At 43.4% G+C, this 71820-nt stretch overlaps 3 protein-coding genes across 3 annotated transcripts; 2 read left to right on the forward strand and 1 right to left on the reverse strand.

The window, feature by feature from the left end:
* The first annotated feature begins 25044 nt into the window (after positions 1-25044).
* Positions 25045-31699, forward strand: LOC100381766 (vacuolar proton ATPase a3). The gene is made up of 18 exons (NM_001329487.1): positions 25045-25341; positions 25827-25871; positions 26170-26292; positions 26371-26478; positions 26669-26776; positions 26878-27051; positions 27803-27940; positions 28304-28411; positions 28545-28652; positions 28748-28896; positions 29258-29411; positions 29615-29775; positions 29867-30073; positions 30220-30403; positions 30485-30568; positions 30661-30863; positions 31034-31093; positions 31167-31699. The coding sequence occupies exons 1-18, from the start codon at positions 25192-25194 to the stop codon at positions 31369-31371; spliced, it is 2469 nt and encodes an 822-aa protein (NP_001316416.1). The 5' UTR covers positions 25045-25191; the 3' UTR covers positions 31372-31699.
* Positions 31700-31754: 55 nt separating this feature from the next.
* On the reverse strand, positions 31755-35484 carry LOC103633613 (synaptotagmin-5). The gene is made up of 11 exons (XM_008655335.4): positions 35086-35484; positions 34779-34880; positions 34416-34466; positions 34149-34269; positions 33953-34071; positions 33435-33533; positions 33153-33233; positions 32967-33052; positions 32629-32854; positions 32364-32531; positions 31755-32284 (listed from the first exon to the last, which is right to left on the reverse strand). The coding sequence occupies exons 1-11, from the start codon at positions 35188-35190 to the stop codon at positions 31901-31903; spliced, it is 1542 nt and encodes a 513-aa protein (XP_008653557.1). The 5' UTR covers positions 35191-35484; the 3' UTR covers positions 31755-31900.
* Positions 35485-35956: 472 nt separating this feature from the next.
* LOC100857099 (guanine-nucleotide-exchange protein) lies at positions 35957-44437 on the forward strand. Its single transcript, NM_001254773.1, has 11 exons — positions 35957-37224; positions 38441-38758; positions 38854-39199; positions 39346-39768; positions 39842-40128; positions 40314-40587; positions 41138-41616; positions 41727-42048; positions 42149-42521; positions 42636-43321; positions 43826-44437. The coding sequence occupies exons 1-11, from the start codon at positions 35957-35959 to the stop codon at positions 44435-44437; spliced, it is 5388 nt and encodes a 1795-aa protein (NP_001241702.1).
* The last annotated feature ends 27383 nt before the right edge of the window (positions 44438-71820 follow it).

A 71820-nucleotide genomic window follows, 5' to 3' on the forward strand; every position in this document is an offset into this window, starting at 1 on the left:
CAATGGCCTGCGGCAATATACTTGGCTTCGGCGGTAGAAAGAGCTACAGAATTTTGCTTCTTTGAAGTCCAAGACACCAGAGACCTTCCCAAGAACTGGCAAGTCCCCGATGTGTTCTTTCTATTAATTTTACACCCTGCCCAATCGGCATCCGAATAACCAATTAAATCAAATGTGGATCCCCGAGGGTACCAAAGCCCAAACTTAGGAGTATAAACTAAATATCTCAAGATTCGTTTTACGGCCGTAAGGTGAGCTTCCTTAGGGTTGGCTTGGAATCTTGCACACATGCATACGAAAAGCATTATGTCCAGTCGAGATGCACATAAATAGATTAAAGAGCCTATCATCGACCGATATACCTTTTGATCGACGAATTTACCTCCCGTGTCGAGGTCGAGATGCCCATTGGTTCCCATGGGTGTCTTGATGGGTTTGGCATCCTTCATTCCAAACTTGATAAGAATATCTTGAATGTACTTCGTTTGGCTAATGAAGGTGCCCTCTTGGAGTTGCTTCACTTGAAATCCTAAGAAGTACTTCAACTCCCCCATCATAGACATCTCGAATTTATGTGTCATGATCCTACTAAATTCCTCACATGTAGATTCATTAGTAGACCCAAATATAATATCATCAACATAAATTTGGCATACAAACAAATCATTTTCAAGAGTTTTAGTAAATAAAGTAGGATCCGCCTTTCCGACTTTGAAGCCATTAGTGATAAGGAAGTCTCTTAGGCATTCATACCATGCTCTTGGAGCTTGCTTGAGCCCATAAAGCGCCTTAGAGAATTTATACACATGATTAGGGTACTCGCTATCTTCAAAGCCGGGAGGTTGCTCAACATAGACCTCTTCCTTGATTGGTCCATTGAGGAAGGCACTTTTCACGTCCATTTGATAAAGCTTGAAGCCATGGTAAGTAGCATAGGCAAGTAAAATGCGAATTGATTCTAGCCTAGCTACGGGTGCATAGGTTTCACCGAAATCCAAACCTTCGAATTGTGAATACCCATTGGCCACAAGTCGGGCTTTGTTCCTTGTCACCACACCATGCTCGTCTTGCTTGTTGCGGAAGACCCACTTGGTTCCTACAACATTTTGATTAGGACGTGGAACTAAATGTCATACCTCATTCCTAGTGAAGTTGTTGAGCTCCTCTTGCATTGCCACCACCCAATCCGAATCTTGAAGTGCTTACTCTATCCTGTGTGGCTCAATAGAGGAAACAAAAGAGTAATGTTCACAAAAATGAGCAACCCGAGATCGAGTAGTTACCCCCTTTTGAATATCGCCGAGGATGGAGTTCACGGGGTGATCTCGTTGGATTGCTTGGTGGACTCTTGGGTGTGGCGGTCTTGGAACTTGTTTATCTTCCTCATCTTGATCATGGGCATCTCCCCCTTGATCATTGCTCTCCTCTTGAGGTGGCTCAACTTCTTGATCTTCTCCTTCATCATTTTGAGCCTTATCCTCATCTTGAGTTGGTGGAGATGCTTGTGTGGAGGAAGATGGTTGATCTTGTGCATGTGGTGGCTCTTCGGATTCCTTAGGACACACATCCCCAATGGACATGTTCCTTAGTGCGACGCACGGAGCCTCTTCATCACCTATCTCATCAAGATCAACTTGCTCTACTTGAGAGCCGTTAGTCTCATCAAACACAATGTCACAAGAAACTTCAACTTGTCCAGAGGACTTGTTAAAGATTCTATATGCCCTTGTGTTTGAATCATATCCTAGTAAAAAGCCTTCTACAGCCTTAAGAGCAAATTTAGATTTTCTACCTCTTTTAACAAGAATAAAGCATTTGCTACCAAAGACTCTAAAATATGAAACATTGGGCTTTTAATCGGTTAGGAGTTCGTACGATGTCTTCTTGAGGATTCAGTGTAGATACAACCGGTTGATGGCGTAGCAGGCGGTGTTGACCGCCTCCGCCCAAAACCGATCTGAAGTTTTGTACTCATCAAGCATGGTCCTTGCTATGTCCAAAAGAGTTTTATTCTTCCTCTCCACTACACCATTTTGTTGTGGGGTGTAGAGAGAAGAGAACTAATGCTTGATGCCCTCCTCCTCAAGGAAGCCTTCAATTTGAGAGTTCTTGAACTCTGTCCCGTTGTCGCTTCTAATCTTTTTGATCCTTAAGCCGAACTCATTTTGAACCCGTCTCAAGAATCCCTTTAAGGTCTCTTGGGTATGTGATTTTTCCTGCAAAAATAATACCCAAGTGAAGCGAGAATAGTCATCCACAATAACTAGACAGTACTTACTCCCGCCGATGCTTATGTAAGCAATCGGGCCGAATAGATCCATGCGTAGGAGCTCGAGTGGCCTGTCAGTCGTCATGGTGTTCTTGTGTGGATGATGAACACCAACTTGCTTTCCTGCCTGACATGCGCTACAAATCCTGTCTTTCTCAAAATGAACATTTGTTAGTCCCAAAATGTGTTCTCCCTTTAGAAGCTTGTGAAGATTCTTCATTCCAACATGTGCTAGTCGACGATGCCAGAGCCAGCCCATGTTAGTCTTAGCAATTAAGCAAGTGTCGAGTTCAGCTCTATCAAAATCTACTAAGTACAACTGACCCTCTAACACTCCCTTAAATGCTATCGAATCACCACTTCTTCTAAAGACAGTAACACCTATATCTGTAAAAAGACAGTTGTAACCCATTTTACATAATTGCGAAACTGAAAGCAAGTTGTAATCTAAAGAATCTACAAGAAAAACATTTGAAATGGAATGGTCAAGTGATATAGCAATTTTACCCAATCCTTTGACCAAACCTTGATTACCATCCCCGAATGTGATAGCTCGTTGGGGATCTTGGTTTTTCTCATAGGAGGAGAACATCTTCTTCTCCCCTGTCATGTGGTTTATGCACCCGCTGTCGATGATCCAACTTGAGCCCCCGGATGCATAAACCTACAAAACAAATTTAGTTCTTGTTTTTAGGTACCCAAACGGTTTTGGGTCCTTTGACATTAGATACAAGAACTTTGGGTACCCAAACACAAGTCTTTGATCCCTTGTGTTTGTCCCCAACATACTTGGCAATTACTTTGTCGGATTTGTTAGTTAAAACATAAGATGCATCAAAAGTTTTAAATGAAATGTTAGAATCATTTGATGCACTAAGAGTTTTCTTCTTAGGCAATTTAGCACGGGTTGATTGCCTAGAACTAGATGTCTCACCCTTATACATAAAAGCATGATTAGGGCCAGAGTGAGACTTCCTAGAGTGAATTCTCCTAATTTTGCTCTCGGGATAACCGGCAGGGTACAAAATGTAACCCTCGTTATCCTGAGGCATGGGAGCCTTGCCCTTTACAAAGTTAGACAATCTTTTAGGAGGGGCATTAAGTTTGACATTGTCTCCCTTTTGGAAGCCAATGCCATCCTTGATGTCAGGGTGTCTCCAACTTTAGAGCATGCTTCTAACAAATTTAAAATTTTCATTTTCTAAGTCATGCTCATTAATTTTGGCATTAAGTTGAGCTATGTGATCATTTTGTTTCTTAATCAAAGCTAGGTGATCATGAATAGCATCAACATTAATGTCTCTACATCTAGTGCAAATGGAAACATGCTCAATGGTAGATGTAGAGGGTTTGCAAGAATTTAATTCAAAAATCTTAGCATGTAATATGTCATTTTTACTTTTAAGATCCGAAATGGTAACATTGCAAACATCTAAGTCTTTAGCCTTAGCAATCAAATTTTCATTTTCATTTCTAAGGCTAGCAAGAGAATCATTTAATTTTTCAATCCTAGTAAGCAAATTAGCATTATCATCTCTAAGATTGGAAATTGAATCATTACATACATTTGAATCAACCTTAGCAATTAAACTAGCATTCTCATTTCTAAGGTTGGTAATAACATCATGGTAAGTGCTTAGCTCACTAGATAGTTTTTCACATTTTTCTACTTCTAGAGCATAAGCATTTTTAATCTTAACATGCTTCTTATTTTCCTTAATTAGAAAGTCCTCTTGAGAGTCCAAGATTTCATCCTTCTCATGAATAGCACTAATTAATTCATTTAATTTTTCCTTTTGTTGCATGTTTAGGTTGGCAAAAAGGGTGCGCAAATTATCCTCCTCATCACAAGAGTTATCCTCATCACTAGAGGTTTCATATTTAGTGGAGGATTTTGATTTTACCTTCTTCCTTTTGCCGTCCTTTGCCATGAGGCACTTGTGGCCGACGTTTGGGAAGAGGAGTATTTGGTGACGGCGATGTTGGCGGCGTCCTCGTCGGAGGAGGAGTCGGAGGAGCTCTCGTCGGAGTCCCACTCGCGACACACATGGGCATCGCCGCCCTTCTTCTTGTAGTATCTCTTCTTTTCTCTCCTCTTTCCCTTCTTGTCGTCTCCCCTGTCACTATCACTAGATAATGGACATTTAGCAATGAAATGGCCGGGCTTACCACACTTGTAGCATACTTTCTTGCAGCGGGAATTGTAGTCCTTCCCCCTCCTTTGTTTGAGGATTTAGCGGAAGCTTTTGATGATGAGCGCCATCTCCTCATTGTCGAGCTTAGAGGCGTCGATGGGTTGTCTACTTGATGTAGACTCCTCCTTTTTCTCCTTCGTTGCCTTGAACGTGACCGGTTGTGCTTCGGACATGGAGGGGCCATCTAGCTCGATGATTTTCTTTGAGCCTTTGATCATCAACTCAAAGCTCACAAAGTTTCCTATTACTTCCTCGGGAGACATTAGTGTATATCTAGGATTACCACGAATTAATTGAACTTGCGTAGGATTAAGAAAAACGAGGGATCTTAGAATAACCTTGACCATCTCATGGTCATCCCATTTGGTGCTCCCGAGGTTGCACACTTGGTTTACCAAGGTCTTCAAGCGGTTGTACATGTCTTGTGGCTCCTCCCCTTGGCGAAGCCGGAAGCGACCGAGCTCCCCCTCGATCGTCTCCCGCTTGGTGATTTTGGTCACCTCATCTCCTTCGTGCGCGGTCTTGAGCACGTCCCAAATCTCCTTGGCGCTTTTTAACCCTTGCACCTTGTTATACTCCTCTCGACTTAGAGAGGCGAGGAGTATAGTGGTGGCTTGGGAGTTGAAGTGCCGGATTTGGGCGACCTCGTCCGAATCATAGTCTTCATCCCCCGGTGATGGTACCTGTACTCCAATCTCAACAACATCCCAAATGCTAGTGTGGAGTGAGGTTAGATGATGCCTCATTTTATCACTCCACATATTATAATCTTCACCATTAAACATAGGTGGTTTGCCTAATGGGACGGAAAGTAATGGAGTACGTTTGGAAATGCGAGGGTAGCGTAGGGGAAGCTTACTAAACTTCTTGCGCTCATGACACTTAGAAGTTACGGACGACGTGTCGGAGCCGGAGGTGGATGGCGATGAAGAGTCGGTCTCGTAGTAGACCACCTTCCTCATCTTCTTCTTCTTGTCACCGCTCCGACGCGACTTGTTGTGTGAAGGGGATCCGTTCACCTTGTTGGCGGACTCCCCGGATGGAGCTTTCCCATGGCTTGTGGCGGACTTCTCGCCGGTCCCGATCTCCCTCTTGGCGGATGCTCCCGACATCACTTCGAGCGGTTAGGCTCTAATGAAGCACCGAGCTCTGATACCAATTGAAAGTCGCCTAGAGGGGGGTGAATAGGGCGAATCTGAAATTTATAATCTTAAGCACAACTACAAGCCGGGTTAGCGTTAGAAATAAGAACGAGTCCAAGAGAGACAGTGAAAACAAATCGTGAGCAATAAGGAGTGAGACACAAGGATTTGTTTTACCGAGGTTCGATTCTTGCAAACCTACTCCCCGTTGAGGTGGTCACAAAGACTGGGTCTCTTTCAACCCTTTCCCTCTCTCAAACGGTCACCTAGACCGAGTGAGCTTCTCTTCTCAATCAAACGGAACACAAAGTTCCCGCAAGGACCACCACACAATTGGTGTCTCTTACCTTGGTTACAATTGAGTTTAATCATAAGAAGAATGAGAAAGAAAAGAAGCAATCCAAGCGCAAGAGCTCAAATGAACACAAATGTCGCTCTCTCTAGTCACTATTTGATTTGGAGTGATTTTGGACTTGGAAGAGGATTTGATCTCTTTGGTTGTGTCTAGAATTGAATGCTATAGCTCTTGTAATGTGTTGAAGGTGGAAAACTTGGATACCATTGAATGTGGGGTGGTTGGGGTATTTATAGCCCCAACCACCAAAATGTGGCTGTTGGAAGGCTGCTGTCGCATGGTGCACCGGACAGTCCGGTGCGCCACCGGACACTGTCCGGTGCGCCAGCCACGTCAGCCGGCCGTTGGGTTCTGACCGTTGGAGCTCTGACAGGTGGGGCCTCTGGGCTGTCCGGTGGTGCACCGGACAGGTCCTGTAGACTGTCCGGTGCACCGTCTGGCGCTGCTCTGTCCTCTGCGCGCGCAGGCGCGCATTAAATGCGTTGTAGTCGACCGTTGCACGCGAAGTAGTTGTTGCTCCGCTGGCACACCGGACAGTCCGGTGTGACACCGGACACTGTCCGGTGCTTCACCGGACAGTCCGGTGAATTATAGCGGAGCGGCCTCCCATTTTCTCGAAGGTGGCAAGTTCAGCTTCGAGTTCCCTGGTGCACCGGACACTGTCCGGTGGCACACCGGACAGTCCGGTGCGCCAGACCAGGGTGCCTTTGGGTTGTCTTTTGCTCTCTTTGTTTGAACCCCTTCTTGGTCTTTTTATTGGTTTATTATGAACCTTTGGCACCTGTAAAACTTATAGACTAGAGCAAACTAGTTAGTCCAATTATTTGTGTTGGGCAATTCAACCACCAAAATCAATTAGGAAAAAGGTGTACGCCTAATTCCCTTTCAGCGAGCGGTGTGGCCGGCCATTGTGCCCCACAAGTCGGTGCCGCAGTGTAGAGCTGCGTTGGAAAGGGTTTTGGGCCGATTGAGGTGAAATGGACCCAAGTCCAGGTTTTCTTTTTTTTCTGTTTTCTATTTTTTGTTTTAAATATTCAAATTCAAATCAATTTTCATTTTCTATTTAAATTCCTATTTTGTTTTCAAATTTCAGTTTTAAATTTCCACATCCAAATTTAAATCAAACTTTAATGCATAATCAAAACTCCAACAAGATGCATATTTCATATTTATATAGTTTTACTAATTATTTAACCCATTTATATATTTTAGAAGAAAATAACTTCAAAAGTGAGAAAATTCTTATTAAAAGATATTTTAGTTCAAATCTTTTGGAGAAACCTTTATAAATCCTAAAATAGGATTTTAGGTGTTACACATCCGCTTCTCTCTCGTCATGTGGTTTGTGCATCCGATTCCGCTATCAATAATCCAGCTTGAGCCCCCTTATGCATAAACCTACAAAATAAGGTTTAGGCTTGGGGTTTAGGTACCCAAATAGAGTTGGGTCCTATTAGGTTATTCACATAAACTTTTGGTACCAAACACAAGTCTTATCGTTCTTGCGTTTAGATCCCACATTAGAAGCAACTACTTTGCCAGATTTACAATAAAGCACATAGAAAGCATCAATTATACGATAAGAAATAGAAGGACCATGAGATGCATTCCTAGTCTTAGGCATATTAATAGGTCTAGAATTATGAACGTGGCACCTACCTCTACCATGAGCAATAGATGGCATGTGAAGCATAAACAACATCATGGCACATAGAATAAACACCATGATCAACATAAGCATTATAATGCACATTTCTAACATTCTTAACATTAGCATAAATATAATCATGGTTCTTGCTAATATGAGAAGAATGAGCACTACTAGCCATATGTGCTTTCCCCTTTTTCCTTAATGAATTTGGGGGCCTCATGGCTCTTTTTGTCTTTGGCTCCCTTTTGAAAGTTAGTGCAATACTAAACCAAGTTTGAGTCGAGAAGAAGAGAGAAAGTTATCTTCACTTGATTTCTCTTTCAAGATGTAAATTAGACCTAGAGCAATATCACAAGTGAATATAGAGAACCTCGGAAAAAAGAAAATCGCAAGAAAGTAAATGAACAAGAGACATAAGTGATTTTATCGCGTGGTTCGTCCAAGCCTGAAATGCTTGCCTACATCCGCGTTGTGTCCCAACAGACAAGGGTTGTACTCAACCCCTCTCAAGTGATCCAAAGATCAAACTTGATTGCCACAATCTTCTTTATATCAAAATGGTTCCATCTCACAAGGAATCTCCACAATTTGGAGTCTCTTGTAGTTGTGCACAAATTGGAGTTACAACTTAAGCACAAAAGAGGGAGAGAGTACACACATAAGAGCAAATCGTAGCAACACAACACAAGAGAGAAGATCACAACACAAGAGCGCAATTACACAAAGTCACAAGAACAACTTAGCACGACGCTCGAATCTCGCTACAATATCTAGAAGGCATTGTGGGAGAGTGTCGAAGTGTTGAGATGCTCTTAGAGTGCTTGGGTGTGATGGAGGTCGCCATGGGGTGCTTATAGCCTCTAAAGGCCCCATAGTCATTGTTACTTCCTTGCAAAAAAGATGCCAAGAATCAGCTTCCTGAGGGGGCACCGGACCGGTCTGGTGCGCCACCGAACCAGGTCCATGTGCCTCGAGTCTGGGATCCTGATTGGTACTTTCCTTCGCTGATGGGCAGCGGACTGGTCCAGTGCACCTCCGGACCAGATGCCACATCAGCTAGTCGTTGGCTCGCCCTCACGCACGAAAGACTAGCCGTTGGAGGTGGTCCGGTGCGCCACTGGACCATGAACCATGATGGTTCGGTGAATTTTATAATAAAATTCATGAGACCACTGAGTTTAGCCGTACAGGCGGTCTGGTGCACATGGACGTGGTCCGATGCGCCAGACTGCCACCCGGCTAAGTGTAGGGCCATTGTGGACCCGGTCTGGTGCACCACTGGACCGGCCCGGTGAGGCCCAGAACAACCCAAATTTGGTTATCCTTGGGAGCTTCCCTATGACTTAGTGTAGGATCTAGGACACCGGCTAGAGGGGGGGTGAATAGACGGTTTTGACTAAAAACAACAATACTAAGTAAATTTAATCAATACAACAAGAGGAATAAATTTACTAGTGTCAATAAGTAAACAATGTATGAAAGACAACTACGGAGATTGAATACTTGAAGAACAATAAGCAAAACACTAATCAATTGCAAGGCAATAAGTAATGCTAGAAGGAATAGACACCGAAATTTATCCCGTGGTATCGGTGATTTGCCGATCACCCCTAATCCACGTTGAGGTGGACTTCAAGCTCTCACTTGCTCCTCTATCAAGACACGACTTGATCTTTGAGCCAAGTGGACAAGAAATCACTCAATACCTCGATTCCACTAATGTCACCTTTGCCGCTCCGGCGAGGTAGGCGCGAACCCCTCACAATCAACACCGCGGCTTCTCCACAATCTTCTTGGAGAGCTCGACGGAGACAATCACCCGAGCCGTCTAGGAGGCGGCAACCTCCAAGAGTAACAAGCCAACGACGCTTGCTCGGTGTACCACCTAGTGCCTCAAGAATCACCAAATGATGCAAATGCACTAGGAACCCTCAATCTCTCACTAGAATGCAATCTCAAGCAAAGAGTGTGAGAGAGTGAGTTGGAGGATCACAAGTGAGCTCAATGTATGCAAGGAATGGCCAAGAGAGCTCTCTCACACGAGCTACCCTTCTATTTATAGCCCCCCATCTAAAACCAACCGTTATGTGCAAAAGGGGGCAATTCTGCGCACACGCGGACCGTCCGCGCCCTAGGGCCGGACGGTCCGCCGTACATCATAACGACTATAATGACCGTTGAAACATGTCAGAGCTGACTCAAAAGGTGGGTCCGGACAGTCCGCCCTTCAAGGCCGGACCGTCCGCGACCTGGCAAATTCAAACACCCGAGCCTCGGATCAAACGGAGTTAACACACGCGGACCGTCCGGCTATAAATCCCGGACGGTCCGTGACCTGAGACTGTACTGTCCGGACTGGTCCCCCGGACAGTCCGTAGTACAAATCTATAAAAACACACAGTCCCTGTCCAAAAACGATTTTGACACTTGCGGACCGTCCGCCCCTCACAGGCGGACCGTCCGCCTATAATTCAGGGACTGGCCCGAAGCCACCCTTCTCTGGTCATGACTGCGGACGGTCCGGCCCTAAGGCCCGGACGGTCCGCAGTGCAATAGAACACAATGTCAATACAAATGGTCAGACTTCGGACCCCTCTGGTGGATCGCGGACGGTCCGCCCCCAAGGGCCGGACAGTCCGCGCGACCAAGACTTCGCAATTCTCAAACATGCTTTTGAATGAACTTTTGACTCGCGAAGTGAAGCGCTGTTAGTCCTCATGCAAATGCAACTACTTGATGCTCTATGAGGCACTAAGTTTTACACAGATCTGAGTCATTGACCCCTCTTAATAGTATGGCTATCTAGCCTACTAATCCGGTCAGGTATCTTCTCTAAACTCCTCAAGACCGGTAAAAGTAAAACCTATATTATACCTTTTCCTTCATCTGATCCACAACCAATGCGTATGACTCTTCAACATTTCCTGTTCTATGTGGTCCAACCCTGCATTCTTATTTCTCCAAGAATTGTTAGTCCACAAGTAGTTGTCATTAATTACCAAAACATTACCAAAGGGGCCTAGATGATTCACAATCTCCCCCTTTTTGGTAATTGATGACAACACCACATAGTATATTAAAGAGAAGTTTAGTTTCTCCAAATCTCTCTCTCATACCTAAGGTATAAGATAGATCTTGGAGATGAGTTTCATAGGACTTATCTTGATTTGAAGTTCTGTCCGAGAGATAGATAAATCCCAATAAAAACTCAGTATGCAAGAAAGGCTCCCCCTAAGTGTGTGCAGGATTATTTGAAGTTGAAGATATAACACACATAATATATTGGAGCTTGATGGAGACTTTCCTACAATCATGGTTATCGAGGCATACAAGAGATGATCCGTAGAGTGAGCGCAGCAATTATAATCACATCTCGATTAACCACACACAGAGTAATTTGAACTAAAACATAGTTCACCCCACAGAATATTACAGATAATGGTCCACAGACATACGACATAGAGTTAATAGATCAAACCAAGTTCCAAATGCATAAGACATAAACTAGGCATGAAAAGGTAAAATGCATATGCATGGTCTTAATGTCCACATAGAACCACCAACTCCCCCTGAAGGACCTGAAGGAGACGCCAGAAAACTTCTCATCACTTCTCTCCCCCTTTGGCATCAATTGCCACAAAGGAGAGGCCTCACTGATCACTCGGCGGAGGATGCATGTTGTAGTAATGAGTGCTGAAGGTGTCAAACAGGGAGGAGAACTGGCCAAAATCCTGCTGGAGCTGCTGCTGCCTCTGACTTATATCATGCATGTTGTCATTTGTAGAAAGATTATCAAACTGACTGGAGAGAGCACCCATGTTATCTTGAAAACTCTGTTGCATATTATTCAGCCTGGACATGATGGGATCAGTGACATTAGTGTGAATTTGATCACGAAACTCAGAAAATTCAGAGTTGAGTGCATCCCAGTTACTGTCAAAGCGAGACTGCATGTCATCGAGGCGGTGATCCACATGTGACATCAGGCCATCAAAGCGAGTATCAATATGAGTCTCCAGCTCTTGCTGCATATTGTGAAAATAAGGATCAAAGTATCCTGGAGCAGGCTCCCAATAGTGCTGAGGCTGAGGAGGAGGTGGAGGAGGAGGCATCTGCTGTCCCTCAACATTAGGAGCTGCTCCACCCTCATAGCCAGGGTCTTCCTCATCATCTGGGAAGGGAGTGAGTGGCCTGGTGAGAAACCCTATCTCATTCTTAAAAGGCCTGAATGGGGTGTGAACAATCTCGCAAGGGCCCTCAAATCTTGTCTTGGATTTGATGAGAGCCATAATGTATGGAGCATATGCCAAATTTTGATTCTTGTCCATTTTCAAATCATTAAGCTGCCTCATCATGAAAAGAACTATGTTCATGACTTCACCATTCATGATGTGCTGGATTATGTTCCAGAACTTATCTCGAATTTTACTCTTATCACCACTCTTGGGAAGAATGGTGACTCTGGCAATCTTGTTGATGACAGCAGGATGATGTCTGAGTCCTGCTGTCTCTCCAAACCTCCTGGGTATACCGAGCCTGGCTAGCTCATAAAACTGCACAAAATCCTCAAAATTATCTTCAGTATAAAGATCCATCCCAGCAGAGATGGTGCCATAGTCCAGACTGTTGGCAGCGGCAAAGTCAGCAAAAGAAGCAGAATAGCGCTTGAAGCCAGTCATCCAGGTGATAGATTCTTCTTCAATATCAATCTCAGAGGTAGCCAGGAATTGCTTAACAGCCATTTCATTGAAATCTGTGCGTTGTCCCATAAACTGATATAGTCCACATGTTTCAAACTTGGGGATCAGACCCTCCATGACAGATTGACTTAGCAAGAAGGACCAATCAATCACCTGATGCTTATGAAAATTGGTATCCACCAGGGTGCCCCAAAAGACATCAAACTGCAGCTGAGTGTGGAAAAACTGAATATTTGTATCAGATGGCAGAGTGTACTGGTTCACAGTCCGTCTAGAGCAATACTCAGCCATAGAAAATCTCCGCTTTGGATAAGTCCATCCTTGGATATCAATGGGATAATCGGGATGAACATGAGGAAAATCTTCAGCATCCATGGATTCAGTGCCCCCAGCTGAGGATTGGGCCTCTGAATCAGTGGTTGGGGTATAGTCATCATCATTGCCACGAGGGCGCTTGGATTTAAAGCGACCTGCAAGTTTCTTGCGGAGACCACCAAAACCACTGCAACAAGGTAACAGACATCCATAGATAAATAATTAATACCAATCACCACTTATAAAAAGGAATGGAATGGGAATGCTCTGCCAGGGTCCGGACGGTCCGCGCTAGGGGGCCGGACTGTCCGCGTCAGAGGCCCGGACGGTCCGCGTCCACCAGGCGGACGGTCCGCGACCGACCAGGGGCGACGCCAAGAACCCTAGCCGCCACAAATGGTAAATTTGATGATTTTGCAGATAATATCCATCCAAACAAGTTCAAAATTTTGCATAGCATTCACATTGAAGAGAACTATCAATCCCACCAATCAGATTTTGAAACCCACTGCTCAATTTCAGATCAGAGAGGAAACCCAAATAATCTCAAAATTGAAGAAATTTGATGAAATCCACAAGATTTGAAGATACCGTGATGAAGACATGTTGATGGAATGTTGCCACAAGCTGTCGGACTGTCCGCACGCAACTTCACTTCACCGTCCGCGCACACTCGACACAAGAGAATATTGGGCGAGTGGAGAGCAAGTGAAAGAGCGTATGAGCACAAGAGCAAAGCTGCGGCCACTGTCCGATTTAAGTGCCCTGTCGCGGACGGTCCGCGCTAGGACGGCGGACGGTCCGCGCCCTGATGATTTCAGACTGTCCGCGAGGCTGATCGGACTGTCCAATTCCTGATGCTGCGGACGGTCCGCGGTCCATGGGCGGACGGTCCGCGGCCTGATACTCATTTTTCCAATTGCTGGCCACTTGCTGATTTTGAATTTCGAATCCGAATTGGTGCTCATATATGGACATTTTGACCAATCTAAGAGTTAGTATGCATGCATATACATATGATGTAATTGAGTAATGCAAAATTTTTGAATTAAACTATCTAGAGCAATTAGAAATGAAAAATGCACAAATAATACCAAATAAATAGCATAAAGAGCATACTTAGACCCGAGATGCAAGACGACACATGTGTGATCAACTTCAAGCCACATTTGAGATATCGATCACATTCATTTCACTTCTTAGAGAACAAAATCTTGTTTCATCCAAAGGTTTTGTAAAAATGTCTGCTAATTGATCATCGGTGCCAATGGAATAAATAGAGATATCTCCCTTGCCAACATGATCCCTTAAGAAGTGATGTCGTATATCAATATGCTTGGTTCTTGAGTGTTGGACCGGATTGGTAGCCAATTTTATTGCACTCTCATTATCACACATGAGAGGCACATTCTTGAAAATAATTCCATAGTCCAATAAGGTTTGTTTCATCCATAATAGTTGAGCACAACAATTTCTGGCCGATATATATTCCGCCTCGGCGGTAGATAGAGCAACCGAATTTTGTTTCTTAGAAGACCATGAAACAAGAGATCTACCAAGAAATTGACAACAACCGGAAGTGCTTTTTCTATCAACTTTGCACCCCGCATAGTCCGAATCCGAATATCCAATTAATTCAAATTGAGCACCTTTGGGATACCATAGACCAATATTGGGAGTATACTTCAAATATCTCAGAATTCTTTTAGCGGCCTTCAAGTGAATCTCTCTAGGAGAAGCTTGAAATCGAGCACACATGCATACACTAAACATAACATCGGGCCTAGATGCGGTAATATAAAGCAAACTACCAATTATTGAACGATAAAGTTTTTGATCAACCATAGTACCTCCTTCATCTAAGTCTAGATGACCATTTGTTGCCATTGGAGTCTTGATAGGCTTAGCATTTTCTAAACCAAACTTCTTGAGCATGTCCTTCAAATATTTTGATTGACTTATAAAAATTCCATCTTTCAATTGTTTGATTTGAAGGCCAAGAAAGAAGCTCAATTCTCCTATCATAGACATTTCAAATTCTTTTGACATTATTTTTCCGAACTCCTCACAAAATAATTCATTAGTAGATCCAAAAATAATATCATCAACGTAGATTTGACAAACAAATAAATCTTTGCCAATTCTTTTAGTGAATAGAGTAGTGTCAACCTTCCCAATTTTGAAGTCTTTGGAAAGCAAGAAATCCCTAAGCCTTTCATACCAAGCGCGTGGAGCTTGCTTAAGCCCATAGAGAGCTTTAGAAAGCTTGAACACATGGTTAGGTCTTTTGGGGTCCTCAAAACCGGGAGGTTGTTCAACATACACTAGTTCACTAATCTTACCATTTAGGAAGGCACTCTTTACATCCATTTGGTAGAGCTTGATATTGTGTGCACAAGCATAAGCAAGTAGAATCCGGATTGCTTCTAATCTTGCTACGGGAGCAAATGTCTCCCCAAAATCCAATCCTTCAATTTGAGTATATCCTTGTGCAACTAATCTTGCCTTGTTTCTTACTACCACACCATCTTCATTGTGCTTATTGCGAAACACCCATTTTGTACCAATAACATTGTGGTTCTTTGGTCTCTCAACAAGCTCCCAAACTTCATTTCGAGCGAAGTTATTTAATTCTTCATGCATTGCATTCACCCAATCAACATCAAGTAGAGCTTCATCTACACGGTTAGGTTCCATACAAGATACAAAAGAGAAATGTTCACAAAATGAAGCTATACGAGAGCGAGTTTGAACACCCTTACTAATATCACCCACAATTTGATCAACCGGGTGATCCTTCACAATGGAATGATGAATTCTTGATACCGTTTGATAATTGCTTGTTGAAGCATTAGGAGGAACCGAAGGTCTTGAAGTACCTTGATCATGAGTATCCATGGTTTCATTGAGTTGTTGGCCTTGGTGATCTTCCTCATTTATAGTTGAGGATGAAGGAATGACAACCACGCTATTTTCATCATCATCTTCCTTTGGTTTTATTTCACCAATGGCCATTGTTTTCATTGCATCTATCAATTGAGTTCCCCCAACATCATCGAGATTTTCACTCTCATCTTGAGACCCATTTGTTTCATCGAATTCAACATCATATGCTTCCTCAATAATACCATGAGTTTTGTTGAAGACTCTATAAGCCTTACTATTTGATGAATATCCAAGAAGAAAACCCTCATCACATTTCTTCTCAAATTTAGAAAGTCGGCTCCCCTTTCTCAAAATATAACATTTGCAACCGAATACCCTAAAATATGAGATATTTGGCTTTCTACCAATGAGCAATTCATATGGAGTTTTCTTCAAGAGCTTGTGACAATATAGTCTATTTGATGAATGACAAGCGGTATTTATTGCCTCGGCCCAATAAGAATCCGATATACTATATTCCGCTAACATAGACCTAGCCATGTCAATAAGAGTTCTATTCTTCCTTTCAACAATACCATTTTGTTCCGGGGTATATTTGGAAGAGAATTCATGTTTGATACCCTTGTCATCACAATATTGATCAATTCTTGCATTTTTGAATTCTGACCCATTATCACTTCTAACCTTTTTGATGTCGAAATCAAATTGATTTTGAGCCAATATAGCAAATGACTTGAATGTTTCAAACACATTGGATTTGTCTCGTAGAAAATAAACCCAAGTAAATCTTGAATAGTCATCCACAATCACAAGACAATAAGAATTACCACCAATACTTACAAAAGATGTGGGCCCAAATAAATCCATGTGAAGTAACTCCAAAGGTCGATGAGTGGACATTTGACTTTTATTTGGATGAGTATTTGCCACTTGCTTACCGGCTTGACAAGAGCTACACAATTTGTTCTTTTCAAACTTCACATCTTTTAAGCCTCGAACTAAGTCATGCTTGGTTAACCGATTGAGTTGCTTCATCCCAACATGACCAAGTCTTCTATGCCATAACCAACCTAGTGAAGCTTTTGAAAATAGGCAAGTTGTGAGCTTTGCCTCATTAGATGAGAAATCAACAAGATAAAGATTTTCATGTCTAAAACCTTTAAATTTAAGATTGCTACCATCAACACTAGAGATAATAACATCTTCAACCGTGAAATTGCAACAAAATCCTAAATCACATAATTGAGCTACGGAAAGTAAATTAAAATTCAAATACTCAACCAATAGCACATTTGATATAGAATGATCATTTGAGATAGCAATTTTACCCAAACCTTTAACCTTTCCTTTACGATTATCTCCAAATGTGATACTATCATAATTTGAGCAATCTTCCTCACTCATTTGGGTAAACATCTTCATATCCCCGGTCATGTGTTGAGTACATCCACTATCCAACACCCAATGATTCCCTCCCGCCTTGTAGTTTACCTACAAAAGGAAATCAATCTCTTTTAGGTACCCAAACTTGCTTGGGTCCTTGGATGTTAGTGACCAAGGTCTTTGGCACCCAAATAGCTTTCTTTTTGTTTCCAACAATTGAAGTACCAACAAATTTAGCATGAACACCTTTTGCATTATGAGAAAGAACATAACAATGCTCAAAACAAGTGGAGGATACATGTTTGAACTTGGGACAATTTTTCTTAACATGTCCCTTTTTGTGACACTTGTGACACACTTTGTCACATTCTTTCACAAACAATGTCTTTTGCTTTACAAAAGCATTCTTTCCTTTCTTGGGAACATATCCAAGACCTTCACGGTTAAGAGAGCATCGTTGACTTCCCAATATGAAATCCAATTTAGTCTTACCACCATATGCCTTTTCTAGGTCATGAGTTAGAGTATTTATTCTATCCACTAACACTTCATTCTCAACAATAATTTTTGATTCATCAAGAGCAATGTTATCATTGAGAGAAATTTTGCATTTATCACAAATAGAGTTAGTAGGTAGTGGTTCACTTGTAAGACTATCAAGTAAGTCACAAGTGACTCCAACATCCTTAGTGACCACCTCAACTTCATGCACAATAGATGATTTTTGAGCATCCGCAAGCTTCTCACAATTTTCTTTGAGGTCATTGTGAGAGGTCTTGAGCTCCTCAAAAGACACTTGGAGGTTTTTATACAATTCCTTCAAGGTCTTAAATTTTTCTTTTTCTTTGTGCATGTAGTCATCGGCCTCACCTAACATTCTAACAAGATCATCATATGAATAGCCATCATCATCAACATCATCGATATCATCATCATCTTTTATATCATTTAAATCGGTGATGATTTTTACCTTAGCATCTCCCTTTGCCATGAGACAATGGGGGGATGAGAAGAGTGAGTGAGCTTCCTTGATGGCAATTCCGGCATTAAGCTTGGATGAGGTGTCATCATCATCATCATCCGAGCTATCATCCGAGTCCCATTCAACTAAGTAGGCTTTGCCATCTTTCTTCTTGTTATAGTATTTCTTTTTCTTCTTGTCACTTTCATCTTTGCCCTTCTTCTTCTTGCTTGGGCAATTCATAGCAATGTGACCGGGTTCCCCACACTCAAAACATTTTCTATCATTGAAAGCATTTCTTCTAGATGTTTGACCTCTTCTAGGTTGGCCTCTTTTCATCTTCATGAATTTATTGAATTTCCTTACAAATAAAGCCATGTCACCATCACTCTCACTTTCATTTTCTTCATCATTGCTATCTTCTTTTTCAATTGCCTTTGAGGCCTTGGCTTTGAGAGCAATAGATTCATTTTTCACCTTCTTTGCCAAACTTAAAGCATCGGCTTGTGACTTCTTAAATATATCTTGAGTGAGAATTTCTCCCAATACTTCGGTTGGAGAAGTTGTAGATAGATCACTCCTTACTAGCATTGTCACAATAGTCTCATATTTCTCCGGAAGTGATCTAAGGAACTTGTGTGTGAAATCCACATCCGGTACATTAAAACCAAGTCCTTTGAGTTCATTTACTATCTCATTCAACCGATTGAACATATCGGATACACTCTCATCTTCTTTCATAATAAATTGCTCAAACTTCCCTTTGCACACATATAGTTTGGCACTCTTCACAATTGTAGTTCCTTCATGAATCTCCATTAGTTTTATCCAAATCTCATGAGCGGTTGTGAGATTCTTGATACGATTGAACTCATTTATATCAAGAGCATCATAAAAAACATTCATGGCTTGATCATTTGTGAGGATATTCTCATTATCACTAACGGATGGTTCATCTTCCGTCAATACAACAAATCCATCTCTAACAATTGGCCAAAATTTTTCACCCATTGCTCTAAGATGCATTGACATTCTTATTTTCCAATAATCATAATTGTTTCCATCAAAGTGCGGTGGCTTCCCAATGTGCACATTGTTGTTACTAGCCATTTTGTCCCACTCCGGGATGATTAGATCCACAAACAATGGAGTCCTCGGCTTTGATACCACTTGTAGGATCTAGGACACCGGCTAGAGGGGGGTGAATAGACGGTTTTGACTAAAAACAACAATACTAAGTAAATTTAATCAATACAACAAGAGGAATAAATTTACTAGTGTCAATAAGTAAACAATGTATGAAAGACAACTACGGAGATTGAATACTTTAAGAACAATAAGCAAAACACTAATCAATTGCAAGGCAATAAGTAATGCTAGAAGGAATAGACACCGAAATTTATCCCGTGGTATCGGTGATTTGCCGATCACCCCTAATCCACGTTGAGGTGGACTTCAAGCTCTCACTTGCTCCTCTATCAAGACACGACTTGATCTTTGAGCCAAGTGGACAAGAAATCACTCAATACCTCGATTCCACTAATGTCACCTTTGCCGCTCCGGCGAGGTAGGCGCGAACCCCTCACAATCAACACCGCGGCTTCTCCACAATCTTCTTGGAGAGCTCGACGGAGACAATCACCCGAGCCGTCTAGGAGGCGGCAACCTCCAAGAGTAACAAGCCAACGACGCTTGCTCGGTGTACCACCTAGTGCCTCAAGAATCACCAAATGATGCAAATGCACTAGGAACCCTCAATCTCTCACTAGAATGCAATCTCAAGCAAAGAGTGTGAGAGAGTGAGTTGGAGGATCACAAGTGAGCTCAATGTATGCAAGGAATGGCCAAGAGAGCTCTCTCACACGAGCTACCCTTCTATTTATAGCCCCCCATCTAAAACCAACCGTTATGTGCAAAAGGGGGCAATTCTGCGCACACGCGGACCGTCCGCGCCCTAGGGCCGGACGGTCCGCCGTACATCATAACGGCTATAATGACCGTTGAAACATGTCAGAGCTGACTCAAAAGGTGGGTCCGGACAGTCCGCCCTTCAAGGCCGGACCGTCCGCGACCTGGCAAATTCAAACACCCGAGCCTCGGATCAAACGGAGTTAACACACGCGGACCGTCCGGCTATAAATCCCGGACGGTCCGTGACCTGAGACTGTACTGTCCGGACTGGTCCCCCGGACAGTCCGTAGTACAAATCTATAAAAACACACAGTCCCTGTCCAAAAACGATTTTGACACTTGCGGACCGTCCGCCCCTCACAGGCGGACCGTCCGCCTATAATTCAGGGACTGGCCCGAAGCCACCCTTCTCTGGTCATGACTGCGGACGGTCCGGCCCTAAGGCCCGGACGGTCCGCAGTGCAATAGAACACAATGTCAATACAAATGGTCAGACTTCGGACCCCTCTGGTGGATCGCGGACGGTCCGCCCCCAAGGGCCGGACAGTCCGCGCGACCAAGACTTCGCAATTCTCAAACATGCTTTTGAATGAACTTTTGACTCGCGAAGTGAAGCGCTGTTAGTCCTCATGCAAATGCAACTACTTGATGCTCTATGAGGCACTAAGTTTTACACAGATCTGAGTCATTGACCCCTCTTAATAGTACGGCTATCTAGCCTACTAATCCGGTCAGGTATCTTCTCTAAACTCCTCAAGACCGGTAAAAGTAAAACCTATATTATACCTTTTCCTTCATCTGATCCACAACCAATGCGTATGACTCTTCAACATTTCCTGTTCTATGTGGTCCAACCCTGCATTCTTATTTCTCCAAGAATCGTTAGTCCACAAGTAGTTGTCATTAATTACCAAAACATTACCAAAGGGGCCTAGATGATTCACACTTAGACACACATAACTAAAACATAATCCAATTGACTAAGTGTAGGAAACTCATCTTTTACTCGGTCTTTCACTAGAATTTGCAATATGGCTCAAACTAAGTCATGAAAGCACTTTCCTCATAGAATTTAGTTAGAGCTCAAGTAAAAGTGCTAAACACATAGTATTAGGCATATGCAACTTGTTCAAACATTCAAACCTCATGGTTTTACCATTTTACCCAAAGTTGCACTTTGTAGCCCCCATTCAAGCTCATTTGGACTTAGTGGATTCAAATTTCCTTCAAGTGGACATGTGCTCATACTCATATCAAATTAGTTAGTCTATGTTGGTGTGTTGGACACTTAATCACCAAAACAGGTAGAAATGGCCATCTAGCACATTTCCCTTTCAAAAGTTATAACCTTTTTTGAGAAAAAATAAATTGCGGAGTTGTTTTAAAGAGCTTTTGAAGATGATATTAGCTTTCTTAAACTCGAAGTGGAGAGGAGTAGGAAATTACGCAAAAACTGTGTGAGCTATTAAATTCGACCACTAATGTTCTGCCATGCCCATGAAAGATAATCGACTTCAGACACATAAGGGCATGTTTGGTTCAGTTGTAGAATTTTAAAAATCTGATTCTAACTATATGCTGAGCTAGTGGTTGTGGGAAAGCTAAAATATGTTAGGTTGAAATAATAATCAAATGTAGTTATACATGAGCGAGATAGCTTGGTAATATGGATGACATGAATCTAGAAAATCTTAGGTAGAATGTGATTCTGAATTGCACAAGAGGAATATATAGATTTTCATGAATCTATTCTGTCGTTGTACCCGTTTAGTTGAGATTTCAGATTTTTAGCCGCACATCTAGTTCAGAAAGCTAAACCAAACAAACCCTAAAGCTCCTTCACCCACTGTGCTCTTCGTCTTGCCATCTTAGCATGTCATCTAGCCTTAGCCCCACCGAGTCACTATTGCCTTGTATCCGTGGTCAGAAAGTTATAGGATCACCAATGATACAGGATGAGGGAGAAACACAAAGATAGGTCATGTCGATTGTAATGGTCATGGCTCCAACTAGCTCAGCACTAAAAGAAGAAAAGGTTCTAACAAGCGTGATTGGGATGAAATCACTAAATTCACTAAATTGTCTGCTTTTGACATCTCATTGCTCTGTTAGTACCAAAGTAAACCAATTCATAGTTAGATAAAAACATATATATTACAAAAAATATATTTTATAGTTTACATAGGAATAATAAATTAATGATAAATATGAATATTTTTCTATAAATTCAATCAAACTTAAAATAGTTTGAGTTAGGATAACTCTAAAAGTTTATTTAGGGCAGAGAAAGTACACTATATTGGTTTAGAGTGACTTTGCATGCTCACCGCTAGCGAGAGCGACAACAACATTAAACTTGCCTCAACAGGGATTAAGTGGCCGACAAACCACCAAACCTCGAGATAAAAATCGCCATATCATTATCTCTAGGTTGATTTGCAATTTCCTAATACAAACTTGTATTTACTTGTCCATATTTGTGTTTGTCTTGTTAAATAGTTTACTTGTGTAGTTAACTAATTGCTCTTCTAGCTTATGTAGCTATGATAGAATGATTAGGCACAGACTTTTGAAATGTAAGTCAATTGAGGTGAAGTTGATGTTGACGACATAAGGCTCCAAATGAATATCTCTTCACAATCACTTACCACTGCTTCATTGGTTATCACCTATGCATACGAATGATCTTGCCAAGAAAGTTTATTCCTACAGACGTAATCTAGAACACAAGCAAAACGATAAAGTTGCAATCAACTGAATCAATTACAAAGGTGGGGTTTATCAAACCAATGATTGGTGATACCATTCTTGACTAATTGAATCTAAGATAAAATTGAGCTTTAATGTGGCAGCAACTACTGAATATATAAGGGTTAAAGGTGTGCTAGACCTCAGGATACATCCTTAATGGACTTTAACACGATACACAGCCCAACGAGCCAAAATACGGTAATGCAGTACCATGATAGAATTTGGATGTTGTATTATTTTGATGATTCCCATTAATTTTGAAGGAATTTCGAAGTAATACTAGTTGAGTTAGAAAGCTTTTGTCCTTAACTTTACGTACATATAAAAGAACATTAAAAGTGGAGTATGCACGTGTCCTAGGAATCAATTTTGGTGCGAACTGGACCTATAGTCTAAAGTAAGTTGTTACATACAAAGGACATTGAAAATGGAGTTCGTATGCGTCATAGGCTTCAATTTTGGTGAAGACTGATATTGGAGTCAAAGTCAAGTTGGGCTTGGACTCCCATGTGATGTAGTCATCCTAACCGATTCTCCTCGGTGCTTTGGTCTTTTAAGTCTATTTTGGTCCACTTTAAGGTTCCTAATTAACAAAACATGTTCTTCACCTAAGGTTAGTAAAATAATTGAGTAGAAAATAACACACCTAGAGATTCAATTGACATGCTCGTGCTCTTTTTAACTGGACCTTGCAATGTATCAACGAAGTGATGTCCTCATCAAACTAAGTAACCTTGTTTAGTTTGTGTAACTAAATAGTTGTATCTCTCTAGTTTAGTTTTATGTAACTTTGCTGGTTGAGCAGTACCGTGTAGTATTAGTGTCGCTTAGGTTTGATGCGTTTTGTTCACTAGTATGTATAGAATCTTTCAGTGTGCTTAGCTGGCTAGTTGCATAGATTTATGTGACCATGCTAACTAGAAATGTTTAGTTGGGCTCATACTAGCTTGGTACCTTAGTTTCTTTAATTATTTATTTATGAGATGTGTGTCGATGTAGTCTTGGCTAGATTGAATAATTTTAATTTCACTTTTATTTTGGTTAGATGATGTGATTAAGTTTTAGAAAGGACTATTCATCCATCTAATCCATCGCCTCGACCATAAAACGTTGTTTGGTCATATTCGATTCATCGTCCCAAGCTTCCTCACTCACACTTCAAGGTTTAATCTACATGAATTTTGCTCGAGCTTCACCCTTTGCCGGCGACCACCATGGCACATTTATTACATGCACTTCACATGGCAAGGAACACAACACAAAAAGACAAATTTTCCTACACAAACAACACAACATCATTAGTTAGCATTTAGCATAGTAAAGTATATGCTTTAAGAGCATAAGTAGGGAAGCCTCAAATTATCTTAATAATAATCATTTTTAGCCAAAGGTACATCAACCATGACTTCTCACAATGTATGTTGCAAAAACATGTAAAAGTAGGATACATCAGAGCTCTCGAAAAATCAATCCAATCTTTAAGGATGTGCTTGGAACTGCTCTAGGTTCCAGCTCTAATGAGAAGTTGTAGTTTATAATATAAATTTAAATATTTTAAAAACATTTTAAATTTAAATAATAAAGAAAATAGGTTGTTAAAATACCTTCTAAAGGTTTATTAATCTAACTTCATGATCTTCTAGAGCATTTAATAGCCTGCTCTACTAATTTTTTGGAGCTAAAGCAGTTCCAAACATCCCCTAAACCAAATAATTGATCGACTCTACATGCAACGAGAAAGCTTGAAGACAAGACAAGAACAACCAAACAAGTAAATAAAACTATTTAAAATTTACTTTTTACATTAAAAGTGAAATCTTATAATGATAATAAAGCTACCTACCTGAGCTATTTGCATGGACCACCATGCTAGTTGAATTTATTTAACAAATCTGTTGCAAAATTTGTTTGCATGTTAAAAATGGTTTCTTTAATTACATGGTACAAAGGAGATGTTCACATTGCACATATGCTCTTCTCTACGAACACACATATAAATAATAAACTATCCCTCAAACCCTATTTCTATAAGGACCTTTGAAAGTTATTGCTAGAGACGAGATTGACGTTGCATACACCACAAAAGCCATTAAATCGCACGGAGTATAATGTTTACTGAGGCCCTTGTAACCAGGGACCGAGCACCAGTTCAGAACATTTGAAATTGAGCCGTTGTACATCTCTATGGCCATTCGTGCTCGTTTATATGGGCCAAAATTTTAGCTCATCTCGCCTCAATTAATTCCGACGGGCCCAACACGTACCCAATCATGGAGGACTCTTTTCTCATCCACTGCTACGATCCCACCCGGCCCCACAGGTCAGCTAGCCTAATCAATCTCCTCGCGAAATCCAGACACTTCTTCATCGCCGCAGGCAAACACTCAGATCCGAACTCTGGCAACTGGGACCCACAGGTCAGAGTCCCGATAGGTGTTCGGCCCTGCCACGTCTCCGCGTAACCCACATGGTCCACAACCCCCCGGCTGTCTCTACCTCCTTCCTCGCTCACCTCCTCACGACGTGAGGAATCGATCAGGCCACCGCCGTACCCGTCGGAGATCCGCTCCGCCCGCGCGATTTCGATCCGAAACACCTCGTCGGATCTTCAGGGATCTGACTGAGGGGCAGCGCGCCGGCTGCTGACACGGCGGGCACGCGCGCAGCCAGCCATGGCGCGTGGTGGCGGAGGCGGCTGCTGCCCGCCAATGGATCTGATGCGATCGGAGGCGATGCAGCTGGTGCAGGTCATCATACCCGCTGAGTCAGCGCACCTCACCGTCTCCTACCTCGGAGACCTCGGCCTCCTCCAGTTCAAAGACGTATGGTTGCTTGCCCCTGCTCGTCCCTTCGATTACGGGGGTGGGGCGATCCAACTTGCTCCGGAGCTGAATCCCTTTCGATCTAAGATAGTGGTTTGGTGATAAGTAGGACTTCGTGATCGGGGCTTCCTGGGAGTTAGAGAGGGTGTCCTGTGGGCATTGCGATTTTGGGGAATTTGCAGCTATAACGTGCAATTGTTTGCTGTTTACTGTTCTTCAGCGTTGGAATTGTGGTATAATGGTTCACATTGGTGTGATTGGTTGTAGTTGGAGCCATGAATTTAGCATAGGAATGTTTTTATTGGGAATTATCTTGCATATGCAGAATTTCCAGTAGTCAATGAAAATTACAGTTCCAGCAAAAGGTTACGTTGGTATGCTATTGTGCTTCATTAGCTGATCGTGATGGTGTGCTGTTGATTCTTGCTCTGGGTGCTGATTCTTTACCTGTGGGTTTAATCTTATTACTGTTTTTTTTGCCACAGCTTAATATAGATAAGAGCCCGTTTCAACGGACATATGCTGCCCAGGTACATACCCCAGTTACCTTGACAACAATTTTATCTTAATTTTTCCACAACTTTAATCTGAAATTGACATCTATATGCAGTCCCTTCTCGTTGTTGACTCTCTTTTGAGATTAACCTCCTCCTCATGATAAATTACGTTGTAACCTTGACAAGCTATATAAACTTGGCATTTCCTAAACCATAGTCGACAACTCACTTTTTATTTACTCACTAAGTACAGTGCAATTAGGATTATTTACCCATGTGTCTAATATGGTTTTCCATGTTATGTTAATTGTTCTACTCTACTTTCTTACAGATTAAAAGGTGTAGTGAAATGGCTCGTAAATTAAGGTTTTTTAAGGAGCAGATGTCAAAAGCTGACATAACAGCCTCTCCTACACAACTAAATGGAACTCATATGGATTTTGATGAATTGGAGGTATGTTAGTCAATGTGATGCTCCTTGATCATGGATAATAAATCTTGACTTGCTGTTTTAAACACTGCCTAATAACAGATAAAGCTTGGAGAACTGGAAGCTGAGCTAACTGAAGTTAATGCAAACAATGAAAAATTACAGAGGACCTATAATGAGCTATTAGAGTACCATACTGTTCTCCAAAAGGTATAGGTTTCCGAAAGTATTCTACTATTGGATCGAATATGCCTTTGGTGTATATTTTGGCATCATGATAATGTCTATCAAATAGAGCCAGTTTTCCTTCTCACCCTGTGCTCATTCTACAACTTCCGCATAGTGGCCAAGGTACCCATGCGATGTCTTGCACCAAGATTCTAATTAATTGTTTTTTCAGGCTGGTGAATTTTTCTATTCAGCTCAAAGAACTGCTGCAGCGCAACAAATGGAAATGGAGGCAAATCAATCTGGTCAAACTTCACTGGAGAGCCCTCTGTTGGAACAGGTAAAATGATTGTTTTGATATAACAGCAGCACCCTCCTCATCTTATCTTTTTTTATTATATCCCTTTTTAATAATATATCGACACATTTGTATTCTTTTAGGAGATGACAACTGATCCATCAAAACAAGTGAAGCTTGGCTCATTGAGTGGACTTGTTCCAAAGGAAAAGGCAATGGCTTTTGAACGGATCTTATTCCGTGCCACAAGGGGTAACATTTTCCTTAGGCAAGAGCCTGTTGATGAGCCAGTCACTGATCCAGTTTCTAGGGAGAAGGTTGGTACATATTTTCTTGCATTTTTTTAAATTTTGCATTCCTGTCACTTACAAAACATCTACATTGATTATGGTTCTTTTTTATATGCACCGTGAGGAAGAAATATCTGATGGTGTGTTTGGTTTGACTTTTGCCCTCTAAAAGTCAAAAGCCGAACCAAAGGGCTAGGTCCTGGAAGCAGCTTTTTCTAAAAGCCGACTTTCTCGCAGTGCAAAACTGAAAGCACCTCTGAACCTGCTTTTAGCGGTTTTCGGATGAAATTGTGAAAATATATATGGAAGTACTTTTAGCGGCTTTTAGGGGGTTCTATCAAATGGTTTTAGGATTTTTAACAACTCATAGTCGACAATAGCTTTTTTATAGCTCACAGTCTACAACTATTTTTTTCATAGTCACAGCCCAACCAAACAAACCCTGAAAGATATCAACATGACTATTCTTTGTACCAACCGAAATGTTAGGCAAACTCAGTACATATACTCGGACAATTTTGATTGTACTAACACTGATACTTATGGTTTTATGACTATTATGGTATTCAAGTGATTAATTCATGAGTGATGATTGCTATGATACTTATGGTTTTATGACTATTATGGTATTCAAGTGATTAATTCATGATTGATGATTGCTACACTTGATAATATTTCCCATTTATCAGCACACTAAGTCTTCTGTTCTAACTTTAAGTTTGATGTTTATTCTTTGCTTGAACTTATCTATCTGCCAACCTTTTGTATGGTTATGCAGGTAACGAAAAATGCATTTGTCATATTCTACTCTGGAGAGAGAGCAAAAACCAAAATTCTGAAGATATGTGATGCCTTTAATGCGAACCGTTACCCGTTTCCAGAAGATGTTGGCAAACAACTTCATGCTGTTCAGGAGGTCAGCACTTGAAATCGATGTTTGCTGATATTCCTTATTTGAGTTCTTTGTGGTAGATGATAAAATTTGATGTTGTATTATGTGATTTAGATTCTTGTGAAATAGGAATTCAAGTTAGAAAATTCCGCATGCGAAGAACAATGCCCTTTTGGAAATGTACGTGTTTGCATGTGATATGGGTGTGCAATTAAATCATGTTTTGATGCTACCGGAATGGTCTCATTGGATACTTATTTCCACTCACAAATGAATTTGCCTTAAGTCTTAAGAGTTTTGAAATAAGGCTGAGGCACTAATAGGAGTCTTTTCCTGTATCAGTATTCAAACCCATGATATGTTCTGAATTTTAAGATCTTATTATAGGTATCTGGGAAGATCTCAGAGTTGAAGACAACAATTGACATGGGTTTAGCTCATCGTGACAGTATACTAAAAAATATTGCTTCTGATTTTGAACAGTGGAACCATCTGGTAAGCTTCACTTGTTTTCTCCATGAAGTTGATGAAATTTTACGTTTTGAAGTTTACTTATAGCTTTACTTTGCATTCTATCTCATATCACAGTTTTCATTATCATTATTAAATTTCAAAATCAATGCTACAGGTCAAAAAGGAAAAGGCAATTTATCACACCTTGAACATGCTAAGTGTTGATGTTACGAAGAAATGTTTAGTTGCTGAGGGCTGGAGTCCAATTTTTGCAAGCATTCAGGTAGTTAAAATGTGCGCTCACTATGTTTTCCTGGCTTTCGTCCTGATCTCCATTTCGACATTCAAATGGGAATGATTTACAATGGATCTCTGCAGATTCAAGACGCTCTTCAGCGTGCTACTCTTGATAGCAAATCCCAAGTTGGCTCAATATTTCAAGTTCTCAACACAAAAGAATCTCCTCCAACATATTTCCAGACAAATAAATTTACTTCAGCGTTCCAGGAAATTGTTGATGCGTATGGGTACGTTTTCTAAATACCCTTGCAGTTTACTCACATGGACAAGTGATAGGGAACATTTTTGTGTAACTAATGGTAATAAACTGTTGTGTCAAAAGTATATTTTTCTTAATATTTTTTTATTTGGATATGCGTGGCGATTGTTGATCATGGTTAGTGTTAATAACTTTTATATTCATATTTATTTGATTATTTTTTCTGTCAAATAGTCCTTTATTTTTAGAAACACAAATTAGTTCCATAGATGAAGGCTAACATGGACTGCTTATATCTTGTAAATAAAGAAGTGTAATTCATATCATTTGAGGTTTGACTCAATACTGTAAGGTGGATAAGTGCTAATGATGTGTTCCATGTGGTACAGTGTAGCCAAGTATCAAGAAGCAAATCCTGGAGTATTCACCATTGTGACTTTCCCTTTCTTATTTGCTGTCATGTTTGGTGATTGGGGCCATGGAATTTGCTTGTTACTTGCAACACTCTATCTTATAATCCGGGAGAAGAAACTAGCTTCACAGGTTTGCCCACTAGTCTTGGTTGCATTTTGCTTCACTTATCATTGGATCTGTAGTTCTGTGCTACAATTCTAAAACCTGTTTTGGAGTTGGATCGTTTAGCTGTATTCCCCAAGAGCTTTTAAGTATCTGGGCTACGAGAGAAACCTAATTTTGTTAATAATTTTCTTTGTTAAAGCTGCCATTACATCCTTTTTTTATCACAGAAACTTGGAGACATAATGGAGATGATGTTTGGTGGGCGTTATGTAATTATGATGATGGCAGTTTTTTCAATCTACACAGGATTAATATACAATGAATTTTTCTCTGTTCCATTTGGGCTTTTCGGTAAATCTGCCTATGCATGCCGTGATTCTTCTTGCAGGTAAGGAAAATGAGATAAAGAAGCCTAATGTTTATATATTTATAAATTTGCACACTTATCTGGCTCATTAATTTCCACACTTTGGTCATAGTGATGCTACTACCGAAGGACTTCTTAAAGTAAGAGATGCATACCCTTTTGGTGTGGACCCTGTCTGGCATGGTAGCCGCAGTGAGCTACCGTTTCTCAACTCACTGAAGATGAAGATGTCGATTCTTCTTGGAGTTGCACAAATGAACCTTGGGATTGTGATTAGTTACTTCAATGCAAAATTTTTCAGGAACAGTATTAATGTGTGGTAAGTTTATTCACCTTTTATTTTATCAGACAATATGACATTCCATTTTGTGACGAGGATCTACAACAATTGTGAAGAAGCAGTCCTTCAACAGCGTGTTTCAATCATATACTATTGTTTTTTTCACATGTACTCATTTGAAACAGGTACCAGTTCATTCCCCAGCTGATCTTCTTGAACAGCTTATTTGGCTACCTGTCCTTGCTCATTATTATTAAGTGGTGCACGGGGTCGAAAGCAGATCTATACCACGTTATGATCTACATGTTCCTTAGCCCAACAGATGATCTTAGTGAGAACCAGTTGTTTAGTGGCCAGAAGACAGTGCAGGTCTATATTCTTTGTTGATAAGTTCTCTTCTGTGAAGCAGATTGATCTACCATGCCTAACCACTCGCCTTCTCCAACACAGCTTGTTCTACTTCTGCTTGCTTTAGTGTCTGTACCTTGGATGTTGATTCCAAAACCTCTTCTTTTGAAGAAACAACATCAGCAAGTATGTTTACATAGTACTATTCTACCGGTGACTTGATGTTTGTGGCTGCAGTTTATTTTACACTGACTGTTTTTCTATTTCTTTTCGATCAGAGGCATCAAGGTCACCAGTACGCTATGCTTCAGGGCATTGATGAATCAGTGGGAGCAGAATTGGGGGAACATCATGAGGACGCACATGACCACGAGGAGTTTGAGTTCGGTGAAGTTTTTGTTCACCAACTGATTCACACGATAGAATTTGTTCTGGGTGCAGTCTCAAACACCGCTTCATACCTTCGTCTTTGGGCTCTGAGGTAATGCTATTTTAAGCAGTATCTTTATTTACACAGCCTCACCTATGCACAGTCCCATACTTCCTTTGTTTGGCTGCACCCTAATCCACATAGGTGCATTGGAGTGCAGCCAAACAAGTCATTTTATTACCTCACTGGCTACTAACGTGCTACTGATATTCTCCTTTCAGTCTTGCACACTCTGAGTTGTCCACTGTATTCTACGAGAAAGTACTAATGACGGCATATGGGTAAGCAAACAAGTCTCTGGAGCCATTAAAATAAACATCTTCGCGCATTCTGAAATGCCATTGTTTCTTGTAGGTTTAACAATGTTTTCATCCTTATTATTGGTGTCGTCATCTTCATCTTTGCCACGATTGGTGTCTTGCTTGTTATGGAGACCCTGAGTGCATTCCTTCACGCGCTGAGGCTTCACTGGGTGGAGTTCCAGAACAAGTTCTATGAAGGTGATGGCTACAAGTTTGCCCCATTCTCCTTCGCGCTGATTCGTGAGGAGGAAGATTGAGCTTGTCTCAACATTTGTATTTATTGTAGCCGATAAAAAATCTTTGGTGGTCTTTGTTCCCAGACCAAATCATTTTTTCATCTGTTGTGTCGGATGTGGATCATAAACCACCGTCCCTTTGTTTAAACTGGGACGAACAGCATCATTTTTCCTTAGCTATGCAGAGGATTCTTGGGTTGGTTGGCAACAGATATGGGGTGATGTCACCCTTGTATGATGCTAATAAGTAGTTGCCGATTGGGCGGTGTGTTGGATATAAATAAGCACTGTATTGAAGGTTAGACAATCTCCATCACGTTCATTGTCAATAAAATAAAGAGTGCTATTTACGCTGCTGGTGTTAATCATCTCCTGGTCTGTTGTTAACCATTGTCAGTGCTTCATCTTATCCCATTGATACTCTGAATCAGCTGTCTCTTATAACCAAAGCAAAAGCTAAACCAGAATCACGTTATAAAAGTAGTTAAACATGTCGAGTCTGTCTGCTTGTGGGCAATCTAGTAACATAGGTAGCTGCAGCCTAGTTTCGTCAGTCGTCAACGACGTTGGGAACGCTGCTGGTGCTGCGCCTAGAGCTGCTGAAAGGTCCCGTGACAGTCCGGCCAACGAACTTGCCGGCCTTGCTGAGTCCGCTACCGAACGCGCCAATGCCGGAGCCGACGGCGCCGATGCCCGTGCCAACCATCCCAACGCCGGAGCCGGCCGCGCTGACACCCGTGCCGGCAACGGTGCCGGCCGCCGCGATGCCCGTGCCGGCCACGTTGGTGACCGTGGACGCCATGCCGCTTGCCGCGTCCGCGGCGCCGCTGACGGCCCCCGTCTCGCTCTTCACCTTCCGCCGCTCATCCACGGTCTGCTTCTCCAGCTCCAGGGCCTCCCGCGCCTCTGCGTTGGTGAACTGGTGGTACGCCACCTGCAATACAGCTTGCAAGAGGAACGTCAGACAACCGCTGCGAACTGAACACGGAAAGGACGAGGTTGATCGATCCTGCCTTAATGCTGAGCACGCCCCTGTCCTTCTTGTCCTTGACCTTGGTCGTGTCCAGCGACGACAGCAGCTGCAGTTTCACCTCCTGCACGGTTTCCATCTCCAGGTCGCTCAGGGGCAGCTTGGCGATGCCAAGCCTCTTGTCTTGCTTCATCTTGTCCTCATCGAACACCTGGGAGGGCAGAGAAAAAAAGAAGTGGGTCCTTGCCTTAGGAGTACCTCGCTGGAAGGAAACAAACAAGCAGTGAGGTTTGTCAGCTCGTGCCCACCTCAAGAATTAGGGACTGCGTCTCCTTGTCCTCCGAGATCAGATGGAACGTTTCGTTCCAATGGGGGTTGAGGTTGTCGTCAATGACGCTGGTCTTCTCCTTGAACATTGGGCGGATGAACAAGACCACGTAGGGGTCGGATTTGCCGATGAGTTCCTTGTTCTTGAGGGATTCCGCGCGGACCACAGTGACAGTGAGCTTCCCGTGCGGCTTCAGCTCGAGGTCACTGCACAAGGGAGCAGATCACATGTGTCTGTCATTCAAACAACTTTTCCAAGTCGAAAAGATTAAACAACTTCATGCACACGATTCTTAGTAGTAGATCAGACTCTATTAACCTGACGTCTACGTCGACTCCACCCAGTGGAACAATGATTCTGTGTGGCCACTGGAGCATGTCAGTGATCAATGACGCCACCGTGTCCTACAGAAGAATAACGGTGAAATATGGTTATTTTTTCCCTTCCAAGATTTGTAGATACGAATAAAACAAGAGGTGAAAACAAAAGAAATTAATTTCATACGTCAATCATGTCTGAAAGCCCAGGCATTGCGGTCAGGCTTCCTCCCACGGCTTTCAGTATGTAGTCGATCCTCGGTTTTGGCTGCAATTGCATGAAAACCACGCGTCTCAAAAAAAAAAACGCAAAGAAACAAGGCATATTTTCCCTTGGCATTGAAACAAAAAGAAAGATTGTTCTCATACGCAGCATCTCTGACAACGAAGTGTTTACGAACTAGAATTCAAAAATCGAAGCCTATGTAACAGAGGACTAGATGCGTTTCAGTAGCTAAAAGAATCACACCTCGGCCAGAAGAGCAACAACGACAGCAGATATGCATGGTATCTCGTCCGACAACTGGAAGACAACACGGATGATGGTGTACACCTGAAGGTTCTTAAACTGTACACACACATACAAACAAACACGGGAAAAATGATTAGTAGAAGATGCGGAAACGAAATTTGAGGTTTAAACATGAGCTCCTGTTCTTTTGGAAGAGCGTCAGCATAAAATCTCATACCGCAGGCAAACAATTGTAAAGGAGTCCAAAATGATCTAACTAAGAAAATGCGTTTTTTTATTGGTATGCTTAAGCTGTAATTAACAACACCAGTCCACACATGGCCAGGCAGCTGATCCTAGCCCGTCTGAAATCAGACATCGCCTGGCCAGGAACTCATACCACACCACCATCCATTCACGCCCTATTTATACGTGCAAATACTTTCACGATAAAATTTGACACACTTCGATAAAAATGTGGGAAATTAAAGCTGCTAATATCCCTTTTGGCCACGGGTCTGTGGAGATCTGCAAACCTGAATGGGAAGCGAAGCAACAAGTGTCTCGACTGCAAGAATGATATTTGGATCCCCGCCCCAGCGGAAGTCCATGTCCATTGTAATCTGCCCTTTCTTAAAACTGTGAATCCGAATGCCTGAGCACAGAATAGCTTAAGTCATGGCCAAATCCTATGAGAGCGTATACAAGTTGACACCATTTTGTCTTGGCAACCTTCTATTTTCGGTGGAACAGTCCCAAGGGAGAGCCTGCTGAACTTCAGCGAGGATATCCCTGGTGGTCGATAATCATCGAGTATCGGTTCGACAGAATCCCTGATGACCATGGTTGCTGCCTGCAATTAGATGCAACTGCGAATAAGGACGGTTGTTGGCATCAAAACGGTAGATCTGTATGTTTCTTAAAATGTAAGTAACTTCGTCCTAAACTGTTTGCCCGCATAATGAAGTTTTCTGAAGAAACCAAAGCTATCAATCTTACCGCTTCCACGAAGGGCCAAAGCTTGCTCAACTGTTTGTTGAGCCATTTGACCTGAAAGGAGAACCAAAAAAAATATATAACAAGGGAAACATGCAAGCAACAGATCAAGGGGGCATGTATACTGTAGGAGAAGCAACAGCAAGATATGGAATAGGTGGATGTGTCATTTCCCAGGTTTTATGCATCGAAGAGTTATGAAGTTCATAGATATGGGCTGCAAAAAGTTTTCTCTCTGCGGAAGTTTTTGTCTAGCAATTACAACAATAAAAATTCAGATAACTTATGCGATAGTCAATAGCTTGATATCACGGGACATTTTACGGTTCCATGATTATATCTACACCAAGGCAGGTAGCATTTCACCTGTTCGTATTCTGGAAATGATATCCACTGGGGAAGACTTTCTCCACATATTTTCTTCACGTCTTCACGGTTGAGAGATCCCAACGAACTGATAACCGCAGCCTGTTTCAAAACATGCCATTATGTTGAAATTTATCCCAATCAATAATGCACAAATTCAATCAAAGGCATACAGCACACTTTTAACAACCGATCTGTATTTAACAACACCCAAAGGCAGAAAAATCAAGACCAGATAACCGAAGGATGAAGATCGAAACTTTTTATGATCGCATACATCGAATCGGAATGATGTAGCGGCACCTACCTTGTTGCTGCGTTTGGCGGCGCGGCGAGCCATGGCGCGTGCCCAGCCTGCGATCAGGGCGACGCCGACGATCATCCCCATTACGACTCCCGATATGAATCCCATTTCTTCTGTCTTTTTTTTCTCAACGAGCCGAGAAAGAGAGGAAACCACGGAGGAAGACAAAAATTTCAAGTACAAGATTATCTATTACGTACGGAAATTCTTGGATCAAATCGTAGACGATTGTCTCTCCAAATTGTTTATTACTTCTAACACTGCATTTGGGACCAATTTTTTCGCGTGCTACTAGTAATAATAAAGAGAGGGGAGAGACGAGAGAGAGAGAGGGTAATGTGCGAATGGTGAGAAGGTTGTCACGGCGAATTTTGCATGGCTGGATCTCTGCGATCAGTGTGCTTGACGAGCCTTTGGTTCCACACAGGCCCGATACTTACATGGACCAGGCCCATATAGCGAAACTAAACTTGAAGAATGAAGACTCTTAATATAATCATCATAAAAAATATTAATCAATAGGTAAAAAATTCTAAATTACACTCTAAATTTAGCCTATGTCCAGACTCCAGACCACCATTTGATCTAGGCCCCATTTGCGTAAAATACATACGGAGAGTAACAAGCCCGATTCCGATCCTTTCCTACTGCAATATACAAATGCGAAGTACACCAGGTCACCAGCTAGCTCGGCGTCCAACCATCTTTCTCCCTCCCCTCCCCTCCCCTCCCCTGAGTCCCCTCCCCTCCCATCTCTATCCACGACAACCGACGCCCCACTCCCCGATCCAAACCACCTCAAACCCCCGCCCCGCCCAGATCCAGATCCACGCGGCGCGGCGCGACCGCGGCTACCGGATCCCGCCGCGGAATAATGGCCTCCGCGGTTGCGGCGCCGCCGCCAACCCCGCCGGAGTCCGACCCGCGCCTCGTCGAGATCTTCTCCCCCTTCCTCGAGAAGCTCATAAAAAATGCCTCGTGGCGCAACAAGGCGCACTCCAAGCTCTCGCACACCGCCAAGTCCATCCTCGACCGCCTCCAGAAGCCCCCGCCGCCGCCCGCAGCCGAGGCGCAGGCGCCGTCCACGCCGACCTCCTCCCCCTCGACGCCGACCTCCTCTTCCGCACAGCCTGGTCCGTTGCGCAGCCTGTCGCTCGCGGACTCGGAGCTGCTCCTCGCCCCTGTGATCTCGGCACTCGGCTCGGGCAGCGCCAAGCTCGCCGAGGCCGCGCTGGAGCTCCTTCACAGGCTGATCGCACACTCCTACATCCATGGCGAGGCCGACCCATCTGCTGATCCCTCAGCACAGCTCGTCGCCTCACTCCTGGACGCCGCCTGCAATGCGCTTGGCCTTGATGACGAGCACATTGAGCTCCTCCTCCTCAAGACACTCCTCTCGGCGGTCACCTCTACGTCTGTACGCCTCCACGGCGATTGCCTTCTACGTGCCGTGCGCGCATGTTATGATATGTACCTCGGGAGCCGTAGTGCCGTCAATCAAGCCACTGCCAAGGCTTCGCTTGTGCAGATGCTGGTGATTGTGTTCCGCCGAATGGAAGCTGACTCCTCGACCGTGCCTGTACAACCCATAGTCGTGGCTGATGTGATTGAGCTACCTGATGCAATTTCGGGCTCCTCGCCCACTGCTGACCCCAACGTTGTACAGGGATTCATTTCGAAGATCATTGGTGACTTCGATGGTGCACTCACACCTCTGGCTCGGACAACTTCATCAGCAGGGGCAGGACCCACCGTTGCCCATGATGGTGCATTTGAGACAACGGCAGCGGCAGAGGAAGGGGCAAACCCAGCGGATTTGCTTGATTCAACAGATAAGGACATGCTTGATGCCAAGTACTGGGAGATCAGCATGTACAAAACAGCTATTGAGGGTCGTAAAGATGAGCTTGGTGTCGAGGGGGCAGTGGTTGGCACCTTGGACGATGATGCTGATGTGAGAATTGGGAACAAGTTACGGAGGGATGCTTTCTTAGTTTTCCGGGCTTTGTGTAAGCTTTCCATGAAGACACCACCCAAGGATGCACCAGCAGATCCCATAGTAATGCGGGGAAAGATCCTTGCTCTTGAGCTTCTCAAGATCTTGCTTGAAAATGCTGGGGCTGTGTTCCGGACCAGTGAGAGGTAACATAAGCACTTACTGAAACTTTTGACAAACAAGTTTAATGCTCTTCTGAATTTGTGTAAATGTTGTACCAGTATTGAACAATAATTCGTGTGTCGCTTTATTGCATGAAAACTGAAAAGGTGGCACAAAAGGTTTAGGCACTGAATTGGTATGGTGATAGTGTTTCGATGTATGCCTATGTCAACAAATTTAGAAAAAAATACTTGAATTCCTAATTGCATCTGGCAGGGATTGAACTGATGTCACACTGCTCATTGTTTAGACGTTGAAATGAAATAGAAACCTAATGAACTTTCTTTGATGTCCTGGAAAAAAGGAACTTGGAGAGTTATTCTCTAAAGACGCTATTGATTTTTAATTTTCATGCACTTTGTTGTATACTTGTATTATTTGGTTAATTGGATTCATGCTCCATCTGGCTTTGTTTGTACTGCAAGAACTACCATTGGCAATTGAATGAAACTACTTGACTGGAAAGTGATCAATGGCTAGAAGAATATAGCTGGAATTGGCAGTAGGGAACATGTTTTAGCTTACAATACACAAATGTGCAAGTATTTCTTCTATTGGGTGGACTAGGTATTGTCAGAACAGAAATGATAAAATTACAATGCATTCATGTGGATAGTAATAGGTAGTTAGCTTTTCAGCAACAAAGTCTACATTCATTTTTTCGCAATGACAATTCACAGTCAGCCTCCTTCATGCACAAACTGTTGTGCTAGGAGAACCAAGATTCTATAAGTGTTGTCACTGGAAAAATTGATGAGCTTACAAATATAATAATATATAGACTGTTGCCTAATTTGTTGCTAAAGCCCCCCCCCCCCCCGGTTACAACGTGTAAGCAGTTTTTCCGGAAATTTAGCAAAGAAATATCACTTATGGTAGTGGCAACAATTATTTCAGTTGCCTTTGTCTATACTGGTGCTTTAAATTACTTGATGGGCGGGAATCATTCTGCTGAGAAATGTTTGATATTAAAATGTTGGCATGGGAATATACATTACCAACATACCAACACATATAACAAATACTATTCAATATTCTATGTACAATATCATCTTGTGTCATGGTACTTGATATAATCAATAGTTCATATTTGTTGCACAGTAATTGTGTTGATATTAAAGATGTATAACCCATTCTCTTGATTATTTTTATGTTTCTCGGAGGATTCCTGTTTGATCAAGATCTTTTTAACATGTCCAGGTTTCTCGGTGCTATCAAGCAGTATCTATGCCTGTCACTTTTAAAGAACTGTGCCTCATCCCATATGATTGTTTTTCAGCTATCTTGTTCTATTTTTATTAGCTTAGTGGCAAGATTCAGACCAGGATTGAAGGCAGAGATTGGTGTATTCTTTCCCATGATCATCTTGAGAGTGTTGGAAAATATTGCTCAACCAAATTATCAGGCAAAGATGATTGTTCTTCGTTTTTTGGAAAAGCTCTGTGGTGATTCTCAAATCCTAGTTGATATTTTCCTTAATTATGATTGTGATGTCCACTCATCAAACATATTTGAGAGGTACTGGAGCATTCAGTTTTCTTAGTGCTCTGGTTCAGCATTAGTTATATTTACTATTCTTTTTGTGATATTTTACTTGATGTTTTAACCAATAGGATGGTAAATGGTCTACTAAAGACAGCTCAAGGACCTCCTGCTGGTGTCCCTACCACATTGGTACCACCTCAGGACACCACAATGAAAAGTGAAGCAATGAAATGCTTAGTTGCTATTCTGAGGTCCATGGGAGATTGGATGAATAAGCAGCTACGAATTCCAGATCCTGCTTCTCCTAATGTAGAATCAGAGAAGAACGACAATGATGATGGCAATGAGCTTCCGCAGGCAGATAACAATGGAGATGAGTCTAGTGAAGCATCTGATTCACATTCTGAGTTATCGAATGGAATTTCAGAGGCAGCATCATTGGAACAACGTCGAGCTTACAAGATAGAGCTTCAGGTGGATGATACTATACTAGTTATTTTGCTTTCAATTCTTAGCGGGAATGTGCTTGTTGCTATACAACTTGCTGCATCTCCAGTTCTCGATTGTTTTTGTTGATTCGTTTCTTCTTATATGGTTGATTAATTATTGCTGAATAACAGGAGGGTATCTATTTGTTTAATCGGAAGCCGAAGAAGGGGATTGAGTTCCTTGTTAATGCAAGCAAGGTGGGGGAGACACCAGAGGAGATAGCTGCGTTCCTAAAAAGTGCTTCTGGCTTGAACAAGACTATGATTGGTGATTATTTAGGTGAAAGGGAAGATTTATCGCTGAAAGTCATGCATGCATATGTGGACTCATTTGATTTTCAAAGACTGGAGTTTGATGAAGCAATTAGAGCTTTCCTCCAAGGCTTCAGGTTGCCTGGAGAAGCTCAGAAGATTGATCGGATTATGGAAAAGTTTGCAGAGCGTTACTGCAAATGTAATCCAAAGGCCTTTTCCAGTGCAGATACAGCTTATGTTCTGGCTTATTCAGTCATAATGCTTAACACTGATGCACATAACCCAATGGTCAAAAATAAGGTACTTTCTTGTGGTGAAGGTTCTTTTGCGGAGTTCTGGTTTACACAATTATGTAACATGTTACTCGATGCAGATGTCACCAGAAGATTTCATTAGAAACAATCGTGGTATCGATGATGGGAAGGACCTACCTGAAGAATTTATGAGATCATTGTATGAAAGGATTTGGAAAAAGGAGATTAAGATGAAAGAAGATGAATTTGTTCCACAGCAGCAACAATCAACAAGTTCTAACAAAATTCTTGGGTTGGATAACATTCTTAACATTGTTGTACGCAAGCGAGGTTCATCTATGGAGACAAGTGATGACCTCATTAAGCATATGCAGGAGCAATTTAAAGAAAAGGCCCGCATGTCTGAGTAAGTTATTAGATGTTGAGATGTATAGTGGTATCGGCTTGGCTAGACCGCTAGATTAAGATTCTTGTTTTATTTCAACATTTTTTCTGTTTTGCTAACAATATATTTAGGGTCTTGTAGTATGTTTCGACATTTAATTTATCAGTTAATGTTTTAACTATGACTTTTTTTTTTGGAACAACCAGGTCTGTATTTTATCCAGCCACAGATGTAGTTGTTTTGAAGTTCATGGTTGAGGTTTGCTGGGCTCCTATGCTTGCAGCATTCAGTGTTCCACTTGACCAGAGTGATGATGAAATTGTTGTATCCCAGTGCCTTGAAGGATTTCGCTCTGCAATCCATGTTACTGCAGCCATGTCAATGAAGACTCAAAGAGATGCATTTATCACTTCACTTGCCAAGTTTACATCACTTCACTCTGCTGCTGATATTAAGCAGAAAAATGTTGAAGCCATTAAGGTTTGCTCTGTTTATTAAGACATAACTGTTAAGCCATCTGCTCTTCACTTGGTTGGACCATTCTCAATCTTCTTAATGCTTGTTGAAAAGATCATAACAAATATTAAATCGAACCATGATGCTTAGAAGTTTGCTTCCTTTTCAAGTTTAAAATTCAACCCATTTATACGACATGTGGGTCCAGGCTAAATTTGGAGAAGTACTTTTGATACCTTGATTGATGTAGTGAGTAGTGATACTCATATAAGACTGGAGTTGGTTCCGAGTTAGAGCTGCTTGGTTTAATAATGGGATGAACTGAACATTTAGTAATATTGCATTATCACATTGAGCAAAATATTCTAATCAAGGAGCAAATTTCCCAATTCCCTGTTTGCGGATTCTATCCTTCATCCATTCTTGTCATTTGAATGCCTTATTGTAGATTGAGTGATATGCATGCCTTATGTCGTGCTGCTAGTTGCAGTCTTCCATATTTTAGTTTGAGAATCATGATAAAATCTTTTATCATTCTTATGTTCTCTTCTTATGGTGGTGGATTGCCTCACAGGCAATTCTATTAATTGCAGATGAAGATGGAAATTACTTGCAAGAAGCATGGGAGCATATATTGACATGTGTTTCTCGTTTTGAAAATCTACATCTTGTTGGAGAGGGAGCACCTCCAGATGCCACTTTCTTTGCGCTGCAGCAGCCGGACCTTGATAAATCAAAACAGGCTAAGTCATCGATTCTTCCTGTTCTGAAAAAGAAGGCTCCTAATGCTACTTCAGCTTCTAAAAGAGGCTCTTATGATAGCGCTGGTGTCGGTGGCAAAGCTTCTGGTGTGGATCAAATGAATAATGAGGTGACAAGCCTCTTGGAGCAAGTTGGGATGGCTGAAATGAACCGTGTATTTGTAAGAAGTCAAAAACTCAACAGCGAGGGTATAATTGATTTTGTGAAGGCTCTCTGTAAGGTTTCAATGGAGGAATTACGTTCGGCTTCTGATCCACGAGTTTTTAGTCTGACAAAGATAGTCGAGATAGCGTAAGGAATCTGAGGCTTTATTATCATTACTACATTGCAATGTGTTTTTTTACATTTCTGTTCGGTCTTATAGACAGTGCATGATTTTTTTTTTTTTTGCCCTCTTGTAGGCATTACAATATGAACCGCATCAGACTTGTTTGGTCAAGTATATGGCATGTCTTGTCTGATTTTTTTGTCACCATTGGCTGCTCAGAAAATCTTTCAATCGCAATATTTGCTATGGACTCCTTGCGGCAGTTATCTATGAAGTTCCTGGAGCGTGAGGAGCTCACAAACTACAATTTCCAAAATGAATTTATGAAGCCTTTTGTTGTTGTAATGAGGAAGAGCCGAGCTGTTGAGATCAGAGAACTTATCATTAGGTGTGTCTCTCAAATGGTATTGGCCCGTGTTAGTCATGTGAAGTCAGGGTGGAAGAGTATGTTTATGGTATGACACCTTCACTCATGTACCATAACTCTTATCTAAAGACCTCTGCAACATTCTTGTTTTCAGTCCTGAACATGGATTGCCGGTTTACATCTTTCAGGTCTTTGCGACAGCGTCATATGATGATCACAAAAATATTGTACTATTGGCCTTTGAAATTATAGAAAAGATTTTGCGGGAATACTTTCCATACATTACTGAGACTGAGACAACGACTTTCAACGATTGTGTGAATTGTCTTATCGCGTTTACTAACAGCAGGTTTAACAAGGATATAAGTCTTAATGCAATTGGATTTCTTCGATTCTGCGCAGCAAAGTTGGCCGAAGGTGATATTGGATCCTCAAGGTTGAAGGACAATCCTTCAAACAGTAATCCACCCTCGCCTCATTTGACTAATGATGGAAAGCAGGAATGCACAGTTCTTGTTGACAAGGAAGACCATATACACTTTTGGTTTCCTTTACTAGCGGGTAATTATGTATTTTTTCTTTTTGTTTCTATGGCTATTTTCTGCTGTATGCTGTTGAAATTATTATATTTCCAGAGCATGTGGTAATGTTAGCTTTTATATGAAAACTTTGCAGGACTGTCTGAACTTACCTTTGACTTAAGACCAGAAATCAGGAAAAGTGCTTTGCAAGTGTTATTTGATACATTAAGAAACCATGGCCATCTTTTCTCTCTGCCTTTATGGGAGAAGGTGTTTGATTCAGTGCTTTTCCCCATATTTGATTATGTACGTCATGCTATTGATCCATCTGGTAATCCTCCACAAGGACAAAGCGTGGAAAATGATCCTGCAGAACTTGATCAAGATGCTTGGTTATACGAGACATGCACTTTGGCACTTCAGTTGGTTGTAGATCTCTTTGTTAAGTTCTATGATACAGTCAATCCTCTTCTAAAGAAGGTTCTGCTGCTCTTGACAAGTTTCATAAAGCGTCCCCATCAGAGTCTTGCTGGTATAGGTATTGCTGCATTTGTTCGTTTGATGAGCAGTGCTGGATCTATGTTCGTGGATGAAAAATGGCTAGAGGTTGTATTGTCATTGAAAGAAGCTGCCACTGAGACACTTCCTGATTTCACTTATGTTTCATCTGGAGCCTACCTGGAAAATGTGCCAACAGAAAATGGAGTCTCTGCTGACAATAGAGAGGACGAATCTGAACCAGTAGCGGATGACAATGAAGAATCCTCTAGATCAAGGAATCTATACTTTACAATTGGTGATGCCAAATGTCGAGCTGCTGTACAACTCCTGTTGATTCAGGTAGATAGGCTTATATTTGCTTTTCTCAGAGCTCTAATTTTCTTGAATTATTTGAATCTGGTACATAATCTGTGAACGGGTCGTTGAGATTGAGAAAAATGAAAAACTTGGCAATGCCACATCATGCATATGTAGGGTTGATAACATAGGTGAGGGTTTATATAAGTATTGTTAACCCATAAAAAGATTTCTAATGGAGAAACAAGAAAATATATAGTTCTGCGCCCTCCTATCTTGAAGTTTCCTTTTGGTATTCCATGATGGTGATCTCCTTAGGTACAATATATCATTAGACAAACTAAACATAATAAGTAAAATTTATTCAGAATATTCCCCTGCCCCTGTAAAGTCTTTCTCAGCCATTTCTTATCCACTCAACCAAAAAAATTATTACCTAGTTTTTTCAATTGTAATTTGTATGCAATATCAACTTCTAAAAATGAGGTTGGTAATTTCTACATGACAGTGCCAGCTGTATTTACTTTTATGCATTTCTTTGTGTAGGCTGTGATGGAGGTATATAACATGTACAGAGGACAGTTATCAGCACAGAACACAGTAATCCTCTTCGAAGCCTTGCATACTGTTGCCGCACATGCTCACAAAATAAACAGTGATAGTGATTTGCGTTCCAAGTTGCAAGAGTTGGGCTCGATGACACAGATGCAGGACCCGCCATTGTTACGCCTTGAGAATGAGTCGTACCAGCTGTGCCTCAGTATCCTTCAGAACATATTTCTGGACAGCTCTCCTGATCATGGAAGCACAGAGGTGGTGGAGAGTCACCTTATTGGCTTGTGCAAGGAGGTCCTTGAGGTATACTTGAGCACAGCAAGACCTTCTCAGCCTTCCAGTGGCACACAGCCGCTAGGCCATTGGCTTATCCCTGTTGGTTCATCGAAGCGAAGGGAACTTGCGGCAAGAGCACCTCTTGTTGTCTCAACCCTGCAAGCTATCAGCGGACTAGGTGACTCAGCTTTCGAGAAGAACCTTCGCCAGTTCTTTCCTCTTCTCGCTGGGCTCATAAGCTGCGAGCATGGTTCTAGTGAAGTACAGGTGGCCCTGAGTGATATGTTCAGCACTTGGGTTGGCCCACTCGTTCTCCAGTCTTGCTGATGCTGAACATCATGTTATACATAGTAGTATACATCCCATCGTGTTCCTCCTTTCCTCCATTATGTTATGTTAATCTTTTAGTCGCTGGGAGTTCATATTGTTGTGCTGAACTGATCATGCAGATCAATTTTTCCTTGACGTTATTTTCTTGTTCGTATCGGGAGGAGTGTATGTCACTATAGAGAACTGAATTATGTACGGTAGTTTAGCTAAAATTGTGCCCATTCTGTTCCTAATGTGCTGATTTCTAGATTTTTAGGCATGTTTTGCATGCTTTTGCTCAGTAGCGTTTCTCCTTTCTGGAATTCTGGAATGTGGTAGGGTTGGATTATAATTCTTGCGAGTTGGGTGTGTTAGGCTATCTTCTTTTATCTTACCTTCTATTTTAAACTCTATTATGTAATTAGTGCAATTTATAGTATAAAACATTGTTTTGCACGTCCATTTACACTGGCCGTTGGAGATGGCCATAGCGGATATATAAATTTCCATATATTCCAAACAATAGGCATATATGAGTGTTTTGATCAAGGAAAAATTAATAAAATATACTGACTTATTATTTATATAATGTGTTGTTATTTGCTAAAGAATCAATATCTCATGCATTTTGAATATAAATCTGTATATGCAAGTTTGTGTGTGTTGGTCATGGCTTTGCACAATTTGACTTCCTATATAAACAAAAGATGCCTATTATTTTATGATGGAGAGCGAATTATAATTTTTTTAGTTGACATTGATTTATGTTGATTGTTGATTAGCATCAAAAAGTGATACAAGTAACAAGTGATCATCTTTCATCGTAAACAAGTTCAATATCTCGCTGTACTCTGGATCTAGAAGAGAGAACAACCAAGAGATTCTGTCCAAAGATGCGTATTTAAAATAAGCTCTATGGAGGTTTACAACTGTACCCACACGAAGACCAAGGACAAACCTTCATACTAGTGCCCGCAGGTCGCCGATGAACGGGTTTATCAGATTTATCGAAAAATCTGTCATTTTTATCGTTTTGCTTTCAGATGGTTTTTTAGAAAACTCAATTTGCATAGTATAATACATAGATTATGTCCAAATCATCTAAGTCGAAAAATACACATATAATATTATATATATATATCTTATATCTTATGTACTAACTATTAAGCCATTACTGTAGACCACCCCCGCCTCCGTTCGCCCGACCTCCGAAAACCCCGTCGCGATTCCAACCGCAATCCGCCGCGCCTCCGCAAAACCTTCGCGAGAGCCGTATCCACCGCAAACCCAGCCTCCTTCACGCCCTCTCCCGCCGACTCCGGCTCGCGGAGCCGGTACGGTGGCCTCGGGAGTGGCGCGCCCGCGTCCGTCGACCGCGCTGACGACGACTGGTCGCGCGGGAAGAAGCCGCTGCCATCAGGCCCGTCGCGCTACCCGAGCCTTGGCTCCACGGGCGGCGGCTTTCGCGACTCGCCCGTCTCGACCGACTCCTCCGATCGCTGGTCCCGTGCCGCACCGAGCAATGACGACCGTGAGAGACCTCGCATCGTGCTTGATCCGCCCAAACGTGACGCCTTGGCCACCCCTACCCCTCCTGCTGAGGTGGGACGCAGCCGTCCGAGCCCATTTGGAGCCGCGAGGCCACGGGAGGATGTGCTGGCCGATAAGGGGCTGGACTGGAAAATGGAAACTGAGATTGATCAGAAGAGGACTAGCCGACCCACTAGCTCGCAGTCGAGTAGGAGTGTAGGACAGAGAGTGCTCGACCATCACGTCCTGGGAGCCCCGGGTCACAGATATCAGCCACCGGTAGTGAAGCTGCACCCACGGCGCGCCCGAAGGTTAATCATTTTGGTGAAGCAATGCCAAGGGAGGTGATTCTGCAAGAGAAAGGGAAGGACTGGAGGAAGATTGACCAAGAGCCGGAGCATCGCCAGATTGATAGGTATGCCATGTATTGATCTGAACCGACTCTCACAAAGCATGCACCATTAGTATTTGCATGTGGATTCAATACCGAAATAAAAACTAGGGCTGTCTCAAGATCCTCGTCTGCGTCGGCTCTGGCTCTGATCCCTCCACCGGCTCCGACATCAACACTGACGACCACCTCGACGAGGTCAGCATTGTTGCGTGCCCGCCTCCCTTGTGCTGCGGAATGCGGCGTCTCTTCTCTTTAGCCTCTTTCTTTCCAAGTTCGCCTCCGAGCTGCTGCTTCGTTGGATTGTTACTTGCTTTGATTGGTTCCCTACTGTTGCTTCATCCAATTAGTTGCTTTGATTGGTTCGAGTAAGAATTTTGTAGTTAGTGAATGTGCACTGTTTGTGTTATAGCATGTCTGTGAATGTGCCAGCCACCGTCCACTAGGATAAAGATAAATAATGAATGGAGTGCTTGAGCTCTGTGAGTGATTGAAGCCATTTGGAGCAGCTATATTTGACCAACTTGCGAGATGTTTCATGTGCTCGATGATTTGGCTTCAACAGTTAGATAGGAAACTGACTGCGATTTGGAGGGAACCGACTGTTTCCAGTTGGAAAATCGAAGTGGACAAGAGGTTCTTTAGCATCTTCTTTTGTGAGAGAATATCAGACATTTAGGCTCAGTGACCTCCTGAGTAGGCTGGAAAAGAACAGAAAATAGAACAAGTTTGATGGTTTCTCATAGCATATGTCGAAACGTTCAGTTCATGCCAACATACCAGATGAAGAAAGAATTGCTGAAGAGAGAGGGTATGAGAAATGAATGTCAATCATCCAAAAGCAACAACCTTCCAAACTAAACAGAAGCAAACAGTAGCCAAAATTTAACTAAACACCTGGATCTGTGCACATTCTGCTAAGGTATCCTAATATTAGTCACAGAACAAGTTTGATGGTTTCTTTTATTTCCATCGAACTTAATGTTTCTTAGCATGCCAATTTAGAGGGGGCATTCCAGGCCTACATGATCCTAAACTAGAAGAAATGACTAACTTCAGTGTTGGAACTAACATCAATATATGCTCCCTCTGGAAACAGTAAGAAATGACTAACAACATGAGAACACACATCTGGTATGTTGAGACGTTCAGTTCATGCTTGTTGCCATTTCCAAATGTTGCTTTGATGTCAGCATTCCCCATGTTTGTTTGCCATGTTAGCCTCCTAAGAAGAGGAAACTACTTTGTGTATCTGAAGATAGCGAAGTTGATGGAAGATGATGATTCCAGCGTACTCCCGTTGCAATGCACGGGCACACACCTAGTATATATATATGGAGGTGAGAATTTGGTCTGGTGACAATACGATAGACTTTTTGTGAGCCTAAATTTAAAATGACCAAAAAATTTAAGTGATAAGAAGAATTACCAGACTTAGGCGAGAAACGAGATAATCAGGTTTCTCGTTTTTCTCACCGAATTTTTTCCCCTGGTTGTCTCATGGTTCGAATCGCCTTTCCTTAATATGGCTTTCTAACCCATGCATAAATGGTATGGTGATGAGCCAAAATACTCCTTTTGTGTTACCCCATGCTACATCCTAGGCTAAGGTGTCTTTGGTTTGGCTTTGGATTTTACCCCTAAAAGCCAAACCAATGGCTCAATCCAGGAAGCATTTCTTTTTTTCCAGAAGCCAACTTTCTCGTAGTCCAAAATTGAAAGCACCTCTGGACCTGCTTTTAGCGGCTTTCGGATGAAACTATAAAAATATATATGGAAGAACTTTTAGTGGTTTCTACCAAACGTTTTTTTGCTTTTTTACAACACATAGTCCACAACATCTTTTTTCACAGCTCATAGCCCATAACAACTTTTTTCATAGCCATAACCCAACCAAACAGACCCTAAATCGTCATGATTGTTAAGTCACTACTAAGTACTAAACTTACATCTCCCATGTATGACATGTGGTCTATATAGGGGTTACTCAAACTTATTATCGTAGAGGGCAGTCCTTGACCACTCCATAAGCTATGTCACTCTAGATCCAACATTCATAGTGATATTATTCCTCATTGAGTTGAAGTTCACCATTAAGTCCAATTTGAGGTTGGTCCTAAAGCAAGTTAATTAGACTAAGTGGGACGCATGGTTGGTCGTCCACGCCGTGGTTGGCCAAAGAGTTGGTGGAATTAGAAGACGTACTATGTCTATTCGACATTAGATGCATAGTTGTTCTAGCATCATGCCCCCTTTCTGGCTGTCAGACCCTAGTAATCCAAGGTGTGGCGATAGCATGGCATTATGGCAGCATGCACGCCCTACCATGGTCCTGTGGTAGGATGGGAGGTGCCCACCATGGACTGTCATGTCTTGGGTCATCCACTTCATACGCTACGGTGTCTAACCACCTCAGTCATCTTTGATGTATGATACAAGTTTTTTTTGTCTCCTATGATGGCATGGAGAGTATGCTTCTCTTTTTGCCATGTTTCAGGCTTTCGATAAATAGGCACACACCCCATAGGGCGCTCGAGATATCCGATATAGGCAGGACGTGACCCTACAACATCACTGACATTCCCATAGAACATCAGACCGACATCAAAAGGGCTTTCATAAATGCAGTATGGGGCTTCCATAAATGATGGATAAGGCAGACGCTAGGGCTAGTCCCACCTACCTTATGTAACCCCCTCCCTTAGTCTATAAAAGGGAGATAGAGGCCTCCCTTAAGGGGGACAACACATGCCAACTCAAAAAAACACAACTAGATACACCTGGACTACTCTAGGGCCTGCCTTTTTAGACAACACACATTCTCACTCTTAAGGTCTAGCGAGCCTATTGAAAATAGGACTTAGCCAAATTCTTGCAATTCAATCCACGAAAGGAGGACGTTGGGTGTTATGCCTTGGTGGACCGAACCTTTAGAAAACCTCTGGTCTCCCTTATCGTGCTTAGAATGTTTGTTGTAGTCACCCCAGTAACTGGGCTAGGCCCTACGCTGTGGTAGATAGTAGAACATCACACCAAGACCCCTTTACTGAATCATTATAACAGTATTGTCTTTGTACCCTTGAGTGTCAATCGACGACATACATGTATACCTGTACACCAGGTGATGCGCCCGCACAGGTAGACAACAATACAAGCAAGACGATGGCCCGTGTATGCAGTGCTACTAGGTGGTAGCATAGTAGACCTGTCATATCATCGATTGAGGTACATGTGTTTTCGATTTGGTAGTTTAGGATCAATTAGGTTTAATTCAATATTGTAGTTGTTTGGTTGAGCAGGGGAGGGGCGTCGGTGCGGAACCCATCGTGGCACCAACACCCACCATGCCTGCGAGGCCTAAAGTCATGAGAATGCGAGGATGACCTCGCCGCCACCATCCTCGCAAGCCGCTCAGTACTTTCGGTTGGTTACTCTAGTGGTGGTAAGGTAGAGAGGGGAGGAGGAAGCAACGACGTTAGCGACTAGGGTTTGGTGTCGTTCGAGCCACCTCATAGTAGATGGTGGGAATTGTGTTTTTCACTTGACATATTGTCGGCGTTTCGAGACCGGGGGGTCCCTAAGCCGACGAGTGAATGTCGCCGCGTGCCCCAGCCCAGATGGGTCGACGCGAGGCCGAGCGCTAAGGGGGGGAAGTGAGATGGCCGGAGACAAGCGTGAGAGAGGTGGAAATCCCGCGGCCTTCGTGTTCGTCCCGCGCCCAGGTCGGGTGCGCTTGCAGTAGGGGGTTACAAGCGTCTACGCGGGAGAGGGAGCGAGCGGCTTCAAGCGAGCGCCTGTCTCGTCCTCGTCCCCGCGCGGCCAACCCTCTCTAAGAGGGCCCTGGTCCTTCCTTTTATAGGCGTAAGGAGAGGATCCAAGTGTACAATGGGGGGTGTAGCAGAGTGCTACGTGTCTAGCGGGGGAGAGCTAGCGCCCTAAGTACACGCCATCGTGGCGGCCAGAGAGGTTTTGGCGCCCGGTTTGTGTGACGTCGTGGCCGTCGGAGGAGAGCTGGAGCTTGGCGGAGGGACAGCTGTCGGGGCTGTCGAGTCCTTGCTGACGTCCTCTTGCTTCCGTAAGGGGGCCGAGAGCCGCCGTCGTCACGGAGTATGCGGGGCGCCATCATTGCCTGTCTGGCGGAGCGAGCCAGATGGGACGCCGGTCTTGTTCCCCGTGGCCCGAGTCAGCTCGGGGTAGGGTGATGATGGCGCCTCCTGTTGACGTGGCTGGTCTGCACCCTAGGTTGGGCGATGTGGAAGCTCCTCCGAAGCCGAGGTCGAGTTTGTCTTCTGTGGCTGAGGTCGAGTCCGAGCCCCTGGTTCGGGCGAGGCGGAGACCGTCGGCTGAGGCCAGGGTGGAGTCCGAGCCCTGGGGTCGAGCGGAGCGAAGTTCGCCGCCTTCTGGGGCTGAGCCCGAGTCCGAGCCCTGGGTCGGGCGGAGCGGAGTTCGTCGTCTTCTGGGACTTAGCCCGAGTCCGAGCCCTTGGTCGGGCGGAGCGGAGTTCGCCGTCTTCTGGGGCTGAGCCCAAGTCCGAGCCCTGGGTCGGGCGGAGCGGAGTTCGTCGTCTTCTGGGACTTAGCCCGAGTCCGAGCCCTAGGTCGGGCGGAGCGGAGTTTGCCGTCTTCTGGGGCTGAGCCCAAGTCCGAGCCCTGGGTCGGGCGGAGCGGAGTTCGCCGTCTTCCGGGGCTTAGCCCGAGTCCGAGCCCTGGGTCGGGCGGAGCGGAGTTCGCCGTCTTCCGGGGCTTAGCCCGAGTCCGAGCCCTGGGTCAGGCGAAGCGGAGTTCGCCGTCTTCCGGGGCTTAGCCCGAGTCCGAGCCCTGGGTCGGGCGGAGCGGAGCTTCTTATGGTGCCTGCGGCCGGGCCTGACTGCCTGTCAGCCTCACTCTGTCAAGTGGCACCGCGGTCGGAGCGGCGCAGGCGGCGCTGTCTTTTTGTCAGGCCGGCCAGTGGAGCGGCGAAGTGACGGCGGTCACTTCAGCTCTGTCGGCTGAAGGGCGCGCGTCAGGATAAAGGTGTCAGGCCACCTTTGCATTGAATGCTCCTCCGATTTGGTCGGTCGGTGCGGCGATTTGGTCAGGGTTGCTTCTTGGCGAAGACAGGGCCTCGGGCGAGCCGGAAATATGTTCGCCGCTGGAGGGGGGCCTCGGGCGAGACGGAGATCCTTCGGGGCCGGCTGCCCTTGTCCGAGGCTAGGCTCGGGTGAGGCGTGATCGAATCCCTCGAATGGACTGATCCCTGACTTAATCGCACCCATCAGGCCTTTGCAGCTTTATGCTGATGGGGGTTACCAGTTGAGAATTAGGAGCCTTGAGGGTACCCCTAATTATGGTCCCCGACAGTAGCCCCCGAGCCTTGAAGGGAGTGTTAGCACTCGCTTGGAGGCTTTCGTCGCACTTTTTTGCAAGGGGACCAGCCTTTCTCGGTTGCGTTTTGTTCCGGTGGGTGCGCGCGAGCGCACCCGCCGGGTGTAGCCCCCGAGGCCTCGGAGGAGTGGTTTGACTCCTCCGAGGTCTTAATGCCTCGCGTAATGCTTCGGCTGGTCTGGTCGTTCCCTCATGCGAGCTGGCCGTAGCCCAGGTGTACGGTCGGGTCCCAAGTTCTCGGGCTGGTATGTTGACGCTGTCAACAGTTCGGCCGGAGCCGGGTTTGCGAGAGTAGCCCCCGAGCCTCCGCACAGGGCGAGAGGGCGATCAGGGACAGACTCGACTTTTTTACATACGCCCCTGCGTCGCCTTTCCGCAAGGAGGAGGGGGGAAAGCGCCATGTTGCCCTCGGTGGGCGCCGAACATGGTGTCTCCGGTGAGCTGCAGGCGGGTAATCCAAGTGGACGTCCGTGCCCCATTCGTTAGGGGTCGGCTAGAGGCCCAGAGGAACGCCCAAAAGTACCTGCGGGTGATCTGCCGGACCCGGTCCCCTGGCGATGGGGTCCGAGGGCTCGATGCCTCCCTCCGATGGGATTCCGTTACAAGATCGCTCCCGCTGGTCTCGGAAATGTCCTAGGGTACCTCGGGAGCGCAGCCCGAGCCTTGGTTATGTATCGAACGTACCCATGGTCATCCCTCGCTCCGTGTCTGAGGCGGTTGTGAACCCTTCGGGGGCCAGCCTTCGAACCCCTGATCAGTAGTGGGCGCGGAGCCCGAGTAGCCTGAGGCGGCCGTTGAACCCTTCCGAGGGGCCAGCCTTCGAACCTCTGACCAGTAGTGGGTGTGGAGCCCACACGCTCTGAGGCGGCTGTTGAACCCTTCCGAGGGGCCAGCCTTCAAACCTCTGATCAGTAGGGAGGCTCGGAGCCTGGTTCCTTCACGGGGAAGGATCCTTTTCGGGGTATCCCCCTTTCCCGGTGAAAGTCGCCTAGAGGGGGGAGGATAGGCGAAACCTGAAAATTAAAACTTTATCCCCCAACTAGATCCCTTGATTAGTGTTTAGAACAAGATAAACAATTTATCGGAGTATAAAAGCTAAGTCCTTTGCTTGTAAAGAATGTTGCTTTAAAATAATGCGGAATTGATAATCAATACAACTACTAGATATATGGATAGTAAAGCAAGAAGGCTTAGATGAGAAGAGCAATAAGTCAAGTTTCTTTCTTGCGAAGTGTTGCTTCACTAAATGAGAATTTAACTTGAAGCAACACCAAATGATATTGACAAAGAATAGCGCAAGAAAACTTAGAGATGGAAAAACAAACAAATCACAAGCAATAAACACAAATGACACGGGTGATTTGTTTTACCGAGGTTCGGCCCTCGAGGGCCTAGTCCCCGTTGAGGAGTCCACTCAAGGACGAGTCTTTTTCAACCCTTTCCCTCTCTCCACCGATCACACAAGGATCGGTGAGCTCTTCTTCTTCTCAAGGATCACTCTCGATCCCACAAGGACCACCACACTCTTTGGTGTCTCTTGCTAGCTTTTACAAGCCTCCAACACTTTGGAGGAAGTTCGAATGGGAGTCAAAACTCCACGCGCAAATGAACACAAAGATGAAGCTCACACTATCTCTCAATGGATCTCACAAGGCACTAGGGCTAAACTCAATTGAGTAGCTCTCAATTGCTTGCTCTCTCTTTTGTGGCACTTGTATTGGTTGTAGTGGGCTAGATCTTGTGTATAGGATGTATCAATGAATATATGTGGTTGGGAGGGCTTGAGTATGTCAACTAGATGACTTGGAATGTTGCTTGGACTCCCACACCTTGAAGTGGCCGGTTGGGGTGGTATTTATAGCCACCAACCAAAATGTAGCCGTTGGAGAAGGCTGCTGGCGATGGGTGCACCGGACAGTCCGGTGCACACCGGACAGTGTCCGGTGCGCCAGCCACGTCATCCTATCCGTTGGGGTTGGAGCTGGTCGACCGTTAGAGGCTTTGTCCTCATGTGGCACCGGACAGTCCGGTGCACACCGGACAGTCCGGTGCCCCTCTGTCCATCTGCTCTGACTTCTGCCGCGTGTACTGTTGCGCACTGTTTGCTGTCAGAGTCGACCATTGGCGCGAGGTAGCCGTTGCTCCGCTGGCGCATCGGACAGTCCGGTGTACACCGGACAGTCCGGTGAATTTTAGCGGAGCGGCCTTCCATTTTCCCGAAGCTGGCCAGTTCAGAGCTGCTTCACTCTGGAGCACCGGACACTGACCGGTGATGCACCGGACAGTCCGGTGAATTTAGTGGGCTGCGCCTGAGAAACCCGAAGGTGAAGAGTTCGAAGGCAATCCTCCCTGGTGCACCGGACATTGTCCGGTGCCACACCGGACAGTCCGGTGTGCCAGACCAGGGAGCACTTCGGTTTCCTTTTGCTCCTTTGTTTTGAACCCTGTCTTGTTCTTTCTATTGGTTTTTTGTTGAATCTTTGACACCTGTAGAACATGCAATCTAGAGCAAACTAGTTAGTCCAATTATTTGTGTTGGACATTCAACCACCAAAATCATTTAGGAAAAGGTTTAAAGCCTATTTCCCTTTCAATCTCCCCCTTTTTGGTGATTGATGCCAACACAAACCAAAGCACATATATAAGAGCATAATTGAACTAGTTTGCCTAAGGTAAGTGCAAAGATTGCTTGGAATTAAACCAATATTGATTTCATAAGATATGCATGAATGGTTTCTTTATATTTTTGACTTTTTGGACCATGCTTGCACCACATGTTTTGTTTTTGCAAACGCTTTGGAAATTCTTTTCAAAGTCTTTTGCAAATAGTCAAAGGTAAATAAGAATTTTGAGAAGCATTTACAAGATTTGAGATTTTCTCCCCCTGTTTCAAATGCTTTTTCTTTGACTTAACAAAACTCCCCCTTAATGAAATCCTCCTCTTAGTGTTCAAGAGGGTTTTGATATTAATTTTGAAGAGGGTATACCAATTTGAAAATATATCACAAGAAAGATACCAATTTGAAAATACTTCTTTAAAACCAAATTGAAAGACTATACCAATTGAAAATTCATCATTTCAAGACTTTTTAAATTTTGAAAATTGGTGGTGGTGCGGTCCTTTTGCTTTGGGCTAATACTTTCTCCCCCTTTGGCATGAATCGCCAAAAACGGATATTTTGAGTGAAATATAAGCCCTTGTGTAAGTTGTCTCCCCCTTTGGCAAATAATATATGAGTGAAAGATTATACCAATGTGGAGAGCTAGTGTGGAGTGATGGCGGAGGATAAATGGTACCGATAGAGTTGAGTGGAAGCCTTGTCTTCGCCGAAGACTCCATTTCCCTTTCAATCTACGACTTAGTATAGAAGTATACTTGGAAACATATTAGTCGTAGTCATGGTACGAGAATAATAAGATATATGCATTTGTACCAAAATGAAAGAGATATGATCAAAAGATATGTCAATTAAGCATGATCATAGTTCTATATAATATAGATTGCTCCCCCTAAATATGTGCCTTGATAGGAATACATATTTTGGCCTTGAAATGCCAATTGCACACAATGAGGTTAATGAGAACATATCTATACCATACAGAAAGTGAAGTGCATTGTGTCCTAGTATAAGTGTGATGCTCATGACAGTTTATGCACTTATGAAAGCATGTTATAAGTGTCTTAAGCATTTTCCCTTAAGGATTTCAAAGATGCTTAAGGACCATCCACCTTTGGAACAAAGGCAGCTTATCCTCGTTACAAGGTTAAGCTTTAAGCTCTTTGACAATAAGATTACTTCATCCAGTTTTAACAAAGATGCATAAATGCAGGAATGAAATGTTTGAGAGGTTAAACTAGGTATGAAGCAGGAAAAATGCATGGACATGCTTTCTCTTCCTTTTATACAAGATATGTAAGGAAAGTATAAAAAAGGAAGATTTTTAGGTACAAGTTTGAATGAAAGGAAGTAGTTTTACCCTTTTGTACCTTCACATAGAGATGCTCTCTTCATTGTGCTTGTTCTTAGTCTTAGTTGCTTAAGACCTATACTCAAGACAATATATGGAAATGTTTGCACAAGAGAGAGTTCTACAACTAGTGATCCTTTTCCAAGTCATGATTAACATATATCAAGTGGATCACAAATTGCATAAATGAAACATGAATTCTCCTTTTAACTTAGTGCATATCTTAGAGAGATATCGATTTGAAGGAATGAGGCACTAAGTGTCATTTGATGTTATTCTATGATCAAACAAACAATGGATGCGATCAAGAGAGTAACATATTGGAATATGAATTAAGGTTAAAATAGGAGAATCCAATAAGCAAGCTACTTTAGCAATGAAAGCAACAATCCTTGATAAAAGCGACATTATTTTAACAAGTTGGATTGATGTGAAGTAGCATACTTTATGAGAAACATTGTTCTCATGTAAGAGACTATATGAAATTACTAAGATAAAGCAATAGTCTCAACATAATCAAAATATAGGAATGGACTCCCCCTAAAGATATGCATCAAGTAATTGAAAGAATTGATTTCGATGCATTCACTTTTAAAGACATAAATGGAGACCCATTATACATCTTGATCAAGGCTTATAAAATTTGCAATAAACAACTTAAGCCTTGTAATCTCACAATGAAAAAGATTTAGAATGCTTACAACCACACCATTTATTGTTGTGAAGACCTTATTGTCCAAGTAGGTGTTGTTGTTCTTGATGTTCTTCCTTTTTCATTTGAGTGTCCTCCCTTTGTAGTTGTCTCTTTTTCCTTCCAAACTTATTGAAAATACTCAAGAGAGATGTCAATAGCGCAAGGGAGTATATGATGAATGATGATTTCTTTTAGAAAATAAATATGAACAATTCATCATCCATAAGTCACACAGACATGAAGTAAAATCCCTAGCATTAGTGCACATCATAAGAAAAGAGGAATATGCACTATTTAACCATTTGATCAATCATAGGAATTTACTTCTTCATATTGAGTTTATTAATCATTACTTTAAAAACAAGTCAATATGAGAACATTTATAGCAAAGGTATGAATTAGATTCTAATGGACAAGTGCACTTATGAGAATGTGATTGAATGCACATCTAGACAAATTTAGTCCAAAAGAATCTATTCTTCAAGAATGATAATTTAGAGTAAATAACCATTGAAGGGAACTATATTTAATTAAGAGGATGAGTTCCCATACCTTTGCTTTTACCTTTCTTCCTTTGGGCAACGAGTAACCCTTTAGGCTTGTGACTTGCACTTATTCTCTTGTAGGTTTTCATATGTAAGCTCAAGAGATATGTTATTAGTAACACAAGCACTAGTTTCCCTTTTTTTGTAATCATTTTGATAAAGAATGAAAAGTGGATTACTAAAGCATGGAAACTTTATAATATGAACTAGATTATTCCATGAAGAATGCTTAGTTTTAACTCATAAAACAAGCATAGTTAATTCCTTAAGATTATGGGAATAAATCTAATTCATAACATGGAGAGCGATAAATGTAGAAGAATCATATCCAATTTAAGCAATAAAATATATAACAAAAATTATTGGATTGATTTTTCTTGTCATGATGGATTACGCATTTCCATAGAGAACCTTATTCTCTAAATGTGAGACTACTTGGGTTACTTAGATAAAAACATTAGTCTCACTATTCTAGACATAAAGAAAGATTCCCTTTTATAAGTGTCCTTAGGATTTGAATTCCTTACATGACACCTTATTCTTTTAAGAACATGGAATCTTTTTCTATATCTAGATCATGGCAACAATAGGATAATTAAAGTAAAATATGCCATGGGAACTTGCAACAATTTAAGCATGTAGACTGTCATAATATAGCAATGATGAATGCACAATCTACCATATGAGAGGAATTACTCCACAGAATGGTGACATAATTTTAAAACATTTGAAGTGCTCTATTTTTCTATGTGACTACACAAGACACATAAGAAATGATAATTTAATATACTTGCACTTAAAACATAAGTGTTACCATCATTTGGCTTTCCTCCATGTTGTAGGTCTTGACTTTTCGGCATAGGATTAATTCTTTGTTTCCTACAACATCAACATCTTCTCCGAGATGATATGAGTTTTAGATATAATAATTTGAAATAACCTTGGGTCAATCTTGGGTATAGATTGATAGCTTGAGTTGATAAGAATTGAATTAGCTTCCTCAAGCACCCCAAAGCTTCATATCATCTCCTCCTCCTACAAAGCTTGTCAAGCACATTTTGGTACCCATCGCTTGATGGGTCCATCACGGTTAGTCAACAAAGATCTAGGAACCCAAAAGTCCTTTGTGTTAGCACTAGGTAGGCTCATTACCTTTCTAGCACAAGTTGCAATTTTGGGTTGCCTAGTTACATGAAAATCAATTGACAAGTTAGGAGTGGGATTGTTACCAATGGGACAATCCTTGCATTGATGTCCCTTCTTTCGGCATGTGTAGCATAGGCGTTTTTCAAGTTTTGAAGCTTTCTTCTTTCCTTGTTTGTTGCTTGCTACATGGTTAGTAAAAACTTTCTTTTCTAACCCTATGCCTCTTTGTTTTAAATGGGGACAAGATCTAAGTAAGTGTCCCTTCTTGGAGCATTTAAAACAAAGTCTATCATCCTTGTTAATAATCAAGACACTTTTAATGTAGGGACATGATCTAATCAAGTGCCCCTTTTCAAAGCATTCACTACACTTCTTATTTTCATTTGTATGAAGTGTAACTTGATTATTACCTTGAATGTTACCTTTTATGGAGGCATGGTTGAGGCTTTTGGAAGAGGTGTTGATTTTCTTCTTTTGCTTCCTCTTCTTGGCAATCCTCAAGTCCTTGACATTTTCTTCAAGGGATGTAGTGCATGCCACGGTTGTTCCCGTCTCAAGCTTCTTCACCATGTGATCACGGTTATCTTGAGAAGGTTGAGCAATGCTCTTCCCTTTAAGTTGTGTCAAGCTCTTCTTTAGCCTCTCATTCTCTTCTTTGAGCTTTTGATATGTGTCTTCTTTTGTTCCTGTGAATTCTAGCTCAAAAGAAGATTTGCTTGTCGACGGACAACAAGCATTAGCACATGGTAATGTAGTATCAATATGAACACATGTGCATGAGTGAGGTTGTTGGAATTTTAAGTTTTCTATCACAACCTCATGAGCAATGTTTAATATGATATGATCATCCATAAGATTTTCATGAGAGCATAGGAGCATATCATATTTTTCTTGAAAAGCTAGATTTTCAACTTTTAGCTTTTCTACTTGGTTCTTAAGCAAGGTATTCCTATTTACTAATTGAGCGATACAATGTAAAGCGTTATCTTGCTCAATTGAAATAGTTTCATACCTTTGAACCAAATCAACATGAGAGCACTTTAGCTCCTCATGTTCTTTAGTCAACTCGTCAAAGCTTTGCATTTTCATGGAGAGAATATTGTCTAGCATTTGACGAGCTTCGCTTTGCTCTCTCGCTCTTTCTAGGAGTTTGAGCATGACCGCCTTATCTTCTTGGCTTAGGCGAGCGTAGAGTTGCACAAAGCTTCTTTCTTCCTCCTCATCCTCGTTTGTGCTTCCTCTATCATTTTCATTAGCCACACAACATATGTGGGAATCGAAATGGGAAGACAAACCTTTTGGAGAGGTGGATTCATCGTTTGGTCTCCATCGTTCATTTTCTTCTTCTTCCTTGCAAGGGTTAGTATCACAAGAACTAAAGGAAGTAGAAGTACAAAATGAACCATCATGTTTGGACTCATCAAATTTGCTTTTAATTCTAGTCCAAATATCATGCGCATCATGAATAAGTTCATTATAATTTGTAATGAAGGCACGACAATCTTCTTTGCTAAGAGAATTTCTTAAGATGACATAAGCTATGAAGTTTAAGTGTATACATCTTCGATCTTCCTCTGAAGCATTATAATTAGAGGGCATGATACTCTTGTTTATAATTTGTTCTAAAAGAGGATCTATGGTTCTAAAAGCATTTAGCACACTAGTAGACCATGAATCATAGTTAGAACAATCATCAAATAAAATCTCAAGAGTTACCTCCTTCCGAGTTGTGTTCTCCTGGGTCTTCTTGTTCTTTTGGGATCTTCTCCGAGCCATCACTTCGAGTTGTTAGACTCAAGATGAAGTGCCTACCTTTGATACCAATTGAAAGTCGCCTAGAGGGGGGTGGATAGGCGAAACCTGAAAATTAAAACTTTATCCCCCAACTAGATCCCTTGATTAGTGGTTAGAACAAGATAAACAATTTATCGGAGTATAAAAGCTAAGTCCTTTGCTTGTAAAGAATGTTGCTTTAAAATAATGCAGAATTGATAATCAATACAACTACTAGATATATGGATAGTAAAGCAAGAAGGCTTAGATGAGAAGAGCAATAAGTCAAGTTTCTTTCTTGCGAAGTGTTGCTTCACTAAATGAGAATTTAACTTGAAGCAACACCAAATGATATTGACAAAGAATAGCGCAAGAAAACTTAGAGATGGAAAAACAAACAAATCACAAGCAATAAACACAAATGACACGAGTGATTTGTGAAAGGGAATTAGGCTTACACCTAGTCCCTAATTAATTTTGGTGGTTGAATTGCCCAACACAAATAATTGGACTAACTAGTTTGCCCAAGTGTATAGATTATACAGGTGTAAAAGGTTCACACTCAGCCAATAAAAAGATTAAGTTTTGGATTCAACAAAGGAGCAAAGAGGCAACCGAAGGCCCTCTGGTCTGGAAGCACCGGACTGTCCGGTGTACACCGGACAGTGTCCGGTGCACCACCGGACAGTGTCCGGTGCACCACCGGACAGTGTCCGGTGCACCAGAGGAGTCCAACTTGAACTCGCCACGTTCGGGAATTTCTAAGGCCGGCGCGCTATAATTCACCGGACTGTCCGGTGTACACCGGACAGTGTCCGGTGCTCCAAGGAAGCGCGGCCTCCGGAACTCGCCAGCCTCGGGATTTCATTTCAGCCACTCCGCTATAATTCACCGGACTGTCCGGTGTACCAGCGGAGCAACGGCTATTTCGGCGCCAACGGCTACCTGCGGCGCATTTAATGCGCGCTCTGCGCACGCAGATGGCAGGCGCGCCCATACTGGCGCACCGGACAAGGAACAGTACATGTCCGGTGTGCACCGGACATCCAGGCGGGCCCAGAAGTCAGAAGCTCCAACGGTCAGAATCCAACGGCAGTGATGACGTGGCGGGGGCACCGGACATGTCCGGTGTGCACCGGACTGTCCGGTGCGCCATCGAGCAGACAGCCTCCCAACGGCCACTTTTGGTGGTTGGGGCTATAAATACCCCAACCACCCCACCATTCATTGCATCCAAGTTTTCCACTTCCCAACTACTACAAGAGCTCTAGCATTCAATTCTAGACACACCAAAGAGATCAAATCCTCTCCAAATTCCACACAACGCCTTAGTGACTAGAGAGAGAGATTTGCTTGTGTTCTTTCGAGCTCTTGCGCTTGGATTGCTTTCTTCTTTCTTGATCCCTTCTTTGCAATCAAACTCACTTGTAATTGAGGCAAGAGACACCAAACTTGTGGTGGTCCTTGTGGGAACTTTGTGTTCCAAGTGATTGAGAAGAGAAAGCTCACTCGATCCAAGGGATCGTTTGAGAGAGGGAAGGGTTGAAAGAGACCCGGCCTTTGTGGCCTCCTCAACGGGGAGTAGGTTTGCGAGAACCGAACCTCGGTAAAACAAATCCGCGTGTCATACTCTTCATTTGCTTGCGATTTGTTTGGCGGCCTCTCTCGCGGACTCGTTTCTTTATTTCTAACGCTAACCCGGCTTGTAGTTGTGTTTATATTTGTAAATTTCAGTTTCGCCCTATTCACCCCCCCTTTAGGCGACTATCAATTGGTATCAGAGCCCGGTGCTTCATTAGAGCCTAACCGCTCGAAGTGATGTCAGGAGATCACGCCAAGAAGGAGATGGAGACCGGCGAAAAGCCCACTACAAGCCACGGGAGCACTTCATCGGAAGAGTCCCGCACCAAGAGGAGGGAGAAGAAGAAGAGCTCCTCCAACAAAGGGAAGGAGAAGAAATCTTCTTCTCACCACAAAGAGAAGAAGGAAAAATCTTCTTCCCACAAGCCGCATCGGAGTGGGGACAAGCAAAAGAGGATGAGGAAAGTGGTCTACTACGAGACCGACACTTCATCAACATCGACCTCCGGCTCCGATGCGCCCTCCGTAACTTCTAAACGCCAAGAGCGTAAGAAGTTTAGTAAGATCCCCCTACACTATTCTCGCATTTCTAAACATGCACCTCTACTTTCCGTCCCATTAGGCAAACCACCAACTTTTGATGGTGAAGATTATGCTAGGTGGAGTGATTTAATGCGATTTCATCTAACCTCACTCCACAAAAGTATATGGGATGTTGTTGAGTTTGGTGCACAGGTACCGTCGGTAGGGGATAAAGACTATGACGAGGATGAGGTGGCCCAAATCGAGCACTTCAACTCTCAAGCGACAACAATACTCCTCACCTCACTAAGTAGAGAGGAGTATAACAAAGTTCAAGGGTTAAAGAGTGCCAAGGAAGTTTGGGATGTGCTCAAAACCGCGCACGAGGGAGACGAGCTCACCAAGATCACCAAGCGGGAAACGATCGAGGGGGAGCTCGGTCGGTTCCGGCTTCGCAAAGGGGAGGAGCCACAACACATGTACAACCGGCTCAAGACCTTGGTGAACCAAGTGCGCAACCTCGGGAGCATAAAATGGGACGACCATGAAGTGGTTAAGGTTATTCTAAGATCTCTTGTTTTCCTTAACCCTACTCAAGTTCAATTAATTCGTGGTAATCCTAGATATACTAAAATGACCCCCGAGGAAGTAATCGGGCATTTTGTAAGTTTTGAGTGCATGATCGAAGGCTCGAGGAAGATCAACGAGCTTGATGATCCATCTACATCCGAAGCTCAACCCGTCGCATTCAAGGCGATAGAAGAAAAGAAGGAGGAGTCTACCCCAAGTCGACAACCAATAGACGCCTCCAAGCTTGACAATGAGGAAATGGCGCTCGTCATCAAGAGCTTCCGCCAAATCCTCAAGCAAAGGAGAGGGAAAGACTACAAGTCCCGCTCCAAGAAGGTTTGCTACAAGTGTGGTAAGCCCGGTCACTTCATTGCTAAATGTCCATTATCAAGTGACAGTGACAGGGGCGACGACAAGAAAGGGAGAAGAAAGGAGAAGAAGAGGTACTACAAAAAGAAGGGCGGCGATGCCCATGTTTGTCGGGAGTGGGACTCCGACGAAAGCTCTAGCGACTCCTCCGACGACGAGGACGCCGCCAACATCGCCGTCACCAAGGGACTTCTCTTCCCCAACGTCGGCCACAAGTGCCTCATGGCAAAGGACGGCAAAAGGAAGAAGGTAAAATCAAGATCCTCCACTAAATATGAAACCTCTAGTGATGAAAATGCTAGTGATGAGGAGGATAACTTGCGTACCCTTTTTGCCAATCTTAACATGGAACAAAAAGAAAAATTAAATGAATTAATTAGTGTTATTCATGAAAAAGATGATCTTTTGGATTCCCAAGAGGACTGTCTAATTAAAGAAAACAAGAAACATGTTAAGGTTAAAAATGCTTATGCTCTAGAAGTAGAAAAATGTGAAAAATTATCTAGTGAGCTAAGCACTTGCCGTGAGATGATTGACAACCTTAGGAATGAAAATGCTAGTTTAAATGCTAAGGTTGATTCACATATTTGTAATGTTTCAATTCCCAACCCTAGAGATAATAATGATGATTTGCTTGCCAGGATTGAAGAATTGAACATTTCTCTTGCTAGCCTTAGAGTAGAAAATGAAAATCTAATTGCTAAGGCTAAAGATTTTGATTTTTGCAAAGTTACAATTTCCGATCTTAGAGATAAAAATGATATTCTTCATGCTAAGATTGTTGAACTTAATTCTTGCAAACCATCTACATCTACCATTGAGCATGTCACTATTTGTACTAGATGTAGAGATGTTGATGTTAATGTTATTCATGATCATATGGCTTTAATTAAACAACAAAATGATCATATAGCAAAACTAGATGCTAAAATTGCCGAGCACAACTTAGAAAATGAGAAATTTAAATTTGCTCGTAGCATGCTTTACAATGGGAGACGCCCGGGCATCAAGGATGGCATTGGCTTCCAAAGGGGAGACAATGTCAAAATTAGTGCCCCTCCTAAAAGATTGTCCAACTTTGTTAAGGGCAAGGCTCCCATGCCTCAGGATAACGAGGGTTACATTTTATACCCTGCCGGTTATCCCGAGGACAAAATTAGGAAAATTCATTCTAGGAAGTCTCACTCTGGTTCTAACCATGCTTTTATGTATAAGAGTAAGACATCTAGCTCTAGGCAACCAACCCGTGCTAAGTTGCCTAAGAAGAAAATTCCTAGTGCATCAAATGAACAAAGCATTTCATTTAAAACCTTTGATGCATCTTATGTGTTGACTAACAAATCCGGCAAAGTAGTTGCCAAATATGTTGGGGGCAAGCACAAGGGGTCAAAGACTTGTGTTTGGGTACCCAAAGTTCTTGTGTCTAATGCCAAAGGACCCAAAACCATTTGGGTACCTAAAGTCAAGAACTAAACTTGTTTTGTAGGTTTATGCATCCGGGGGCTCAAGTTGGATACTCGACAGCGGGTGCACAAACCACATGACAGGGGAGAAGAAGATGTTCTCCTCATATGAGAAAAACCAAGATCCCCAACGAGCTATCACATTTGGGGATGGAAATCAAGGTTTGGTCAAAGGCCTTGGTAAAATAGCTATATCTCCTGACCATTCTATTTCCAATGTTTTTCTTGTTGATTCATTAGATTACAATTTGCTTTCCGTATCTCAATTATGTCAAATGGGCTACAACTGTCTATTCACTGATGTAGGTGTCACTGTCTTTAGAAGAAGTGATGATTCAATAGCATTTAAGGGAGTGTTAGAGGGTCAGCTATACTTGGTAGATTTTGATAGAGCTGAACTCGACACTTGCTTAATTGCTAAGACTAACATGGGTTGGCTCTGGCATCGCCGACAAGCCCATGTTGGGATGAAGAATCTTCATAAGCTTCTAAAGGGAGAACACATTTTAGGACTAACAAATGTTCATTTTGAGAAAGACAGGATTTGTAGCGCATGTCAGGCAGGAAAGCAAGTTGGAGCCCATCATCCACACAAGAACATCATGACGACCGACAGGCCGCTTGAGCTACTCCACATGGATCTATTCGGCCCGATTGCTTACATAAGCATCGGCGGGAGTAAGTATTGTCTTGTAATAGTGGATGATTATTCTCGCTTCACTTGGGTATTCTTTTTACAGGAAAAATCTCAAACCCAAGAGACCTTAAAGGGATTCTTGAGACGGGCTCAAAATGAGTTCGGCTTAAGGATCAAGAAAATAAGAAGCGACAACGGAACGGAGTTCAAGAACTCTCAAATCGAAGGCTTCCTTGAGGAGGAGGGCATCAAGCATGAGTTCTCTTCTCCCTACACACCTCAACAAAATGGTGTAGTGGAGAGGAAGAATAGAACTCTATTAGACATGGCAAGGACCATGCTTGATGAATACAAGACTTCGGATCGGTTTTGGGCCGAGGCGGTCAACACCGCTTGCTACGCCATCAACCGGTTATATCTACACCGAATCCTCAAGAAGACATCATATGAACTTCTATCCGGTAAAAAGCCCAACATTTCATATTTTAGAGTCTTTGGTAGCAAATGCTTTATTCTTATTAAAAGAGGTAGAAAATCTAAATTTGCTCCTAAGACTGTAGAAGGCTTTTTACTTGGTTATGACTCAAACACAAGGGCATATAGGGTCTTTAACAAGTCCACTGGACTAGTTGAAGTCTCATGTGACGTTGTGTTTGATGAGACTAATGGCTCTCAAGTAGAGCAAGTTGATCTTGATGAGATAGGTGAAGAAGAGGCTCCATGCATCGCGCTAAGGAACATGTCCATTGGAGATGTGTGTCCTAAGGAATCCGAAGAGCCTCCAAATGCACAAGATCAACCATCCTCCTCCACGCAAGCATCTCCACCAACTCAAAATGAGGATGAGGCTCAAGTTGATGAAGTAGAAGATCAAGCAAATGAGCCACCTCAAGATGACAGCATAGATCAAGGGGGAGATGCAAATAATCAAGAAAAGGAGGATGAGCAAAGGCCGCCACACCCAAGAGTCCACCAAGCAATCCAACGAGATCACCCCGTCGACACCATCCTTGGCGACATTCATAAAGGGGTAACCACTAGATCTCGTGTTGCACATTTTTGTGAACATTACTCGTTTGTTTCCTCTATTGAGCCACACAAGGTAGAGGAAGCACTTCAAGATTCGGATTGGGTGGTGGCAATGCAAGAGGAGCTCAACAACTTCACTAGGAATGAGTATGGCATTTAGTTCCACGTCCTAATCAAAATGTTGTAGGAACCAAATGGGTCTTCCGCAACAAGCAAGACGAGCATGGTGTGGTGACAAGGAACAAAGCTCGACTTGTGGCCAAGGGATACTCTCAAGTCGAAGGTTTGGATTTCGGTGAAACCTATGCACCCGTAGCTAGGCTTGAGTCAATTCGCATATTATTGGCCTATGCTACTTACCATGGCTTTAAGCTTTATCAAATGGACGTGAAAAGTGCCTTCCTAAATGGACCAATCAAGGAAGAGGTCTACGTTGAGCAACCTCCCGGCTTTGAAGACAGTGAGTATCCTAACCATGTCTATAAGCTCTCTAAGGCGCTTTATGGGCTTAAGCAAGCCCCAAGAGCATGGTATGAATGTCTTAGAGATTTCCTTATTGCTAATGGCTTCAAAGTCGGAAAAGCCGATCCTACACTCTTTACTAAAACTCTTGAAAATGACTTGTTTGTATGCCAAATTTATGTTGATGATATTATATTTGGGTCTACTAACGAGTCTACATGTGAAGAGTTTAGTAGGATCATGACACAGAAGTTCGAGATGTCCATGATGGGGGAGTTGAAGTATTTTCTAGGATTTCAAGTGAAGCAACTCCAAGATGGCACCTTCATTAGCCAAACGAAGTATACACAAGACATTCTCAACAAGTTTGGGATGAAGGATGCCAAGCCCATCAAGACACCCATGGGAACTAATGGGCATCTCGACCTCGACACGGGAGGTAAGTCTGTGGATCAAAAGGTATACCGGTCGATGATAGGTTCTTTACTCTATTTGTGTGCATCTCGACCGGATATTATGCTTTCCGTATGCATGTGTGCAAGATTCCAAGCCGACCCTAAGGAAGCTCACCTTACGGCCGTGAAACGAATCTTGAGATATTTGGCTTATACTCCTAAGTTTGGGCTTTGGTATCCTAGGGGATCCACATTTGATTTGATTGGTTTTTCGGATGCCGATTGGGCGGGGTGTAAAATCAATAGGAAGAGCACATCGGGGACTTGCCAGTTCTTGGGAAGATCCTTGGTGTCTTGGGCTTCAAAGAAGCAAAATTCGGTCGCTCTTTCCACCACCGAAGCCGAGTACATTGCCGCAGGTCACTGTTGCGCGCAATTGCTTTGGATGAGGCAAACCCTGCGGGACTACGGTTACAAATTATCCAAAGTCCCTTTGCTATGTGATAATGAGAGTGCAATCAAAATGGCCGACAATCCCGTCGAGCATAGCCGCACTAAGCACATAGCCATTCGGTATCATTTTCTTAGGGATCACCAACAAAAGGGAGATATCGAGATTTCTTACATTAATACTAAAGATCAATTAGCCGATATCTTTACCAAACCTCTTGATGAACAATCTTTTAACAAACTTAGGCATGAGCTCAATATTCTTGATTCGCGCAATTTCTTTTGCTAGATTGCACACATTGCTCTTCTATATACCTTTGATCATGTCTTTTTCATATGCTATGACTAATGTGTTTTTCAAGTCTATTTCAAACCAAGTCATAGGTGTATTGAAAGGGAATTGGAGTCTTCGGCAAAGACAAAGGCTTCCACTCCGTAACTCATGCTTCGCCGACGCTCCAAGTCACTCTCCATCCTTGGGGGAGAGAGCAAAAGGACTTCGTCTTTGGTATAATCTTAACTCATTTATTTATGACCAAAGGGGAAGATAGCACTTCGAGGGCTCTAATGATTCCGTTTTTGGCGATTCATGCCAAAGGGGGAGAGAGTATGAGCCCAAAGCAAAAGGACCGCACCACCACCAATTTCAAAAACTTAGTGTTTCCAAGAATATTTTCAATCGGTATCCTATTGTGTTCAAAAGGGGGAGAAAGTAGTATTTCAAAATGGATATATCAAAACCCTCTTGAACACTAAGAGGAGGATCTCATTTAGGGGGAGTTTTGTTTAGTCAACGGAAAAGCATTTGAAACAGGGGGAGAAAATTTCAAATCTTGAAAATGCTTTGCAAAATCTCATTCAATTACCTTTGACTATTTGCAAAAGAACTTTGAAAAGGATTTACAAAATAGTTTGCAAAAACAAAACATGTGGTGCAAGCGTGGTCCAAAATGTTATATAAGAAAGAAACAATCCATGCATATCTTGTAAGTATTTATTGGCTCAATTCCAAGCAACCTTTGCACTTACATTATGCAAACTAGTTCAATTATGCACTTCTATATTTGCTTTGGTTTGTGTTGGCATCAATCACCAAAAAGGGGGAGATTGAAAGGGAATTAGGCTTACACCTAGTCCCTAATTAATTTTGGTGGTTGAATTGCCCAACACAAATAATTGGACTAACTAGTTTGCCCAAGTGTATAGATTATACAGGTGTAAAAGGTTCACACTCAGCCAATAAAAAGATTAAGTTTTGGATTCAACAAAGGAGCAAAGAGGCAACCGAAGGCCCTCTGGTCTGGAAGCACCGGACTGTCCGGTGTACACCGGACAGTGTCCGGTGCACCACCGGACAGTGTCCGGTGCACCAGAGGAGTCCAACTTGAACTCGCCACCTTCGGGAATTTCTAAGGCCGGCGCGCTATAATTCACCGGACTGTCCGGTGTACACCGGACAGTGTCCGGTGCTCCAAGGAAGCGCGGCCTCCGGAACTCGCCAGCCTCGGGATTTCATTTCAGCCGCTCCGCTATAATTCACCGGACTGTCCGGTGTGCACCGGACTGTCCGGTGTACCAGCGGAGCAACGGCTATTTCGGCGCCAACGGCTACCTGCGGCGCATTTAATGCGCGCTCTGCGCACGCAGATGGCAGGCGCGCCCATACTGGCGCACCGGACAAGGAACAGTACATGTCCGGTGTGCACCGGACATCCAGGCGGGCCCAGAAGTCAGAAGCTCCAACGGTCAGAATCCAACGGCAGTGATGACGTGGCGGGGGCACCGGACTGTCCGGTGCGCCATCGAGCAGACAGCCTCCCAACGACCACTTTTGGTGGTTGGGGCTATAAATACCCCAACCACCCCACCATTCATTGCATCCAAGTTTTCCACTTCCCAACTACTACAAGAGCTCTAGCATTCAATTCTAGACACACCAAAGAGATCAAATCCTCTCCAAATTCCACACAACGCCTTAGTGACTAGAGAGAGAGATTTGCTTGTGTTCTTTCGAGCTCTTGCGCTTGGATTGCTTTCTTCTTTCTTGATCCCTTCTTTGCAATCAAACTCACTTGTAATTGAGGCAAGAGACACCAAACTTGTGGTGGTCCTTGTGGGAACTTTGTGTTCCAAGTGATTGAGAAGAGAAAGCTCACTCGATCCAAGGGATCGTTTGAGAGAGGGAAGGGTTGAAAGAGACCCGACCTTTGTGGCCTCCTCAACGGGGAGTAGGTTTGCGAGAACCGAACCTCGGTAAAACAAATCCGCGTGTCATACTCTTCATTTGCTTGCGATTTGTTTGGCGCCCTCTCTCGCGGACTCGTTTCTTTATTTCTAACGCTAACCCGGCTTGTAGTTGTGTTTATATTTGTAAATTTCAGTTTCGCCCTATTCACCCCCCCTCTAGGCGACTATCAATTTGTTTTACCGAGGTTCGGCCCTCGAAGGCCTAGTCCCCGTTGAGGAGTCCACTCAAGGACGGGTCTTTTTCAACCCTTTCCCTCTCTCCATCGATCACACAAGGATCGGTGAGCTCTTCTTCTTCTCAAGGATCACTCTCGATCCCACAAGGACCACCACACTCTTTGGTGTCTCTTGCTAGCTTTTACAAGCCTCCAACACTTTGGAGGAAGTTCGAATGGGAGTCAAAACTCCACGCGCAAATGAACACAAAGATGAAGCTCACACTATCTCTCAATGGATCTCACAAGGCACTAGGGCTAAACTCAATTGAGTAGCTCTCAATTGCTTGCTCTCTCTTTTGTGGCACTTGTATTGGTTGTAGTGGGCTAGATCTTGTGTATAGGATGTATCAATGAATATATGTGGTTGGGAGGGCTTGAGTATGTCAACTAGATGACTTGGAATGTTGCTTGGACTCCCACACCTTGAAGTGGCCGGTTGGGGTGGTATTTATAGCCACCAACCAAAATGTAGTCGTTGGAGAAGGCTGCTGGCGATGGCTGCACCGGACAGTGTCCGGTGCACCAGCCATGTCATCCTATCCGTTGGGGTTGGAGCTGGTCGACCGTTAGAGGCTTTGTCCTCATGTGGCACCGGACAGTCCGGTGCACACCAGACAGTCCGGTGCCCCTCTGTCCATCTGCTCTGACTTCTGCCGCGTGTACTGTTGCGCACTGTTCGCTGTCAGAGTCGACTGTTGGCGCGAGGTAGCCGTTGCTCGGCTGGCGCACCGGACAGTCCGGTGAATTTTAGCGGAGCGGCCTTCCATTTTCCCGAAGCTGGCCAGTTCAGAGCTGCTTCACTCTGGAGCACCGGACACTGTCCGGTGATGCACCGGACAGTCCGGTGAATTATAGTGGGCTGCGCCTGAGAAACCCGAAGGTGAAGAGTTCGAAGGCAATCCTCCCTGGTGCACCGGACAGTCCGGTGTGCCAGACCAGGGAGCACTTCGGTTTCCTTTTGCTCCTTTGTTTTGAACCCTGTCTTGTTCTTTCTATTGGTTTTTTGTTGAATCTTTGACACCTGTAGAACATGCAATCTAGAGCAAACTAGTTAGTCCAATTATTTGTGTTGGACATTCAACCACCAAAATCATTTAGGAAAAGGTTTAAAGCCTATTTCCCTTTCACCCGGTCCCTGTTGCAAGAGAGAGAAAGAGGAAAAAAGGAAAAGGATACGAAATCGAATGACGTGGCGTACCTTTTCTGACGCGGTCATTATGGCGAAGGCGAAGCGTCGCCCGCTTCTCCTACCAGAGGCGCCGCCTGTCCCGCCACGGAGTTAATGCGACGGGGCGAGTGGTTCGCGGGGCGGCCGTTGCGCTTGCGTGGGCCGTTCGAGGAACGGAACACGGGCGCGTCGTCTTCACGCCGTGAGAGAGGGTTCTCTCGTCGCTCCTGGATGGGACGTAGGCTTGGCTGACGACGTGACCGCTGCTCCTGCCCGCCTGCCACCGCCATTACCGCCGGCCCATTTTTGGTCACATTGACCGTCAGGCTGGCGCCGCTGGGTCGTGTTCTGGGTCGCCTCGAGTCGCGGTATTGGTTCCGCAGTCGAGGAGGCGCGGCGGTGGCGCAAGTGGCGGTGCAGTTGCATGCACGAAGCATTCGGCGCGCCGGTTGCATGACACGTGGGCCTGGGCCTCCATGCTGGGCGTGTTGGGAGTCGGAGAAGTGCGCCCACTTGGCGCGGTTGCATGCCGCCTGCATGACTGCCCGCCCTTTCGCCCGCTGGTCTGGGCAAAAGTGGGGAGCCGCTTGTAACCGCTGGGCGGTTGCACGCATCGCGCACGGCGGTTTGGCTTCTTCTGCTTTGAGCCGGCTTGCATGACGTGTGGGACCCAGCCCCCGCGCCGTAGGAGGAGGGCCTTGGAGCGTGTTGGAGAAGACTCAGCCCGCGTCGGCTGGGGGCGCAAGTAAGGAGAGTCGCCTTTAAAAGGGGGGTGACCCCCTTAGAAGGCGACCATGTCCTCGCGCTTCCTTATGCATCGTGTCTTTCCACCTTCCAAGCCCCCGGATGGGGGATACCCGCCGTCTTTCCGCCTTGTCG

Source organism: Zea mays, chromosome 1, assembly GCF_902167145.1.
Source record: "Zea mays cultivar B73 chromosome 1, Zm-B73-REFERENCE-NAM-5.0, whole genome shotgun sequence".
Taxonomy (NCBI): domain Eukaryota; kingdom Viridiplantae; phylum Streptophyta; class Magnoliopsida; order Poales; family Poaceae; genus Zea; species Zea mays.

Coding starts and splice junctions, on each gene's coding strand:
- LOC100857099 (NM_001254773.1), top strand. CDS start 35,957: ATGGCCTCCGCGGTTGCGGCGCCGCCGCCAACCCCGCCGGAGTCCGAC. Junction 39,200..39,345: donor CTTACAAGATAGAGCTTCAG/GTGGATGATACT, acceptor GCTGAATAACAG/GAGGGTATCTATTTGTTTAA. Junction 43,322..43,825: donor TACAACTCCTGTTGATTCAG/GTAGATAGGCTT, acceptor TTCTTTGTGTAG/GCTGTGATGGAGGTATATAA.
- LOC103633613 (XM_008655335.4), bottom strand. CDS start 35,190: ATGGGATTCATATCGGGAGTCGTAATGGGGATGATCGTCGGCGTCGCC. Junction 34,072..34,148: donor TGTTCCACCGAAAATAGAAG/GTTGCCAAGACA, acceptor TTCTGTGCTCAG/GCATTCGGATTCACAGTTTT. Junction 33,534..33,952: donor TTGCTTCGCTTCCCATTCAG/GTTTGCAGATCT, acceptor GTGTGTGTACAG/TTTAAGAACCTTCAGGTGTA.
- LOC100381766 (NM_001329487.1), top strand. CDS start 25,192: ATGGCGCGTGGTGGCGGAGGCGGCTGCTGCCCGCCAATGGATCTGATG. Junction 26,293..26,370: donor TGGATTTTGATGAATTGGAG/GTATGTTAGTCA, acceptor GCCTAATAACAG/ATAAAGCTTGGAGAACTGGA. Junction 26,479..26,668: donor ACCATACTGTTCTCCAAAAG/GTATAGGTTTCC, acceptor TTGTTTTTTCAG/GCTGGTGAATTTTTCTATTC.